The sequence below is a fragment of the Furipterus horrens genome, unplaced genomic scaffold, assembly GCF_987537825.1.
Source record: "Furipterus horrens unplaced genomic scaffold, mFurHor1.1.pri manual_scaffold_5, whole genome shotgun sequence".
NCBI classification, from domain to species: Eukaryota; Metazoa; Chordata; class Mammalia; order Chiroptera; family Furipteridae; genus Furipterus; species Furipterus horrens.
In genome coordinates, this window is record NW_028327175.1 from 136,864,994 (window position 1) to 136,923,102 (window position 58,109).

The window sequence follows — 58,109 nt, forward strand, 5'->3', positions numbered from 1 at the left end:
TCTGTTTAACTGCCCTCTAGTTGCTTCCTCTGCCTAGAGAGAAAAAGCTTTGTACAGAAAGAAACGACAGTGTTCCCAAACAGCAGATAATAGGCCGTGATATAATATATGCTATGTTATTTCACTTAGCCTACCATAGAGTCATAGCCTGCATTTTGTCTCAGTTATTTATGCACAGAGCAGATTCATTCTTAAACCATCACGTTTAGGTGTCCAGGTTTTGTTACCTTTGTTTTCTTTATGTCAGCTTCTCACCATCTCAACTCCTCTGGGCTGCCAAGAAAGTCCATTGCAGTCATTACTGGGATCCTCTTTTCTCCTAGTTTACACTGGAATCTGGGAGATGTGTGAGGGTCAGAAAATGGGGGAAGGACTTCTAAGTGCTCACCTACCTTGATCTTTTTTGATAGTCTCACTGCTAACATTGAGATGTGCCAGGCTTTCTGTTCCAATGCTAGGCAGGGATGAGCTAAGTATGATGGCAGGAGAGGAGCCTCCCTGCAGCACCATACAGCCATCCCTTCTGGGACATTACCAACCAGGACAGCCCCACAGAACAAGAGAGGGTCCCCACTACCCATGGCCCACCCACTTCTATCCCCCCCTTCAGTGCTCCAGAATTTCTACTCTCCCTCCTGGCCCTCAAAGGTACCCCCCTTTTTTTCTTCCCTATTGCCCTACTGCTTCAGGGCACCTTCTGTAATTTCAACAATAAGCCAGGGTAGGATCGGTAACTCATAATAATTAACATCTTAACAAAGTATCCAGCCAATTACCCTGGTGTTTTACCTTCCCACCCCAAATTTCCCTTCAATCCTCACCCCACCCTCCATCACTACTAGACTCGGAGTTCTGGAAGGAAAGGACTCATTTATTACTCATTTTTTATCCTCTAAAATACCTAACATGGGGACTCTCAAACACTGCACTCAATGAGATCAAATTCCTCCCAGCAGCCCCTCCAAATTGTTTTTGACGTATAAAAAGAAAATTTATTTTTGCTACAAATGAGTATAAATATTGTTACAACAATGCCTGAGGTATATAAAACCAAGCACATCAGACACTGAGTGTAGAGCAGTTTTGCTGTAACTAAGAAGCATGAGGTTAACATGTCATCAGATGGGCACTACGGAGAAACTGCAAGAACTCTGCCTCCAAGAAGAGTACAGCCAGGGCAGAACCAGCTCTTCCCAAACAACAGCCGTTCTGAAGAGCAACCCGTAGATAACCTTGATGCTTTTATTGATGTGATGGTGGCAATTGCCTTGTAATCATTGCTGACTGGATTAGTGTTGTTTTCAATCATTTAAGTTATCTCACAATATGTCTCAAAAAAATTCTAGAATGTGCAGTGTGCCTCTATGGCAGAGACTGCTAGGTGTTCACTCATCTTATCCTCATTTCTTCCTAACTAAAAGAAAAGCCATTGTTTAGCCACCCGGCATAAGCGCTACATTGCCCAGCCTGTCTTGCAGCTGTGCGTAGATGGGGTGGTGAATCACTCTGGGACTAGCAACAGTGGGCATCCAGGGCTACACCTAGCCCGCAGGGGCAAAGAGAGGAAGGAAGTGGCTCCTGGACCCCACAGAGTAGGCCATGGCTATAGGAGACAGCTGCCTAACAAGAACCATGCCTCCTGTAATGGGTTGGGGTCTGTCAGAAGCAGATCTTGAAGCTAAGATTTCAGCACAAGTAGTTTATTTAGGAAGCAATCCCAGCAGGCACTGGAAGAGGGTAGGAAAATGAGGTGGCGAGGAAGGAGGCCACGGCAGGATGCATTGATCAGCAGATCACCACTGAGTGCATTTGGGCTCAGTCTTAATGGGGACCTCTGTGGGATGGTAAAGAACACAGCTCAGAGTTGTCCCAACCTAGGGGAGAAGAAGTGGAGTTGTTTATCCACCAATTCCCATGTAACATTGGTTAAGAGCTGCTCCCTGGGGATGTCAACTGTCCAGCATTTAGGGCCTGCCTTGTACTAGAGCCGGGCATGCTTTCATGACCAGAAAAAGGCCTCAGGCAGAGATGGCAGGAAGGAGCCACCATCGTTTATAAGGAGTGGTGAGCACTGATGGAACATAGTGGGGACCACAGAGACTGTTACACTTTCAGTTAAAGTGTATAGCTACTACATCACAAAAGGAACTGAGCACTATTACCCAACCTTACTCTCCTCGCCCTCTCCCATCTCCTGCTGAACTTAACCTGAGGGCCATTAATGCAGTTTCCTCTGGATGACCTCCCAGGACATGGAGCAGGGTGAGGAGATAAACAGTGGATCTGTGGACCAAATAGAGTGCCCAGTACATCTACCACCCACTTTTTCCAAATTTCTTCATTTAAAAATCTCAGAGAGCGCCGTTTGACATTTATATATTCACTAAAACCAAAGAAACTTGTGACTAGAAAAGACCTTGGAAAACTTATCTGTGAGTCCAGCAGTACAAAGAACCTGCTTAAGTGCGAGGAGACTTAAGTTCTAGTTTTGGCTCTAATAAGTAGGAATGATGCCACTGTGGGCAAGTCACTTAGCAGTGTCTTCATCCTTATGATAGGACAAGGACCTACGGACCTAACAAAACTATTGTAAAATTGCTCTATAATTACAAAGGTTTTTATCATTACAAATGTGAGGTGTTAGTATACCTTCACTCTTTCAGACAGATGAGAAGCAATGCCACATTTAACCACATTAAGGAAAGAACTGTCACTATTTTGTTTCATTGTGTTTCACATTTTGTTACATATCAGTTTCTAATAAAAAGTGATAGTCATTTTTTTCTCTAGTGTCAACTGAACCCAAAGAGTCAGGAGGCTTTGACTAGAGATAAATGGCAAAGATTTATTCAGGGGTCTTAGAATTTGCAAACTGAGAACACAGCTAGACAATACCCAGGGTGTTCTGAAGAAAGAAAAGCTAAGAGTTCTTACAGTAAAAAATGCATTCTAGAGAAGACTCAATCCTACATTCTTAACCCTCGGGGCTGGTCCAAGATAGTGATCTTCCAGATGTCTGGTGGTCTGGATAATGGATGTCAGAAGATCTGGACCTGTGAACAGTCTTTCCTAACTTCTTCAGATGGTTATCTATAGGATTTACATAAGTACCTCCAGGCATTGATGCACAGCTGAAAAGTTCAAAAGTTAAAGTCCTCAGGCGAGTTAAAGTAAAATAAAATCTATTCCTCATGTTTCAGCCCATTTGGTCTGAACCAGTTTTGTCAACTTGACGACACAGGCTCCATTTTAAATCGGCTTAGCTGTACTGAGTCCATTTTGCTTTCTTCGGTCACTCCTCATTAGTCCTTTTATTTTTGACAGTGTGCTTTACTCTTTTAACCACTTCCTTTTTTAATCCTTATATGCCTCAACATTTATGATGATCCAGTAATTATGCTCAATCATTTGTTCTCTTTTCACTTCCATTTTAATGTAGAAAATAGGCCTAATGATGGAGGCACCGTTAAATTAGAATAAGGAATACTGGGCAGAACATCTTCTATGTGCATTCACCAAATCCAAGGAAATAATAAAGTTATAATTATTGTTCCTAAACAGGGATTTCAGAGTTCCTGCCTTGTTATAAAACAAAGGCAATATTTCCTTTATGGCTATCACCTTTATGTTACTGCCTTAAGGTCCCAACCAGTGTAGTCCCTCATTGGGCTGCCCTGTTTTCTTTTTAAAAGAAAATTGTTTATTTATAGAGAGAGAGGAAGGGAGAGAGAAAGAGGGAGAGAAACATCCATGTGCAAGAGAAATATCAGTTGGTTGCCTCTCGCACACCTCCAACTGGGGACCTGGCCAGCAACCTAGTCAAGTGCCCTGACCAGGAATCCAACTGGTGACCTTTTGGTGTGCAGGTCAATGCCCAACCCATTGGGCTACACCAGTCAGGGCTGGCATAAAATTTTCAAAAAGAAGTTTTGGGGTAGGGAGGTTGTTTGGTTTTAAATGTACCACCACTAGGGAAACAAGTATTTGTCAGTTTTTACCCACAAGGTAGAGCAAGGAGGAGACTAAGTCATTAAGGAAACAAAATAAGGCATTTTTTAAGAGTGAATATAAAGATATCAATCTTATCACTGACTATTGTTTCAAGTGTTTGCAATGGGTGGGAGCAGGAAGATTTATAAGTGTAAGGAAGGAAAGGGCTTTGCTCTTTTCTTTAAAGCAAGTCTACTTTATTTTAATTAGCTTTCTGACTGACATCAGGAAAGCTGCAACATTTTGTTATCATACCATCTTGAGGAAACAGATATTGCCCTCCTGATCTTTGGTAAGAAGCATAACAGATACTGCAGCTTGAGACTGACCACTTCAGTAAAGAAGATTTTTGCATAGACCCTCATCCCAGTAAAACTAAAGAAAACTACTTTTTAAACATCTTTATAAAATGATGTCATTTTCCATGTAGATAATTTTCATTGTTGTCTATATTTTTGTTTCTCTGAATATAATTGGTAGTAAAGACATTTAAAATGCTAGACTATCTGATGTTTTGAGAGAGACAGAATAAATACTGAAGAACTGAGAATTCAAGTAAAATGAAGTAAGCTCTGTGGTTAGAGAGCCTTTATTTTTATATTTCTTTTCTTTTTTCATGTATCAGTACTTTTAATATTATATACATACAATTATAGTAAAAAGATGACTACAGACAAGATGCAGCCCCTCCATTTCCCTGATCACCACACTGCATTACAGTAAACCAAGTTTATATTCCACCATAAACTGTGTTGTTCTCCCATTAGTTCACTTTGTGATGGGTCATTAAGAATATCTTCAAATCCAGTAGTCTCATCATTACCTCTCAAAATATCCAGTGAAAGATTTGAGCTTGGAAGAAATGGAAGATGCTGAACCTGTTGCACTGCTTTCAATTCCATTTGCGATTTTAGTGGAGCAAACAGACCCCAGATGTTTCTCAGCGTGGAAAAATTCATTTTATCTTGGTTGAGCTGGAAATTTTCTTCTGATAATTCAAGAGGATGACTAGGCAAAAGTTCATTTTTCACACACAGGTAAAACCTTTTTGAAAAAGATCATGACTTTCAAAAGGTCCACTTGCTGAAAGTTCAGTAATTGGAATGCTGTCCTTTAGCTGAGATACAAGTCCTCTGTTATTCATTTTCAGCTTGCTCTGCAAACAGCCTCTCCTATTTTTATATTTCTAAACTTGCTAAAGAATCTTTCAATTTGTAATATCTAAAACAATAATTAACTTATATGAGAATTTAAAAAATTTTTATTGCCCTGGCTGTTGTGGCTTAGTGGATTGAGTGCCATTCTGTAAACCGAAAGGTTGCTGGTTTGATTCCCAGTCAGAGCATATGCCTGGGTTGTGGGCCAGATTCCCGGTTGGGGGCATGTGAGAGGCAACCAATCGATGTTTCTCTCCCTCTTTCTCCCTCTCTTCCTCTCTTTCTAGAAATAAATAAATAAAATTTTTAAAAATTGTTTTGTTTAAATCATTTTTATTTTCAATTATAGTTGACATACAATATTATATAGTTTCAGGTGTACACCCAGTGATTTGACATTACATAACTTAGTAAGTGATCATCCAGATTAATTGCATACCCATCTGACACCATACATAGTTATTAGACTACTGTTGACTATATTCCCTATGCTGTATTTTATATCCCTGTGACTATTCTGTAACAACCAATTTGTACTTCTTAATCTTTTCATCTTTTTCACCCATCCCCCCACCACACCCCCATCTGGCAACTGTCAAAATGTTCTCTGTACCTAAGAATCTGTTTCTTTTCTGCTTGCTTATTTATTTTGTATTTTAAATTCAATTATTAATATATATATATATATATGCATTGCCATTTTCTTGTTTATATTTTTTATCCTTTTTTTTTTTCTTTTTAAAGAAGACCCTTTAACATTTCATGCAATACTGGTTGGTGGTGATGAACTTCAGCTTTTTCTTGTCCGGGAAGCTCTTTATCTCTCCTTTAATTCTAAATGATAACTTTGCTGGGTAGAGTAATCTTGATTGTGTAAGTCCTTGCTTTTCATCACTTTGAACATTTCTTGTGAATCTCTTCTGGCCTGCAAAGTTTCTGTTTCGAAATTAGCTGACAGTTTTATGGAAGCTCCCTTATAGCTAACTGCTTTTCTCTTGCTGCTTTTAAAATTCTATGTTTGTCTTTAGCCCTTTCCGTTTTAATTATGATGTGTCTTAGTGTGAGCCTTCTGGGGTTCATCTTATTTTGGACTCTGTGCTTCCTGGACTTGTGTGTCTTTTTCCTTCATCAGGTTAGGCAAGTTTCCTGTTGGATGAAGGCATAGGTAGACGCACTTCACCACCCTCCAAAACAATAAGAATACAACTACCTCAAAACTAAAAACAACCAGAACTACCAGAAAATTGAATTGCATGGAAGTCCAACAAACAAAGATATAAAGAAGCAAAATTCATCCAAACAGGTATGAGGGGTGGAGGAGGGGCGGAGAGGACATGGTGTGACAGCAATGGCAGCAGTGGTGGCAGCAAGGTAATGGCTGTGGCCGGCCAGTGGAGAAAGCAGTCACACATTATAAAGGTTGGGAGGGACACCTGGGGAGCAATCCCAGGCTCAGACCAGACCACAGAGCCCATGGTTCCAGCATCAGGGAAAATAAAGCCACATTGCTTCTGACTGTGAAAACGAGTGGGGCTTGGGGAAGAGGAAGAAACTGCCAATCTCTCAGTAGAGTCCATTTGCTTAGAGGGCCCCCACAGTTGTAGAACATCAGCAGACTCAACCACTCTGGGAACCACAACCAGGGCAACAGCTAGAGGGGCACTAGTCCTATACAAGAACAGAAGAAGTGCCTGGGAAAGGGAGAGCACTGAGCAAGCTGCCTTGTTCCCTCTCAGACTCCTCTGCTACATACAGCTCCACATGGTGAAATGGGTTGCCCAACACTGACGAATACCTAAGGCTCCACCCCTTACAACACAACAGGTGCAACTGCTCTACCTAAGAAACAGGAAAACACAGGAGGCTGTCAAGTTGAGGAGGCAAAGAAGTATGGCCCCAAAAAGAGAGCATGCTGATCAAGGTTCCAGTGGAAGAACTAAGCAATGAAGAGATAGCCGACTTAACAGATGCAGGTTCAAAACACTGGTGATAACAATGCTCACAAACTTGACAGACAAAATTAAGTATAAAAATGCATGAGGAAAGAAGCAAAGGCTATGTTAAGTGAAATGAAGGAAAATCCACATGAGACCAATGGTGAAGGGAAGAGAGCTGGGGTTCAAATCAACAACTTTGAACATAAGGAAGAAATAAACAGTCAACCAGTACAGAATGAAGAAACAAGAATTGGAAAAAATGAGGAGAGGCTTAGGAACCTCTGGGACAACTTTAAACATGCCAACATCTGAATCATTGGGGTGCCAGAAAGAGAAAAGAAAGAGCAAGAAATTGAAAACTTATGTGAAAAAATAATGAAAGAAAACTTTCCTAATTTGGCAAAGAGAGTAAACATACAAGTCCAGGAATCACAGAGAGTCCCAAACAAGCTAGACCCAAAGAGGACCACACCAAGACACATCATAATTGAAATGCCAAAGGTTCAAGATAAAGAGAGATTCTTAAAAGCAGCAAGAGAAAAGCAGAGAGTTACCTACAAAGGGGTTCCTATAAGACTATCAGCTGGTTTATCAAAAGAAACTTTGCAGACAAGAAGCGACTAGCAAGCAGTATTCAATGTGATGAAAAGCAAGGACCTACAACCAAGAGTACTCTATCCAGTGAAGCTATCATTTAGAATGGAAGGGCAGATAAAGTGCTTCCCAGACAAGGTAAAGCTAATGAAGTTCATCACCACCAAGCCATTATTATAGGAAATGTTAATGGGACTTATTTAAGAAAAAGAAGATCAAAACTATGAACATTAAAATGACAACAAAGTCAGAACTATCAACAACAGAATCTAAAAAATAAAAAAAAAACAAACTAAGTAAGCAACCAGAATAGGAACAGAATCATAGGTATGGGGATCATTTGGAGGGTTATCAGCTGGAAGTGGGCAAGGGGAGAAAAGGGGAAATGGTGCAGGGTTTAAGAAGCATAATTGGTTGGTACAAAATAGAGAGGGGGTGTTAAGAATAGTATAGGAAAGGGAGAAGCAAAATAACGTACATGCACAATCCATGGACATGAACTAGAGGGGGGGACTGCTGGAGGGAAGTGGGGTACTGGGCAGAGGGGAACAAAGGGAAAAAAATTGGGACAACTGTAACAGCATAATCAATAAAATATACTTAAAAAAAGAAAAAATTTCCTGTCATCATTTTTTCAAATAGGTTTTCAAGTTCTTGTTCTCTCTCTTTTTCTTCCAACACCCCCATGATGTGAATGTAGTATGCTTGAAGCTGTCCCAGAGGAGCCTTACACTATCCTTGTGTTTTTTCTGGATTCTTTTTTCTTTTTGCTTTTCTTATTGTGTTTTTGCTTCCTTATATTCCAATCGCTGATTTGATTCTCAGCCTCATCCACTCTACTCCCTATAAATTATTCTTTATTTGAGTTAGTGTATCCTTCATTTCTGACTGGTTCTTTTTCATGGCTTACATTTTTTTTTTTCATTTCCTCGACTTTATTCAGCGGCACATTAACAATGGAGGATAGGGTAGACACAAGGTGGGGCCTGATCTGTCCTGGAGCCCTGGGAGCACCACACACCATGCACTACGGATAGGAGGGGGCACGGGGGCGCTTCATGACCCCAGCAGAAGCCTGTGTACCAGGGAGAAGGTAGTGAGTGCCTGGGTTGCCCTAGCCCAGGCCCATAATGGGAGGGGCTGATACTGGGCTGAGGTGGAGGGGTGGGGCCACAAAGTATCTACTCAGGAGGGACCAAGTGGCCAAGCCCTTACCCGGGGTGCAAACCCACAGAGCAGGCTGGGGGACACTCTGGGCATAGAGCTGTGCCACTCTCCTTTTCCCTCTCTGGAGGGAGAGGAGGGTTCTGGGCTGGACCAAGCAGCTACCCTATACTGCCCCATCCTGTCCTCGGCCAATCAGAATGGCTTCGATGTCTGCTTGAAGATGAAGCCTCGATATGCAAGTGTCTTCATGATGTTGGCAATGTTCTTGCAGTCATCAATGCCGCTGTGGGGCTGGCCTATGTGCTGCAGGCTGAGGCCCTTGTTCATGTCTATAAGTCCATTCTTGGGCCAGCAGCCCATGGCGAAGCTGTAAGCCTTCTTCAGGTTAATCCACTGCTTGAAGTAATCTGCCACTGGCAAGCTCAAGTACTGGCACTGGCCTGGGAGCATGACTTTTAAGTCCCAGTCTCCACAGGTGACAAAAATTGACTTGACGTTTGGATCTAAGAGGCCTTCCTTCGCCATCCACTCATCGACCCTCTCCAGCACTTGCTGCAGGCTTGGCTGACCATCCACCATGGCTTGAATAATCCCAGTGAGCTCTGTGCAGAAGGGAGTAAGCTGTGGATGGACTACAGGCTGGACATACATGTGAAAGGTAGACTCAATCTCCATGGTCCGTCCACTTAGCTTCAAGATGGGGAACTAGATGATTTCCTCCGTGCACTCTGACCCCAGCTGACGCTGGCTTACATATTTTTTTTATGCTGTGAAAGTTCTAACTAAATTCATTGAGCATTGTATAACTGGTGTTTTGAACTCAGCATCTAGTAGATTGCTTGTATCCATTTTGTTTAGTTCTTTTTCTGGAGTTTTGTTCTGTTCTTTCATTTGGTACATGTTTCTTTTCTCCTCATTTTGGCAGCCTCCCTGTGTTTGTTTCTATGTATTATGTAGAGATGCTAAGTCTCCCAGGCTTGGTAGAGTGGCCTTAGGTAGTAGGTGCTCTGTAGAGTCCAGTGGCACAGCCTCCCTGATCACCTAAGCTGGGCACTCCAGGTGCCAGTCCCTCCCTCATGTAGGCTGTGTACACCTTCCTGATGTAGTTAAGCCTTGATTGCTGTTGGCACATCGATGGGAGGGATTTGCCCCCAAGGCTGATCAGCTGCAAGGACTGGCTGTGACCATCAACCACTGTGAAGGATCCTGCACATCCGTGTGGTGGATCCAAGTCCCTGCCCAGGTTGAAGCAGGTATAGCAACAGTAGTAGCTTTGCTGCTGACAGGACCCACGTTGGAGGAGCGCATGTGGGCAGTGAGTGGGTGGTTGCGACTGCAGCTTACTATGTGGGGGAGGGGCACAGGCTTGCTGCTCAGCTAGGTGGCACTCAGGGCCCAAGAGCCCTTCTCTCTTCCTGTTACAGAATGGAGGTGTCCAAAAACCCCCAGAGCTTGCGGCTGGGGGATGGGGAAAAGGAAGCAGCTTTTAGGATGCCTTTGCATGCCTGGGGCTAGTGGCTGGTAATTTTGTTGCACAAATAGCTTTGATGCTTCCAGGGACCAGGAATATGGGAGGGGTCTTGGACCATGGGATGGTATGGAAAGAGCTTACAGAGCCTGCATAAGGTTCTGTGAATGGTCAGAACTGGTTACCACACCCACTGTGTCAGAGGACGCAGTCGGGGATTTAAAAAGCAGCTGCAGACATTTTAGCGAGGCTCTTCATGCTGCTTTAAGAAGGACTCTCTCCATGCAGCTCGGTGAAGGGGTTCTCCATGCTGTTTTGAGAGGGAAACACCATGCGACTTTGAGAAGGCAGTTTACAAGGAGGCTGAGAATCCACGCAGTTCTGCATTGAAAGCTAGTGGGCACCACACACAGAAAGACCACCCCAATCAGAATTGAATGATTGGCAGCTACCGGTAAAGCTGAACTGTGTCTAGGAAGTAGGGAAATGGTATTTCTAACATTTCTAAAACTAGTCTGGTTTGGTAGCGGGAGGCAGAACTATGTATTTGTGGGTGTTTTAAAGAACATAAAACTTAACGGCAGAAATCCACAAATAATCTAAATCTATATAACTATTAAATAAACAGTTCTTTTTCTTTTCACTAAACTCTGGCGGCGGGCAATCGGGCCCCTAACTAAACAGCCCGTGGGCTCTGTTTCAATCGGAGCAGCCCAGGGGTTCTGCTACATTCCTAGTGTCTGCTGAGCTTTATGCGGGTCCTGGAGCACTAGGGGAGAAGCTCCGGGTCTCTCACCAGCCTGGGAAACTGAGACCCCAGTGGATAACCCGACCATTGAGGGGAGCAGACTGCAAAAGTGCATGGTCGATGCCACCGAGCAGGACTTAACTTCAGTAGGGCTCTGGTGCCCGCTGAGTCTGCTTCTTGAGTGTGTCACTTATGGAGGTGGTTGGGTGGTGCTTCTATGTGGTTTGAGGATGTCTACCAGACACACTGGCTCTGGGGCCTTCCAAGGGGTGCACTCCGAGGTCAGCCACCACTTGTGTTCTGTCAGGGGCCACCCAGAATGAGCTACAAAACAATCTGCAGATGTCTGTATACTACTTGTGCTGGGCTTGGAGATGCCCAGGTGAGGCCAAGCTGCAAACCAGGGCCAGCTGCTGCTATTGCAAGCCTGGGGCCACTTGGCGAGAGGTATGGGGCATGCTGAGGCCAGATGCTGCTTGTTTGATAGATTTTAGGAAAGTCTGAAGCATGAGCCACGACAGGCCATTTGTATGGAAAAGCCACTGGAAACAGCTTGGGTTGGGCTCACAAGTAGGGTGGTGCAGGGTGTCAGAAATCACCAGCAGGCAGCGAACAGTGTGAGCCGGCTGATGGGGACTCGGGTATGGTGCCTGCCTGCTGGATCTGTGGAAGAGGGTCTCAGAAAAAGGACCAATGGCCGCTGCCAGCACTTTTATCTGGCAGAAAGCTGCCCTGCCCCAGCTCTTATCCTGATGCCAGACATTCAGTTCCATTTGTATGTCCCTGGTGCCTTTCAAGCTGCTGCCCCACTGCTAGAGCTCAGAGGGAATAAGTCCAAGTAAGTCCATGCATGGACCCTCTAAGAGGAACTGCCTGGAACTGCAGAACCTCTTTGTGTCACTCAGCCACAATCTGCTGGTTTTTACAGCCACAAGTTATAGAGAGTTCTCTCCCTGCCATTGCAATCCTGGGCTGGGGGGCCTGATGTGGAGCTGGGACCCCTCACTCCACAGGGGGGACCTCCACAGCCAAGATATCCCTCCTAGTTATGTGCCACACTTGAGTGTCGGCACGCCCTTCCATATCTCTGCCCTTCCTATGAATCTCCATGTGGCTTCTTCATCCCTAGTTGTAGGACTTCCGTTTAGCTAGATTTCAGGTGGTTCTGAATGTTGGTTGTTCTGTAGTTTAGTTGTAATTTTGATGTGGTTGTGGGAGGATGTGTGTACTGCATTTACCTGTGCTGCCATCTTGACCTTAAACATTTTTTTAAATGAAAAGTATACTCAATTTAATTTTTACAGAATGCATAGGTGAAGCCCTGACTGGCATAGCTCAGTTGGTTGAGCATCATCCCACAGAGCAAAATGTCCCTGGTTCAATTCCCAGTCAGGGCATATGCCTGTGTTGCAGGCCAGATCCCCAGCTGGAGGTGTGTTAAAGGCAACTGACCGATGTTTCTCTCATACATTGATGCTTCTCTCCCTTTCTTTCACCCTCCCGTCCCCTCTCTCTAAAAATAAATAAGTAAAATATTTTTAAAAATATATAAAATAAAAAAGAATGCTTATGTGTATACTCTGATGTTTACATAACTGCCAGTGCAAATATTAAAATTCCAGATTGGTTTGGGTTTTTTCATCAGACTGCTAGGAGTATCAAACAGATACATAACATTATCCTGGTGTTATTTTTAGGGTGCTAAGAGAGCCCCAGTCAAAATTAAAACCTCTACCACATGCCTGCTAATATCTTAGGTTTTTTTAACTGTGGACAAATTATATTACTCCACAATTAGTTGTAAATAGCCATGAGAAAAGTAACAATAATGGATACCATATCTAGATATTTTTTAAATGCTTGCACTTAATTACAAATATTAATATGATTATAAATATTAATCTGACCATTAATAGATAGAGAGGGGTAGATAGATATTGTTCTTCCCCACAACATATTTTGAGTTCTTCTTATGGCTGATTTACTAGTGAGAGAATCTTTCCACAAAGAAATGGGTAATAATTAAAATAAACCTTTATGATTATGGAGTATAAATCACATACAAGTTATCAGGAGGAAACCCCTTGACAACTTGAAAACAGGAGGTAGAGACATTGAGGTCATCTCTAGATTGAATTCTGATCACCATTCTCAGATATGGAGAAGAAATTTCTAGAGAATAAATACAAATGAAGGCCTAAAGTTCTAGTGGTTGTCTAGGTTTGTGATACAAGAGTTTCTCTTGATTAAATGAGTCTTATTTCTCCTCAAATAAATAAAAGGTTTCAATGTACCAAAACCATGACTCAAATCTAAAGGTCAGGAAATATTGTGAGTACCAAGTGTGATCACATTTCCAGATGTTAGAGCTTCATGTTTTGCCCAAACAAACCCCATGATTTGACTGGACTCCTTGGACTAAGCACTGTATGGGACCAAATTAGCAGCCTATCAACTTCTGAACCTGAGCTAAGGCATAATTTACTGTGAAACAACTGTTGAAGGAACTTCATGTTCTTGGAAGCTCCCTGGATTAGAAATTCTGAACTAGAGCTAGCAGCGAGTGTGACCAAAGTTTGAAAGTTTATGCTCCAGAGAAGTGGCACCACCTTCAAACCCACACAGGGGACCCCTGCCCTAGTCCTGCTAGAGGGACCCATAAACTAGAAACCCACAAATGATGAACTTGGTAACAATCACACTGGGAAACTCACAGCCCTGCATGTCTGCTATTGTCATTGACACCATTCAAGCCCCAGAGAAACACTCTGCCACATCTCTCACTGTGTCCATGACAGAAAAGAACTGAGGCCTGTGGCACTGCTAAGATCCGAAATGGACGTGGCTTCCACGTATGAGGAGGATTTGAATTGGAGAAATAATTAGGTAGGAAAAAAATTAGCTCATCATACCTTTCTATTGAAATACCGTGACTGGAACAAATGTTTGAATAGTGAAATATTTACCAATAGAGCACAGTGTTTACTTTCTTGAACGCTTTATATCCACTAGTCATGATTTAGAACAGTTTTTACAACAGTTGTATATGGCAGCTAAGGAACAATTTGCAATATTAAACAATGCTATCCTTAATTGAGATGTACGTAAATCTAGATATAACATATATGAAACACAACACCTATTTGTCACATTGGCAACTACAATTATAAATAGTGTTAGGTGTATAGAAATGTCTAATAAGACCAAATTAAATTCAAAAAACAGAATTAAAAGTTTCAATTGTATTTAAACATATTTAATTTAAATTATGTTATTTATTATCATTTATGTTTTGCCTTTGAATTTTGCAGATAATTTTGAATATATAAGAAGAAAAATAATTTTTTGGAGACATTGGATTTTTTCCACTTTTACATTTACTTTAATTGATGCATTTTGTATAAAAATATATTCAAATTTTGTATACTTTTGTGGAAGTTTAAATAATTGGCCTCAAATTTTTTGACATATCTCCCTTAGTGAGGTGGGTGGGCTTATAGCTGCTTCAACCAATAGAATATAGAGGGGGTGATGCAATATGGCTTTTAAGGCTAGCTCAGAAAAGGTCATGCAGCTTCTGCCTTATTCGCTAGAACATTTATTCCTGAACCCTGAGCCACCATTTAAAAAGTCCAACTATCCTGAGGCTGCGATACTCTGAGGAAGCCCAAGCCACAGGAGGAGACCCCATATAGGCATTCCAGTTAATAGTCCCAACTAAGCCTAGCCTTCAAGTATTCCCAGCCCAGGTACCAGACATGTGAGTAAAGAAACCTACAGATTATTTGGGCCTGTAAGTCTCCTCCATCCATCTGAGTCTTGCCAGCTGAGACCCCCTAACATTGTGAACCAGAGTTAATTCCTCTCTGCTGAATCCTGTCCAAATTCCTGACCCAGAGAATTCATAATGATAATAAAATAGTTGTCATTTTATGCCATGGAATTTTGGGATGGTTTGTTACACACCAGAAGATAACTAGAATGCTTTGAATAAAGTTACATTTTATTTTTTAACTTAGATCACTATGAGTGATTATTAGTTAACCTAGTGATAGAACATATAAAAGTGGAGAGAAGGAGCCCTGGCTGGTGTGGCTCAGTTGGTTGGAATTTGCAGGTTCAATTCTGGTCGATTGCAGGTTCAGTCCCTGGCTGGGGTGCATAGAAGAGGCAACCAATCGATGTTTCTCCCCCAAACCTTCCCCTCTCTCTAAAAATAATCAATAAGAATGTCCTTGGGTGAGAATAATAAAAACGTGGAGAGAAGGAAAAAAGTTTAAGAGACAAAGGTAGTGTAGGGCAGGAGTTCAACTCCAGCCAGATTACTTTGGATTTGGCGAGACTAAAAAACGACAGTGGAGCGTTGGAGAGGGAATCCATACCAATTTTCTTCTTGCAGCAGCGGGCAAGAACAGCAACCAAATCTGTCTTTCAATTCTCCTGGTGACGAGTGAAAACAGGGGACAAAGGGTTATCTGCCCTCAGTCTCATCCTGTGGTGGCGGGCGAGGACATAGGGAGCCATGGGAGCCAAAACCATCCACGTGGCCTGAACAGCAGGGGCACATATATATACATGAAGTTAACAAAGGTGGCACGTGACCAATCTGAGCTGTGTAATTATTACTCGGAAGGAATTCTCTTAGATAAGGGTGACCTAGGAAAATGAAAATACATGCGTGTGGAGGCAAGGATCCTGGCTACAGTCACCCTGACAAAACAAGTAGAAAGAGGGACTTCTAGTTATGGCAGCATGAGGGAGTTGGCAATTCCGCTCTATAATAAAGCAAGGATATAATATACTTTCACTTCAAGGAAGATAGAGTAGATATATTTTTCTATATTCCCACAAGTATAATTAAAAACCCTGGATATTGTATGTATTAAAAATAAGAACATAAATGGTGGAGGGAAGAAAGCAGAGTGACTAGTGACCTTGGTATCCTAGCAGTGCGTTCCCTGGGTTTTCCTTTTGCCTTATATACCTCAGACTTGGGGAAAGCTGGCTGCTACCCCCACCAGCAGCAAAAAGCAGTGCCACTCCTCTGGTGTCAACAGAGGCCAAGTGTGGAGATGGACTTCTAGTGCCACCCGAAAGTTATGGGGCAGCGTCCCTCTTCCACTGCCAGAGCAGTATCTTTAAGTAACATAGAGTCTTATAATATAATACCCAAAATGTACAGGTTTATGCCAATAACCAGGAAGTTCACAAACCCAATTAAAAATATAAAAGACAGTAGATGCCAACACAGAGATTCTAGTTTAAATTTTAGTTTACTTTCTAACAGAAATTTTAGCTTAAATATGTAAATATATTTCAAGTAATCATATGAATTGGTCTTTCAGAGTTCTAATTATTATGTAAGCATGGATAAGCCACTAAAATATGTTGTGATTTAGATAGTTGGTGTCTTTTGCAAATTTATTTGTCTTGTATATTAAAGAAGTCCAGCGGTAGGAAGTCCTGGGCAGGCATGAAGTTTCCATGGTTGTCAGGGATCCAGGTTTCTTCCATTTTACTGCTTACCTTTGCTTAGCATGCCTTTTCATGATCAAAAATGACTGCTCAAGCTTCAATCTTCTCACTCAAAATTTAATCATCAGGATGGAGAAGGAAGGAAAAAAGGAAACAGCTTTAACTTCTCAAGAGTTTTCCCCAAAGCCCCATCAATTCTTAATGTAGATCTCATTTGGTCAAAACTTCATGTATAGCCCCAACTAGCTGCAAAGGAGGCTGGAAAATGTCGTTTTTAGCTACACTGTGCTCAGTAAAAAAATGGGGTTCCGTTTATTTGAGACAGAAGGGAGATTGTGTATGTGGTCAGCAACTAACAGTCTCCGTCATAGAGTGAAATTTATACAGATTCAGACTGGAGAAAAAAAATTGGACAATTGACAGTTTCCAAAGGATGAAATGAAGAAAAGCAAAAAAGAAAGGAAAAGAAAAGAAGTAGGTACCCCTTCCTACACTAAGGGAAATGATAATATCATAAATGAGTTTCAGTTTAGGAATGGTGATAGTGTGTTGTTAATACAGTGCTTGATATTAATACTAATGGCTAAAAAATACTAATAACCAAAGAAAAATATTTAAACAGATTTCCAAGTGAAAAAATATTTTCCTCTATAATGTATTCATTGTTTATAATCTCTTAGTAAGCAAGGGAATTAATTCTTCCAGAGCTACTAAGCTTTCATTTCTCTATTAAACATGTAGACAGCATTTATTTGTTTTACTTGGATAAATGCTTGTGAACCACTGTTAAATTACATAGTTATTTTAAGCATAGTTATTACAAAAATTACTGATGGTTAAAACATGCATCCTGGAGAGAGAGTAGAGGGAGAGAGGTGGAAATGGCTATGGAAGGACAATAGGAGTGATCTTTGTGGTAATGGAACTGCTCTGTATCTTTATTGTGGTGATGGTACATGCAACCATGCATGTGATAAAATTGCATAGAACTAAATACACTCACATGTGTGTGCTTGCACATATAAGAATAAAACTGGGGAAATCAGAAGAAGATGAGTGGTTTGCATCAATGCCAATATTCTCATTGTGTATACCATAGTTTTGCAAAGTGCTACCTTTAAACTGGTACGCAGGATCTCTGTAATATTTCCTACAGTTTCATGTAAATCTACACATCACAAAATTAAAATTTTAATTTAAAAAGACTCAGTTGAAGAAATGATTTAACAAATATTCATAGCTTATTTTTAAAAAGAAAAATAACTGGTAAGTTTGCCTTTTTAGTCTCTTAATGGTGTCCCTTTATCAAGAGAAGTTCTGTATTTTAATGAGATAAAATTTATTGATTTTTTGGTTATGATTAATGATTCTTCTGTCCAGTATAAGAAATATTTGCTTACCCCAAGATCCTGAGGATATTCTCTCATGTTATCTTCCAGTAACTTTTAATTGTTTTGTCCAAGTCTACAATCTATATAAAATTGATGTTTGGGTATGCATAGCTAGGAGTCAAAATACATAGTTGTCCATACAAATATCATGAATATCCAATTGGCCCAGCACAATATATAAAGATCATACTTTCTTCACTACACTGCAGTATCACTTTTTTAAAGTATATTTTATTGATTATGTTGTTACAGTTGTCCCAATTTCTTTTCCCTTTGCTCCCCTGTGCCCAGTACCCCCTTTACTCCAGCAATTCCACCCCACTTAGTTCATGTCCATGGGTTGTTCATATAAGTTCTTTAGCTTCACCCTTTCCTATATTACTCTTAACTTCCCCATGTCTATTTTGTACTAACCAATTATGATTCTTAATCCCACACCATTTCTCCATTTCTCCCCCCTTTCCAGCTGATAACCCTCCAAATGATCCCCATACCTATGATTCTGTTCCTATTCTGGTTGTTTGCTCAGTTTGCTTTTGTTTATATTTTTTAGATTCATTTGATAGTTGTGGGTTTGTTGTCATTTTAATGTTCATAGTTTTGATCTTCTTTTTCTTGGATAAGTCCCTTTAACATTTCATATAATAAGGGCTTGGTGATGATGAACTCCTTTAGCTTTACCTTGTCTGGGAAGCACTTTATCTGCCCTTCCATTCTAAATGATAGCTTTGCTGGATAGAGTAATCTTGGTTGTAGGTCCTTGCTTTTCATCACATTGAATACTTCTTGCCAGTCCCTTCTTGTCTTCAAAGTTTCTTTTGATAAATCAGCTGATAGTCTTATAGGAACCCCTTTGTAAGTAACTCTCTTCTTTTCTCTTGCTGCTTTTAAGATTCTCTCTTTATTTTGAACGTTTGGCATTTTAATTATGATTTGCCTTGGTGTGGTCCTCTTTGAGTCTAGCTTGTTTGGGACTCTCCATGCTTCCTGGACTTGTATGTCTATTTCCTTCACTAAATTTGGGAAGTTTTTCTTCATTATTTTTTCACATAAGCTGTCAATTTCTTGCTCTAACTCTTCTCCTTCTGGCACCCCTATGGTTCAGATATTGGCACGTTTAAAGTTGTCCCAGAGTTTCTAAGCCTTTTCTCATTTTTTTCAATTCTTGTTTCCTCATTCTGTACTGGTTGACTTTTTTTTTTTTTTTTTTTTTTTTTCTTCCTTATGTTCCAAATCATTGATTTGAACCCTGGTTTCCTTCCCTTCACCATTGGTTTTGTGTGGATTTTCCTTCATTTAGCATAGCCTTCATTTCTTCCCTTATGTGTTTGCCGTACTTAAGCATATCTGTCAAGCCTGTGAGTATCTTTATCACCAGTGTTTTGAACCCTATGTCTGTTAAGTTGGCTATCTCCTTGTTGCTTAGTTCTCTCCGGAACCTTAATCCATCCCTCTTTTGGGCCATACTTCTCTGTCTCCTCATCTTGACAAGCTCCTGTGTTTGTTTGCCTCTGTTTCTTAGGTAGAGCTGTCACACCTGGTACATTGTAAGGATCAGAGCCTTAGGTATTCATCAGTATGGGGAGACCTGTTTCACCACATTGTGGTGCTGTATGTGAGGGAGGAGTCTGAGAGGGAACAATGCCACTTGCTCAGCACTTGCCCCTTTTCCAGGCACTTCTCCCGCTTTCCTAATGGGACTGGCGCCTCTCTTGCTGTTGTTCTGGGTGGTGTGTCTGTGGACATTCTAAGACCCTGGGGGCCCTTTAAAACAAGCAGACTCTGCTGAGAGACTGGCAGTTTCTTCCTTCGCCCCAACCCCCACTGGTTTGCACAGTCAGAAGCAATGAGCTGTGCGGTCTGGTCTGGTGCTGGTAGCTCTCCCCAGGTGTCCCTCCCTACTTTTTAAAATGTGTGACTGCATTTTCCACTGGTCTGCTGCTGCCATCACACCACATCCTCTCTGCCCCGGCTCCACCCCTTCTTCCTGTCTGGATGAGTATTTCTTCTTTGTATCTTTGTTTGTTGGACTTCCATGCAGCTCGATGTTCTGGAACTTCTGGTTGTCTCTAGTTTTGAAGTAGTTGTATTCCTTCTTAGTTGTGGAGGGAGACTCAGCGTGTCTGTCTGGGTCTCAATCTTGGCCGGAAGTCGCAGTGTCACTTTTATCATATATTAAGTGACTGCATATGTGTAGGTCTGCTTCTGGACTCTATTCTTTTCTATTGCCCTATTTGTGTATCTTGAAGCCAAAGCCATATCACCGTATTCTAATAATTATTTTATCTTAAGAGTAAGAGGTGATGCCCTGACTGGTGTGGCTCAGTTTGTTGGGCATCGTCCGCCAAAGCCAAAGGTTTCTGGTTTGATTCCTGGTCAAGACACATGCCTGGGTTACAGGTTTGATCCTCAGTTGGGGTGCATGCAAGAGGCAACCAATCAATGTTTCTCTCTCACATAGATATTTCTCACCCTTTTTCTCTCTCCCTTTCCCTCCCTCTATAAAAAAAAAATAAATAAATAAATAAATAAGATATATAGTAGATATAGCCCTTCTAACTTTGTTCTTCTTTAAGCAAGATTCTCTTGGCTGTTCTTAGCATTTTGCTATTACATATAAATTTGAAATTAGCTTGTCAATTTTTACCAAAAATGCTGGAACTTTTACTGGGACTGCACTGAATCTATATATCAGTTTGGGAAGAATTGATATGTTTTTATTAATAAGTCTTCCTAGCCATAAAGTTGGTGTAGCTGCCTATTTAATTAGGTTTTCTTTAATTCCTCATAAATAGCATATAGTTTGATATGTAGATATCTTGCATTATTTTATATTTATTCCTAGGTATTTAATATTTATGTTATTATAAATTTTATCACCTAAGAATCGTCGTCGTCGTCGTCGGCAGCCGTCCGTCTCGAGAGACGATGGTGTAGCTTCTTAAGAGTCTATCTGCACCGCCGAGAATGGTTGTGCAGTCCGACTCGGGAGTGACTCGGTATCTGTCTCCTCCCGTGTTGAATCGACATCTTGCGATGACACTGGAGTGTCCTCTCCAGTGAAGCTGAAGCTACAGAGCCTGGGCAGGGTGATATGGAGGGTCTGCTGTTGCCCATGCAGCAGACCCCCCCTCTCTTCGCAGCTGAAGGGTCCAAGGGAAAGACGGAGTCAATACAGCTTGGCTTCAGGTGCGCCGCAGGAGTTGCCGGTGTTGACTACAACGTCAAACCGCCTTAGGGACTCCGGCTCCGGATTTTCTGTCGGGGTTTACTCCCTTAGCCTTTCCCCTGAAGAGGTATGCCGCAAGGCAGCGGAGGTTTTTTGGAGTCAGAGTTTTCCTTCTCTGATGTGCCCTGACTGGAAGATCGAACCAGCGACACTTAGCTCGCAGGCCGACGCTCAATCCACTGAGCCAAACCAGCCAGGAAACACCTAAGAATAATACAATTGAATTTTACATATTGGCCTTGTAGTTATTCTTTCCATTGCTCTTAATTTATTCCTGTATTTCTGTGCTTCCATCTGGGATCATTTTTCCTTTAGTCTGAGTAACTTCCTTTAGCAATTCTTTGTATAGGTCTGTTGTGGTCATTTTTTTTTTTTTTCTATTTTGTTTTCTAAACACATTTTTCTCCTGTCTTCATTTCTGAAGGCTATTTTACTGGGTATAGAATTCTAGCTTAGCTTCTTTAAGACATTATTCCAATTTTTATGTGTTTTCTTATTTCTCTTAAAAAGTGAGGAATGAGTCTTATTGTTGATCTTTTGAAAGTAGTGTCTTTTTAACTTTTTGTTTTGTTTTGTTTTTGTTTTTGTTTTTTTGTAGATTTTATCTTTGTGTTCTGCCTTCAAGATTTGTGGAGCATGATAAGGTGAGCTAGTACCAGTCTTCAAGATGTGGGGCTTCTCTCTTCCTCCCAGATGTCAAAAGCCTCCATGGCACTGTCCTGTCTTTTTAGCAAAAGTGCCTACATGGACTGCCCCTGACCCCTTCAGGAGTAAGTTCTCTTGCTACCCACTGCATGCACAAGTGGGAATAAGGTTGAGAGACTGCCCTACCTAACTCATCCTACAGTGGTATTTCAATCAATAACTCACACAATTGTCCAACAGCCCTACTGATACCAGCAGCTTCTTACTGTGTGCTCAGAACATTTCCAAGAGCCACTCCCACTTCTGTATTAAACCTCTTTTAGGAAACTTTTTTTTGTCTACCTTCAATCCAATCCCATCTGTCTTCTAATTTTTAGGATTTTTATAATATCTGGTCCATTGAGAGTACCCCTTCATGTTTTTCAATATCAAGGTATGTGCATGGATGTATGTGAGGGTGTATCCATCTAACTTTTCTGTAATTTTTAGATATTTTAGAGGGGAGGAGTCAGGAGAGGATAGAATTTGTTCTCTATCTGCCGTGCTGATTCAATCTCTTGGCTAAATTTCTCAGCACACATTGACATTTTCAATACCACACACAGACAGCTGCTAGTATCATATGATCTAATTTGGAAACCTCTGCTTCTGAGGTGATGTCATATTAAGCTACTTCAATGGAAGATTTGGTCCCCATGTTAAAACTGACATCTGCATGATACATGTGAATAATTTTAATTTCCTTCCTCAAAATTATCTTTCAGATTTCAATATTAGATCTCAAGAGAATGACAAGTTCTGTATTACAAAGATTCCTACTAGCATATAATGGCAACAACACAAATAATATTTTTGTTCAACTGTAACAAAAAGAGAAAGTAACTATTCTAGAAAATTTTTATAAAGTGTTTAAATTCAAAAATAGAAAAAAAGCAACTCAGATTCTGAAATGTAATTTTCCCACACTCAACTCTGAAATTACTTCAATCAACAGATTCTTTTGCCAATGCTAGTAAATTTAGGAATAATTTATCATTGATTTACCACTGATTGAAAATTACAGTGTAAATTTCACACTTTAAAATCTAAAATAATCTCTGATTCATTATACAATAGAAATTTTATATAAAGAAATGCAATCCTGAAATAACATAAACTATTATATAAATATCCATAAGAGTTTAACCTGAAGAGTTCAACAAAGCAGCCTTTTACAAAATATTTAATGCACATATAACAAGTCCTAGGTACTGTTCTAGGCATCTGATACATCAGTGAACAAAACAGACAAAAACCCCCATTTTGTAGAGCTCATATTCTGATAAATACATATAATTTTAATAATCTGAACTTGGCCTACAGAAATTACTAACAAGGTTAATAAATGTTTTATGCCCAAACACAAATGTAGATATCTCGTTAGCATCACACAATCATGAAAATATGTTTGAGAACATATAACACAGAGATACATTTAGCTGCTGACTTCAAAACATTAGAGTATCAACATCTTGTCAGAGAATGTGAACAAGGTCAGGCATCTTAAAATGTATCTGCCTAAAGTATTCTCTTGGAAAAGGAGGTATTGGCTAGATTTTATGGAAGTATACTATATATTTTTTTTTCACTGAAAATTGTTTATTAAAACACAAAGCAATGGACAGAAAAAAAGCCTGATTTTTTTCTTTTTGGTGGTAGTAGGGTGGGGCATGGAAGAGGTAGGGACAGGTGGAGAATGCCCAGAAGGAAAGACAGCTCTGTCCACCCCTACTCCTTTCCCAGACCAGCCAGGGTCAAAGCCCCTCAACCGCATCTCACTGTGCTGCTGTAGATGGCATTGTGGCTACAAACAGAGTTGGTTTAGCCTCCGCAGGGAGAGGATGGGCATCTAGAGTAGGAACTACAAAGGGCTACTAAGAGCTTGACACTATTCTCCAGTCCTTGGTACAGAACAGAGCAGACAGGACCAATCTGGAGGGGTGGGGCTGCCTTCTGGACAAGCCAGGTTAATGGTTGAAGAGGCTACCCTGAGCTCAGAACAGGTAGCTGCTGGCCCTAGCATCGGAGAACTTGGTGGAAGAAAAACCCAAGGAGGAAACTAACCCAGGGTCAAATTTCTTTTCATTCCCTGGACCATGATACGTCAGGGAAGAGGACAAGAATGTCTCACTCCTAGTTTTACCATACAATCTCTCCCTGCCAATTCTCCCCTCCCACCTGGCAACTCAGCCTTCCTTTCCCAACCGTTGTCCTTTGACAAGACGGAAAGTGCACTTCAATTTGTTATTGTTTTTTTCTCATGCTGAAATAAAGCACAGAAGCTCAAAATAGAGGTGAGAATGGAGTTCTGCTTTGCCTGGTGCTACGTGCCTCCATCTCACAGGACTGCCTAGATGCAAGGGGTGCTAAGGCCGTCTCTGCCAGCTCTGATGGGCACCACTGCCTCCCCGGCTGCCAGCACAATCCTGGCTCCTTGTTTTTAACTCCTGGCGGGGGGAGCCCATCCCAAGAGATCTATCCTCTTTTCCTGCCAACCCAGCCGGTCCCCAAATCATCTGCTCTTATCAAAAAGATTTGGCAACCTCAAGTAGGCTAGCCAAAAGGCAGCTGGGAAAGGACAAACCAGATCAGCAGCAAACCACCCATGTACAGAGAAGAAACCCACCCTTGCTGGTCAACTGACCTGTTGGTGCCAATCTAGTTTTGTTACAAAATGAGGAAATCTAGCCCTCTTGCTCCAAGAGAGGTCTCAATGCAGAAAGAGTCCCTGCTCAGACTGAAAGGGAAAAACTACTCTGAGCTCTCTGAAGCTTGAACCTTAAGGCTTCTTTGCAATTTTCTTAGAGTTCTTTGATCCATCTCTAATTATATCTTTCCATAGAAGAGGAGCAGATTTCTTATAAGATTTCTGAATAGATCCTAGATCTTTCTGTTCTGTTTCTGCACTATCATATCACTAAGCCTTAGCCCAGGCTTCTTCCCCTGAAGCCATAGCAGAAGAAGGCCCAGAGCATATCCCCCTGCCCTCTTTTTAAACAGAAGCATCTATAAGTCTCTCACTTTGGAAAGCTCACCTGCTCTCCTTGGTTCCTTTGCAGAGGCATGGGAGGACAATATTACATGTTGCCACTTGATGCTATTAAGGCTCCTCAGGGCAAGAAGACCCTTGAATAAGGTCTGAACTGGCCAGCAAAAGGGAAGAGGAAGAAGGGGTGGGGAAGCAGCCCCATTGCAGGGACTGAAAGACCCCTGCCCAGACCTGAATCCTGAGGGAATGCCCACCGTGGCTCAGAGCAGGAGAGGAAAATGCACTGTGTTGTCCCCAGTGGGTCCTTCTCCAATCCCCAGGGTGGGTAGAGAACCTGCTGATTCTTTCTCTGAGCTTCTGAAGGTGAGTCATTTTCTAGGGAAATGTATCTAAGTGCTATGAGAGGGAATATACTGCTGCTATTTCCTGGCTTTCAACTGAGATTCTAGAAGCCATGGTAGGCCCGCCCAGGAGAGGGTAGAGGCAAGATAGGAAGGAAAAGAAATTCCTTAAAATAGAAGCTTCTCCAAAAAAGATAAAAAAGTCAAATCACAATTCTGAAACAGGATGATACAGTGCCGAGGCACAGAAAGAGGAAGGGAAACCAAACTTCACACCATCTCTTAAAAGCCTAAGTGACTTTTTACCTGATCCCCAATTTCAGGCCAGTATTTCTTAGGCAAACAATGGGAACAAGAGAGTAAGATTACACACCCAAACCAACAGGTAGCCCTGCAGGCCCTGTGATCCTCCTGGGAGTCTAACACCATTGACATTTGAAAATAACTATTTTTCAAGTTACCAGCACTCAAGGTATCCACTGAGTAGCTTCCCCTTAATAGTGGAAATTTTTCCAAAAAATGGGTCTAGTTTAGAGGACATGGGTCCCATAGTTTATTTCCCGGCACAATGTTTCAGCGTGAGTGAATCCCATTAGAGGCTGGCTAGCCCCTGACCCAAATCAGAGCTACCCTGCAGCCTCTCAAGCCATCTTCAGCAGACATCTTTGCATCCACCCAGAACAACGGAAGCCGTGCTTCTGGCAAAAGGAGTTCTGCCTTGGCTGTCTGCTGTTAGCTTTAGCTAGCTGAGCTCAGGTGGACCTAGGAAGCTTAAGAAGAGCCCAGGCTCTCCTTCCCCACCCCTAACTGGTATCACTCATCACCCCACAATCCCAATCAGACTCCCTACAGCACAGGTCTCAGTCCTACCTCAAAATACAGACATGGTGACAAACAGGGCAAAAAGCAAAATTACTACAGAGTAATTTTGGACCCACATAATACAAAAATAAAAACAGAGTTCCCCATCCCACCTCTTTAACCTAAACTTCATGTACCTATATCATCTTGGAGGAGAAAAAAAAAAAGTTTTCAAGTTCAGCATCATGAGCCTGCTGTGATCAGCCCCTTGGCCCTGGGGACTCTACCTCAGCCCCCACCATTTCTTCCTGTTACCTCATTTCCCCTTTAGTTTTTGTCAGCCACAGAAAGATGTTCCTTCCTTTCAGACACAACCAAAGAGAAAAGTGCCCATCCCTATCCTTGAGCTCAGGGGAAAAGGGTGGGATTAGAAACAGAGACAGAAGCAGAGCTGCTTGGCTTGCAGTACCACTAGGAAAAGGCCCAGAAGCCAGGGTTTCCTTCTGAGACTCTGAGTCACTGAAGGGATGTGTTGAAGTGAGGAGGCGGGGACCCCTCTTTCCTCAGAGACCCAGGGAAACTAACAAGGCAGGACGGAGGCAGCAAGTCTTTCTTCCTTGTCTTGTCAACTGTACTGGCAGTAGCCTACAGCTTTGGGAAGTGGTGATGGAATGGGAACCAAAGCCACTGTCAGAAGCCCAATTAATATTCAGGATGTCCACTTCCCCAGGCAGGTAATCCCAGGGTCAAGGCTACAGGATGTCACCCTTTAAAGCAGGGAGCTTCATGAAGCACTCCAAATTCCCAATTGCAGCCTTAGGCCACAACCGTCCAGGTGCTTGTCTCAATACCCTAGTACTGAGGCCGAAGTCACAGCTAAAATAAAGAGCTACAACTGCCAAAGGACGAAATGCTGGCTTGGAGTAGTAACTCATTAAATGCTAAAACCTGAGACATGAGCCCAAGGACTACTTGCTTTGTCACGTAATAACTAGTTCAAATAGATGGGGCTCTTTAAAAACATATCCAAAACAGACAAACTCAAAATTAAACATATTCTTTAAAATATTGCCCTGGTCTTAGATTCTTTGCTGCTTCAACTGGAGCAGAAGCTAACCCTGCTCTCTTCCATCCACAAAACTTTTTGTAGTTGGGAAAAAGGTGACAGTGATGAGACAGGAGGGAAACAGGGAAGCTTCATTTCCTGCAGCAATTTTTCCAAGGAATTCAAGATAGACCATAGATGCTAAGGTTGGCTTCAGAGCTGCCAGACTGGCTGACTAGAAATCTTTCAGCTCTGTCACATCAAGAACCTGACTGCTACTTGGCTAGGAAAATGAAATGACAGCGGGGCATACTGTTAAGATTGGTGAGCAGCATCACTGGGCCAGATATAGACAATCAGTCTAGTTTCTTGGGGCCACTCTAGGTATAACCCAAAACTGGTTGAACTGTGACCCAAAAGAACATAGGAATAAATGAACATCAGATACTGGACACTCTAAACAATGGTCAGTCAGTTAATAGGGCTCAAGTCTCTGAGGTTGCTCTTAAGTTAGGCTAACATAAGACTTCTCTAATCCAAAAACAAGAGACTCTTAAAGTTAAGTGTTTTGTTGCTGTGACCTGGAAAGCATCTCTGTTCCCTGGCAGCAAGACCCTACAAAGGGGCCAGTAAAAGAACTGCTGGGTCAGGTCTTCCTGGCTGCTGTCTCAGAGATCCAGGGAGGGAGGTACCATCAAAGTGAAGTGGTAGGTGATAGGACATTCAAGCAAAGGGAATCCCAAGTCCTCATGTCTTCTTCCCTTCTTGGCTATAATTTAGTGAGATGGTTGAGAGAGAATTCAAATGACCCAGATGAAGAAATAAAAAGAGAGAGAAAAAAAAATCAAGTCCCCAACAGGCACTGAAGTCAAAATGATTTGTTGTGGTAATAAATCAGAGGCAATTTGAGGACCTGACATAAACTAATCATCCTGGATACCAGACAGTCCTCTAATCAGCACATGTCAGGAAGACAGGGGATGATAAAGCTCAAACATTAAGGTGGAACCATCAATGGCCTAAAACCAGAAAGGTTTCCAAGTAAGAAAGTATATACTTTTCTTTCTTTTTTAAAAACTCCCTTCTGTTTTCATCTTTACCATACAAATTATACATCTTCACACACGCACAAACCACACATACTCTCAATCCCAGGACATCTGAAAATGTATCTGGACATAACTTCAGAACATACCCAACTTCCAGAGCTGGTATTCTCAGGTAATAAGATGACCTTTTTCCTGCTGTTAATTTCAAACCTAAAAAAAGGGGTCTGCCCCAAGTTCAGAGTCCTTTCCACTAGGTGTACAGTCGAGGATCCTTGAACAGGTAGGGCTCAGTTTACCCTAGAGAAGAAAGAGATGACTGGGGGTCAGCCACAAAAAGAGGACTAGGATTGAAGCAGGTTTGGGAGTAAGTGGTGAAGGAGGACTGCTCTCTACTCACTCTGCCCCTTTTTATCTCCTTTAATTATTTTTTGTGTGTGTGTATGTGTGTATTTTTTTTTTAAGTTTGTGTTAATCACCGTGAAAAATATAGAAACCAAACCAACACGTTTGGTTTCTTTCCCACACCCCTCCACCCTGTTCAGGATGCTAATTTGTTCCCGACTGACAGAGGCAGAAGAGGGTTGGAATGAAGACTCCAAAGGCCACCAGGATGGGAAACATGAGGCTGCTGATGTCTGAGGCATAGGGGTAGGTCTTGCTGGGGGCCTGACTGCACCCAGTTCTTATTGGTCTGTCTTTTCAGATTAGATCCTTCCTGGTATTCTTCTTCTTTCTCCTCTTTTTTCTTCTCCAACCCTGGATGAGGCTGCAGCTTTGGTACATGGTCCACTGTCCCCGCCATTATGTGGAGCATACAGGCTTTGAGATTGTCATAGTACCCCTTGACACATTCGATGTAGAGTTTCCCTGGGAAGGTGGACACCTCTCCCTGGATGCTTGACTTCCCTTTTCTGATACTCATAGGGACAATTTCATCATGAGCTGTGCTGTGCCCAGCATGATCAAAGATATCCAAGTCCATCACCATGACATGGCCATTCAATCTCATATCAAATTCCTTATGCTGGGACTTTGCAAAGTGGACCTCGGCAAATTTCAACACCAGCATACACTACCCCTACTCCTTGATGGGTATTTGATAGCCAAAGTCTCCCCATTGTACCGCTCTCTTTGATACAGGATCTGGTCCTCAGGGTTGACACAGGAGATTGGCAGTTTCATGCTATAGTCAGGGGCTCGGCCCACCGGGCCTTCCAAAGGGTCCTTGCGGAAGTGGATCCCATGCACGTCCACAGGTGCTTCACCACCCGCGTTGACCTTCCAAATAAGGCTCTCGGGTAGCCCAGCTCCCACCAAGCCAACCACGTGGAGCCGGGTCAGCTGAATGAGGGCGGCACCAGCAGCAGCAGAAGCAGTCGTCGCAGGAGCGCTGCATCTGCTCTCTCAACCGCCCGGGCCCCCTTCTTGGCAGCCACCAAAGTGGGGGCAGCCTTCACCAACCCTCGTTCTCAGGCGGCCTCCAAGCCGCCCTCCAGGCCCCCCTAGACTCAGAGAAACAGCGCCACTGGCCACCCTGCCTCGCCTGCTGGGGACATGTTTCCCAGGCCTTCTTCTCAGTGATGACTGTAAGTGTACTAGATTTAACATAACTCTTACCAGGTCTGAATCCATGTCCCCAAACCAAGCAATGGAGATAATCCAGATGTAAGAGCTGGGCAGACTGAGGAAAACACTGGGTCTAGCTGTAGCAAGATTTTGAGCATCTAGAGTTGTAATGTCTAACATGATGGCTACTAGCGACAAGTAGATATTTAACTTCGAATTAAAATTTTTTTAATTCAGCTCCTCAGCTTAGCCACATTGCAAGTGTGTAGAAGCCACATATGGTTCGTGGCTGCTGTATTAAAAGTGCAGAACATTTCCAACATTGCAGAAAGCTCTATCGGAGCTAGCTGCTCTAGAAAATCAGAAGAGACACGCCACTCCTCGGAAAACCTAAAAGGTCCTAAAGTGGGCTACAAATAGGGGTGGTTTATAATAGCAAAAAATAAGTTCTCTTCTCCATTCTTTGGCTATTTCCATTGCTGAATCTTCTTTTCATCTTCTAGAAAATATCTTTCTTTCCCATGCTCATTCTCTAGCTTCTCACATTTTCCCCTACTCCATTATTCAATCCCCTTTTCTCAGTATTTTTTTGTAGCAACAAATATGCCGTCCACATTTAGTGATTTCATACGTTTATTGAGGTTAAAATATATTTGTAATTTCTCAATGTTAAAATTTAAGGCACTGAATCTTTCTACAGTATTAAGATGAGACTTTTTTTTTTTTTTAAGGTATGTAATTTTTGGTGTATTTTCCTTCCTGAGATTATCTTTGCTTAGAATCCGGATGTAAAAGATAATGCAATTCTAGACTCAGGAGTTTCCCCCCATCAAAAGAAGGACTCAATCCAGTCTGCGCAGGCCTCCCGCTGAACTTGTACTGTCACCTAGCGGAGAGAAGGGGCTACGGCTCTTTCAGCTGGTTTGGCGGTTGCCTAGCGACGGAGGCCTTGACCCGTCTCGTCTAAGGAGACGCAGACTGAACGTTGTTGAAGGCGCTATAACAACGCCGCTTTCTATTGGCTGAAGAGTTCTCGGCTCTCGCCATGAGCCAATGAGCAGATGCAAATAGATTACGTCAGACTCTGCGACTCCCCCTAATCCCCTCCTTTCTCTAGCGACGCGTCTGGAGACCGCCGAAACACCACTTCAAACTGTTGGGGGGGTCTCGACTGCGTGATGTGCATCTCGGCGTTCGTGCTACTGCAGATGTTCTTCCTGATGATCCCTGAGAGCATCCGTCCCCAGCCCTCTTCCTCCCCATCAGGGGTAGTGTCTACCTCTTCGGACTTGGGGCCGGGGTCACACGGCGGGACCCTTCAGTTCTCTTCCGAGGGGACTGAAACTCCCCGGGTCGTGCCTGGGACCTCTACGGTGGGCCCTACTGTCGTGACCCCTTCAGCGCCCGGAAATATGACCGTGGACCTCCTACCAGGTGGGAGAAGGAGATGTGGGGATGGAAACTACAGACTTAGATCTGAAATTCTGTGAACAGAGTGAATTGCTGCAAAGTGAGGATTGGGGTTGTCCGAAGAGGGGAATTCACACTTGGAAGAATATAGAGATCCTCATCCCTTTCTCTCTGCTTTATGTTGTACCTTCATAGTCTTACCGATCTGTGTCTGTGACTTGACTCCTGGTACCTGCGATATAAATTGCTGCTGCGACAGAGACTGCTATCTAATCCATCCCAGAACAGTTTTCTCCTTCTGCCTTCCAGGCAGCGTGAGGTGAGCTGTGCTGCGCAGGTTGAGTCCTAAAGGGAATTGGGGTCCTAGAACAGGTAATAACTGAGAAGTAGGAAGAGTTACTCTTCCTGCCTTTCTCCCCTACTTCTCCTGCCAGTGGAATTACCCTGGTTTTTCCCAGGAGTGACGCTCCTCTTCAGATTCTTTGGAGCTGGGCTGTCCAATAGATTAGGACCTTTGTATTGTCTTGTTGCTGCCCAAGGAGGCCCCTCTTTGGCATCTGACTGACATCCATGGGGCAACTTTCTTTGGACCTAACCCTGCACTTCTAAATATATTTATTCTTCATCCTGTTTCCTCATAGGTCTTCAAGTTGGGTGTGTGTGGACAACTCTCTTATCTTCAGGAGTAACTCCCCATTTCCTTCAAAGGTTTTCATGGATACAAATGGAATTAAGCAGTTCTGTGTCCATGTGAACAACTGTGAGTAGAAACGTGTTGGGTGTTCTTATTGCTTAGCATTTATTGAATGCTGGCTTTGTCTCCATTTTTAAAAACTTTTTTTGTGTGTGTGTGTGCTTTGAATTTCTTGTCATTATACCTCTCCATCTGCCCCTCTCTCTCTTATTAGTGAACATTTGCAATTTCTTATCCCCCATTGGCTATGGGTCAGAAAACATACAGAACTTTAATTTAAAAAAATATTTTTATTTATTTAGTTTTAGAGGAGAGGGAAGGGAGAAAGAGAGGGAGAGAAACATCAATCAGTTGGTTGCCTCTCACATGCACCCCAACCGAGGACTGAACCCATAACCCAGGCATGTGCCCTGACCTGGAATCGAACCAGTGACCTTTCACTTTGTAGTATGACACTCAACCAACTGAGCCACACCAGTCAGGGCCAGAACTTTAATTTTAATCATCCCTGTTAGCCCAGATAATTACAGATAGATTCTATTCCTCCACTTAATACAGTCTCCACGAAGGCACTCACTGAATCTGCAGTAATTGATACATAGGAGGCACCAAATAATACTTGAATGAACGTCTTTGAAAAATGAGTATATACCAATCGTGTTTTTACTTTATGAAGCAACAGTGTAGGCGAAAGAGCATTAGGGTCAGATCTCAGCCTTGCCATTTTCTTATCAGCAGCAAAGACTTGGGCAAATCCCTTAGCATTTCCACTCTCATTTCTTAACTGCAAAATGAGAAATAATAACACGGGTCCTGGATGTGAAAGTGCTCTGTGTCTGTGACTTGACTCCTGGTACCCGTTCGGTATAATGCATACCATGTATGATGGTAGAAATTTTGAGGCAAAAGTTTTAGAGGTTTAGACAAAAACTTTATTTATTATCCTTAGCCTGAGTTCCTTATCTACATTGTCTCTGCTTACCACCAATATCCTTGCACTAACATGAGAGACAAATGTTAACTTTCTCTTGTTCTATTAAGCCATTAAAAAAGAGCCAGGTAGATATTTTCCATCTCAGTTTATCTTCTTTCTTAGCTTAACTTTAACTTTTCTTTCACTTATAAGGGTAGAAATAACTGCATTTTATATGATGTATTTCTTCCATATGGTTTTTAGGGTATGAGTTCTGAAGGTTATGTTAAACAGCTCCTGGAAACTTTAAAGTTTGAAGATTCAGATCAGAGGAAGAAGGTGGTCTGCAAACCATCAGCATCAGCATCACCTGTTCCAGGGCAATGCTTTTAAAACTAAAATCATGCACATCACTTGGAGAGCTTGTTAACATGCAGATTCTGACTCATTATGTGTGGGGAGTGGCTTAAGATTCTGAATTTCTGACAAACTTTCAGGTGATAGCGGGGCTGCTGGTCTGTGCCTCAGTTTGAGTAGCAAGGATCTAGGAGATAGGAGAGTGAATAGTCTGGCAGTCTCTAGAATTGAGAATTGTGTTCATTTCATGCTGTATCAGAAAGCTGAAAAGTCAAACAATTAGGAATGATTGCAGAGAATAAAGATCTAGCTTTTCTTATGTGGAATCCCCATTAGCTTTCAGTGATGAAGGTCTTGGTACCTTTTTGAATTGGTCCAAATGACCATAATTATATGAGGAATGAAAGGATTTAGCATGGGTCATGTTTCCGCTGTGTTGTTTTTTTTTTTTTTTCAAGTTAACAGAAGACTTAGGTGGTAAAGGAGAGTATTATTCATTACCAGCTATTTTCTGGGCAGGGGACAGTGCCAGAGGCCTTTTCCTACATCTCTTCTGGTTCTGAAATGCCATAAGGAGACGGCTGCAGGAGCTTGGATAGATTTGTGCATTGCTGTGATATAAATTATAGAATTGTTAGAGAAAGTATCCCTTTAGAGTGTCTGAAATTTTGAATGTAGAAATTATAAGATGAAAGGAATAAAACATGACAAATCCATATACTTGAGAGATGGAAACATTCTTATTAGGACCAGACAGTTGAAGTTTAGAGGGAACATGAAGATTTGGAGAGGACAAATCAAATATTGTTTCCAACTCTGCCATGTTTTTATGGAAACAGGGACAACTGTTAGCATTGAGCCTCCTGTTTTCATCACAAACTGCTGATTATACACATTCCTGACATTAAGAGACTTGGAACTAACTGGAAATCATTGGCCATATTTTCTTCTCCTGTTTTCAAGATTTTTAATTATGTAGATATGACACGTGATATATTTATATGATTTTTAAAATTATTTAACTGGGGTGACACTGGTTAATTTATATGTTTCAGGTGTACATTTGTATAAATAATCTCATGTATATTGCATGTGTGTTCACCAAAGTTAAATCTCCTTCTATCACCATATATTTGATCCCCTTTACCCTTTATTACCCCTCTGCCTCCCTTCCCCTCTGGCAACAACCGTACTGTTGTCTGTGTCAGTGAGTTTTTGTTTTGTCTTATTTGTTCATTTGTTGCTTTCAGTTTTATATCCTGTGTGTGAGTGAAATCATGTGGTTCTTAACTTTTTCTATCTAACTTACTTTGCTTAGCACAAAATTCTCAGAGTCCTTCCATGTTGTCACAAATGGCAGTATTTCATCTTTTCTTATGGCTGAGTGGTATTACATTGTACACATGTACCACATCTTTAGCCAGTCATCTGTCGAAGGACACTTTCCTTGTTTTGATGTCTTGGCCACTGTGAAGAATGCTTCCATGAATGTGGGGGGGACATATATCTATCTTTACAAAGAAATGTTTTCAAATTTTTGGGTTACTTAGAAGAGGGGTTGCTGGTTCACGTGGTAATTATATTCTTAATTTTTTGAGGAACCATCATACTGTTTCCCATAGTGTTAGCCATATTCTTATCTCAGATCTTAACGCTAAAGCAGTAATTTATTTAACATGTTAAGCACTCAGCCTGTTTCGTCTTCCTTTCCGTTTAGCCCCGATATCCGATTTCACTGATAGCTTGTGGCTGGAGATCTGTGTAAGGTTGCGATAAAACTGCAGTATATCTTCAGATATATTTCTTGTATGTATTTATCGCAATCTGTACTCTTGTATTCTTTTAGAAATGCTTTCTAAATACTTTAGAAAAGTATACTGTCAGTCACCATTGACTGATGCGGTCCGAACGGAAAGTATAGTGCCAGTCACCAGTGACTGACATGGTGCTTAACGTGTTAACAGGTTACAAATGAATTAGAATGTGACTGAAATCAGATTGTTATGTCTGAAGATGGACTATTGGTTGGAGACCTTCTGGGAAAATGTTTTATAACTTAATCTGAGTAGTAGCAATAAAAGTATATAAACTTGTAAAAATTCTTTTGAGTTTATACTTAAGATTAGTTCATGTGTATACTTAACCTTTCTGTGTATATATTATGTCTCAATAAAAATATTAGTTACTTGGCATGCAATATATTTAAAAATAAATGTTTTTCTTTTATCTAAACTCCTTTTTATATTTTAGCAAAATTAAACTATTTCCAGGAGCTCCAAAAAGTCAATGCATCCAACTTCCAGGCACTGGCTACAGAGTTTGGAGGCAAATCATTCACTTCAACGTTCCAAACCCCGTCACCATCACCTTTTTATAGGGTGAGCCTGGGGAAGAGGATGGGCTTGTTTGACTTGATTTTTCCCTCATAACCGACAACTGACTGGGTATCGAGGTGCCTGGCTGCAGTTAGGTAAACCATCGTCCATTCTTTTGGAGGGCAGTGTTGTTCACGTTTACAAGTTGTTGAGTTAATTTTTGTTTCTACTTTTTTTTTCTGGTGGACTTCAGTCCAGTCCCACTCTGAATATATTTCTGCTATACTTTGTTCAGGCTGGGGACCCCATTTTGACTTACTTTTCCAAGTGGTCTCTAGTAAGCTTGCTGAAGCAGCCTTCAGGACTTGGAGCTGGGGGACTCTGTACCGAGAGCAATCCTGCAGGTGAGTGTGGAGCAGAAGTGCCCACCTCTGGTTCAAGTTAAAATAGGCTTTCTCATTTACCACCTCCTTAATTCTTTGTGTTCTAAGGTTTCTTGGAAAGTAAAAGTACAACCTGTGCTCGTTTCTTCAAGAACCTGGCAAATAGCTGCACCTTGGATCCAGCCCTCGATGCTGCCTCTTACTATAACTTCACAGTCTTGAAGGTGGGTGTCCCTTCTTTCCCCACTGTCACCATTGTGGGTTTAAAGTCAGCATGCTTCCCACTGGTGGCTTGTGGGAAAAGCACTCAGCTGGAAGTCAGAATGCCCAAGAGCTCCATAAAAGGCTTGGAAATCCTGTTATCTGAAGAAAGGGGAAAAATATGGGGCTATCTAGTCACGATAAGAGATTCTCAATCTCCTGGCTAATGGGATTGGCTTGGGAAGGTGGGAGGGGTGACATCTCACTCTTTCACCAAAACTTCTTGCTTTTGCTGTTCAGTAGAGCTTTGCTCAAAGCAGGTGGGCATTGTTGTTCATCCAGCCTCCCCTCGGCTTTACTCCTGGCATTTTAGTGTAAAGAAGAGTCAGGTAGAAGAGAGGAAGCAAATGATTCTAGTATGTTGATTTTTCCTACCTCCCAAATGTGAAACCACAAGCTTCTGGAGATTTTCTCTATGGTATATGCATATTCACTTTCTGATTTTCTCTTATTTAGGTTCCAAGAGGTATGACTGATCTGCAGAATATGAAGGTATGATGCTGTTCATCGGGAAAAAGTAAAGAAAATATTTTGGTCCCTTTGCATCAGAGGCAGTTTCACTCTAGATTATAATAGTGAAAGAAAATGTATATGTGATATATTAAAATGTTAAATGTGAATTTAAAACAATGTTTTCCATGTATGTTCTATATACTTAATAAGCATTATGTGAATTAAGAATTCAAAAGGTGTTAGGTAAGTTTGGGAAACATTGGGTTAAATAAAGTTAAACACTATATTTAGAGTAGACTTCCTGGAGTCTTTAATATGCTTGAAGGCCTTTTTAATCTCTTAAGAGGCAGGTATCGAACATAGTATTTCTAAAATTTATTTGACCATGGAACCTTAGTTTTATATCTAATAGAATTAATGTTCTGAAAAATATGTTTTGAGATGTGTTTAGAATGACTAAGTTGTAGGCTGGCCATGAAAGGAGAAAGAAAGATGATAGTCAAAATGAAAAATATTTATTTCAGCATGATATGGAGCTAGAAGAGACAGTGCTGCTTTCAATTTTAGTTGATTTGCTTCTTTCCCTTGCTAGTTCCAGGTTCCTGTAACACTTGTCTCAGAGGCTGCTTCTCCTCTATTGGCTGGAAACACTTGTCAGAATGTTGTTTCCCAGGTAGGAATGCTGACCTCAGGTTCTGGATTGAATTATGTTGATCACCATTACCAGAGGTGCCTTATCTTCTATTAAGTACCTACCACACCAACCCCACGTGAATTTTTGTGCATTACCTGAAAGTCAACATGTCAAAACATGTCAAGAATTGTCTCCTTCCCTTTCCTCCCTACCATGTTTCAGTCCTTTCCAGTGCTCCTGCCCTCCAGTACTGCATGTCTAGAACATTAAGAGTATTTCTGACTCCTTTCTCTTTGTTCATATGCAGTCTGTTGTGGTTCTTACTGACCACATTTCCCTCTGTTGACGAAGTCAATATCATCTGAAAATCTGAAGCAGACTAATCAACTTTTCCTCTATTCTCTCTTCTAATCAACCTACAGAAGTAAGAATTATCTTAAAGCATAATTTTGAGAAATCTAAAGATACTTTCAATAGCTTATAACCTCCAACTCCAGCTACTGTCTTTACTCTTCCTCAGGGGAGAGCCAAGTAAACAACACTTCCACTCACCTGCCTGTGTTGCTTCTCACCTTCCTCTGCACACAATCAAAACTTATTTTTATTCCCTTTCAATTCTTACTACAAACTCACCTCTCCCATGAATCTTTTCAAAGAGCTCTATCCAGTCTCTTTTTTCATGTGTAGGTATAAGATGAGGTCAACTTTATCTTTTCATGGTATTTGGCATTTTTAAGTCTCCTTATTTATTCTCCCTCATTCAGCTATATTTTTAATTGAGATAAAATTGATATATAACATTGTATTAGTTTTAGATGTACAATATGATTTGATATATGTACAGAGTGGACAAAAGTAGGTTTACAGTTGTAATGCAAATAAATAATACAATAATAAGTAATATAATAAACTGTTTCACATACAATTATAAACCTACATTTTTCTTTAAATCCTCACTCGAGGATATGTTCATTGATCTTAGAGAGGAAGGGGAGGGGAACATCGATGTTTGAGAGAGACACCCATCAGTTGCCTCCTGTACACGCCCTGACCAGGGATTGAACCCTCAGCCTAGCTATCATATGTACCCTGACTGGCAATCAAACCACAGCCTTTTGGAATACAGGTCAACACATTTTTTTCTTGCAGTGAAAACTTTTAAGACTTACTCTTTTATCAGCTTTAAAATATACAATATTATTAACTGGAGTCACCATACTGTACCCTCATTTATTTATAATAAACCCCTCAAAGGCAGAAAATTTAAATTAAACATAATTGGCCCACTAAGTAATTTTTATTAACTGATTCTACTTTTGTATTTCAGGTCATCTATGAGATAGAGACCAATGGGACTTTTGGAATCCAGAAAGTCTCTGCCAGTTTCAGACAAACCAACCTGACTCTTGAGCCAGGCACTTCCTTACAGCAGCTGTTCATCGTTCGCTTCAGGGTTAGGGCCCTTCTTCTGCAGGGGATGACGAGGGAGAAAATACTGGGTTAGGAATAGTTCCTCTGTGTCTGTAACACATGTGAAATAGAATGAGAATATGATTCAGTCTGTAAGTTGAGGCCCAACATTTTTTTTTAAATAATGTGCTGACTTTCTGAATACATTAAAAAAGATCATTAGTCCTCTCACTGCAGAGGAAAAGAACAGACATTGCTCTAGCACAGAGTCAAAGCCAGGGCAACTATAAAGCACACTTGGGTGTTCACTGTGCAAGAGGCCTCAACATTTAAAGTACCATAATTTAGCTACAGTGATAGGGATTCAACAGTGTTTATTTATTAACATTTTCTCTGATTCTTTATCTGGACCCTAGCATAGCAGGACTTCAATCTCAAATCCAAACTCTTTTTTAACTAGTTACTTTGAATTGTAAACTCAGCCATCATCCCATAGAAGTTCTTTACCTAGTTTTTTCATATTTCTGGACATTAAGATTTTTTTCCTACTTTTACCCTTTGTTTTTCCGTATTATTTGAGAGTATGTGCTTATAATGAGCATGAATTTTTGCTTATGTGCATTTATGAACGTTGGTAAAAAATTAAATGTGATGGCCTTCAGTGCTTTATTCATTCCCCACCTAAGTTCCCGATTTGATTACTACCTTTCGCTTTCTTCTACTTCTTTCTTCCTTTTGAATCTAGTCGAGTCCAGTTTCTTCTCAATTCTGCCTTCAAGTGATCAGCCAAGCCTCATGTCTCTAAGTTCATCTCTGGAACATTGATAGTTAATTAAAATATATTTATAAAGTACATTTTATTTCATTTCAACCACGCTGGATATAGCCCTAAATTGACAGTAATTTTTGAGAAACAAGGTTGATAGATCCTTATTTATAACCCTTGGTAGAGGTAGCATATAGTGAATTTCAATATTTAGATCATTCAGGATTTATTTTGGTGGTGGGGACGGTCATTGGAGTAGAAATTTTTGCAAAATCCTACATTGTGAAAGGAAGCCAGATTGTCAAGTGCATCTAACTGATTGCATTGCCTTGAGGAAGGGAGTACAGCCAAGCAGTGGAAGGTGTGAGTGTGATTTTCTCCATAAGTGACTTTCTTTTGCTTTTTCTGCAGGCTTTTCAGAGCACAGCTGCCCCTCTTCCTGGTCCTAGAAGTGGGAACCCTGGTTATATCTTCGGGAAGCCACTCTTGGCTCTCACTGGTGACGTAAGTCACTCAGTATCCTTTTCAGAGCAGAGTGGCCTATTGCAGCCTAATGAGAAAAGCTGCCACTGCTGATCTTTCAGATTTTCCAATTCTGCAGCCCCCCATTTTTTAGGTATCCAGGATTTCCTTAACCAAGCCATTCATAGACTGTTTGAAATGTTCATGTGGCCAAAAGCTTTAAAACCTATGTTAGACTGGCCAGAAGTGAAGATTGTGACTGGTTTTTGCTTTAATGAGGTATTTATATGCTAGTGTGTGATTAAACATTTTTATGAAAACTGTGTGTTTTTTAATTACTAGAAGAAGGAAACATATTGTGACTTGAACAATAGCATGATATTAATAAAATATAAATAGTGGTAAGGAAACGATAAGAGCATAAATTCTCTAGTCTGTCTCTTTTTTTCTGTTATGATCTCCTTGACCATCACTTTTCACTTCAGATGACCCTTTTGCAGAGCCAGGGTGATGGAACTTGCTCTGTTAGGAGACATGAAGTACAATTTGGAGTCAATGCAATGTCTGGATGCAAGCTCAGGTAATTCATTGCTTCCGCATCATTTCTCACTATTTTGTCTATCTCGGATTATATCGATATAGCAACTTTTATATTTTGAATGAGAGTTCAGAGATTGCTAATTAGAAATTGTCTTATAATCTAAGTAACATTAACGTTGCTAAGAGTTTTCTGACTGTCCTCTAAACCTACTCAGGATTATTTTACTCCAATTTATTTTATACTGTTATTTCTAATGTTTAGATTAATATACTAATATGGTTACATTATTATCTTAGCATTGGACTCCAGCCTCCACGATGTTTAATTTCAGGCTGAAAGAGGTGGGCTGCAGCCACTTGCAGCAAGAGATGTATCAGACTCTTCACGGAAGACCCAGACCAGAGCATGTTGCCATCTTTGGTAATGCTGACCCTGCCCAGAAGGGAGAGTGGACCAGAATCCTCAGCAGGAACTGCAGTGTCTCAGTAAGCAGAGAAATACCTGTTCTGACTGACACTCTCTTCCCCCTTTTGTTGTGAATATTGAAATTAAAACCAGCCCTACTGCCATAGATAATGTGGTTTTCATAGAAGGAGGAAAATGTGGTTGTCATAAGAATATAAGAAATCATGCCCATTTGATGTCATTATTTCAGATTAGGTTTATACCTAACTTATTTTCCTTAAGAGGAGAAAAATTTTGAAGGTAGGAAATCTAGAGATTGCTCTGTGGTTCAAAATCAACCTTAATCATAGTAAGAGAAAACTAAATTAAATATATTTCATGTATATTTCAAATATTCTCTTATAATCTTGAATATTTAGTCATCCCAGATTCTTTGAGGTTGAAATTCTGTTCTTTCTGTTACTATAAAAATCTATATTTTTACATTTATATTTAATAAAAATACATTACCAGGTCAAAAATTCAAACTAGAGTACTGTACATAGAATGGCATTGAATGAAAAGTAAAAACCTCAACGTCCCCTGCTCCAAAAATAACCTCATCCAGCTGTTTCTGTTTTTACTTTTTCTGCATGCCCATTAGATCAATGCACAGCAGCTGTATCTCTTGACCCTACTCCAAGGAATCTGCTGCCCTCTTAAGTCTTCTTCCTCTTTTGCCTACCCTCTACCTCTTTATTTTAGTCAGCTATACCGTTAATTTTATTTCTTTTTAGTTAAAAAAATTAAATGATTTATTTTTCTGTATAAGTAATACATACACTTGGCTTGATATTCAAAAAGTACACAATAAGACTTCTGGCCAAGATGGAGGCGTAGACAGACATGCTGTGTCTCCCTCCACAACTAAGAAGGAATACAACTACCTCAAAACTAGAAACAACCAGAAGTTCCAGAAAATCAGACTGCATGGAAGTCCAGCAAACAAAGATATAAAGGAGAAATACTCATCCAGACAGGTAGGAGGGGCGGAGCCGGGGCAGAGAGGACGTGGTGTGGTGGCGGTGGCAGCGGCAGGCTGGCGGAAAGTGCAATCACACGTTTTAAAGAGTCAGGAGGGACACCTTTGGAGCGTTCCCAGCTGCTCACCAGACCTCACAGCTCCTGGTCCTAGCATCGGGGAAAATCAAGCCTCATTGCTTCTGACTGTGCAGACTGGTGAGGGATCGGGTGGAGGCAGAAACTGCTGCTCTCTCAGCAGAATCCACTTGTTTAAAGGGCCCCCACAGTCCTAGAACGTCCGCAGACCCACCCGCTCTGGGAATGACGGCCAGGGAAGCAGCTAGAGGGGCACCAGTTCGGTGCGGAAGTGGGAGAGGTGCTTGGAAAAAGGGCGAGTGCTGGGCAGGTGGCATTGTTCCCTCTCGGACCCCTCCCCCACATACAGTACCACAACGTGGTGAAACAGATCGCCCTATACGGACTAATCCCTAAGGCTCCACCCCTTACAACGTAACAGGAGTGGCAACTCTACCTGGGATGCAGAGGCACACAGCCTGTCAGAATGAGGAGACAGGGAAGTATGGCCCGAAAGGGGAAACGGATAAAGGTTCCAGTGGGAGAACTAAGTGACGAGGAGATAGCCAACCTAACAGATGAGGAGATAGACAACCTAACAGACACAGAATTCAAAACACTGGTGAGAAAGACGCTCACAGGCTTGAGAGATATGCTTGAGTACGGCAAATGCATAAGAAAAGAAGTGAAGGCTATGCTAAGTGAAATGAAGGAAAATCCACACAAAACCAATGGTGAAGGGAAGGAAACCGGGGTTCAAATCAATGATTTGGAACATAAGGAAAAAAAAACAGTCAACCAGTGCAGAATGAGGAAGCAAGAATTGAAAAAAATGAGGAAATCTTCGCAAATTTTGTGAAGGAGATGGACATACAGGTTCGGGAAGCACGGAGGCTCCCGGGTGAGCTAGACCCAGAGGGGACCGCACCAGGACGCATCATGACTGAAATGCCAAAGGTGAAAGATAGAGAGTCCTGGGGGCAGCAAGAGAGAGGTGGAGAGTGGCCTACAGGGGTAGCCTACAGGACTGTCAGCTGATTTCTCAGAGGACACTTTGCAGGCAGGAAGGGACTGGCAGGCAATATTCAATGTGATGAAAGGCAACCTGCAACCAGGATTACTCTGCCCAGCAAAGCTATCATTTGGAATGGAAGGGCAGATGAATTGCTTCCCAGACAAGGTGAAGCTAAAGGAGCTCATCATCACCAAGACATTATTATATGAAATGTCAGAGGGACTTAAGAAAAAGAAGATCAAAACTGTAAACACTAAAATGACAACAAACTCACAACTATCAACTACTGAATCTAAAAAAGAAAAAGAAAATCCAACTAAGCAAACCAGAACAGGAACAGGATCATAGGTTGGGGATAATTTGGAGGGTTATCAGCTGGGAGAGGGGAGGGAGAGAAATGGGGAAATGGTGCAGGGACTAAGAAGCATAATTGGTTGGTACAAAATAGGGGGATATTAAGAATAATATAGGAAAGGGTGAAGCCAAAGAACTTTTATGCACGACCCGTGGACATGAACTAAGGGGGATGGTATTGCTGGAGGAAAGGGGGCTACTGGGTGGTGGGGAACAAAGGGAAAATATTGGAACTACTGTAACAACATAATCAATAAAATATACTTTAGATTAAAAAAAAAAAAAAGTACACAATAAAAATCTCTCCCAGGCAGCTCTTCCCTTCCACAGAGGCAAAGCTACTATTGTCTTTCTTTCCATAGATAATGCATGCTCACCTAGTTAAATGCTCGTATTCTTTTTTTTATCCAAATGATATAATATCATAAAAACTTTCCTGCACCTTGCTTTTTTCACTTGTTACATAATAAGCCTCTCCATTCTTTGCATAATATAGTTGCAGAGTATTCCATTATATGAATGAGCCATAATTTATTTAGCCCGTTTTATTTGTGGACACTCAGGTTGTTTTCAGGCTTTTCCTATTATACACAATGTGGCATTTTATAACTTCATTCAGGTACCATTTTATACATGGGACAATAAACCTATATGATAAATCTCAGAAGTGGAATTTCTAGATCAAAGGGTATATGCATTTAAAATTTTAATAAATACTGCTGATTCATTCTCTATAAAGGTTGTATCAATTTGCAGTCCCACCATCCATTTATGAGACTGCTTGTTACCCCATACCTTCATCAGTACTGTGTTTTCAAACTTTTTAATCTTTGTTCATCTGATAAGTGAAAAATAGCATCCCAGTGTAGTTTTCTTTTTCTCTATGAATAAGGTTAAGTATCTTGACATATGGTTGAACATTTTGTATTTTCTTCACTATAATGTATTTATATCCGTTGCCCATTTTTATTCAATTACTGGTCATGTGACTTATAGGAAATCTTTGTGTGTTTGCAAAATCAACTCTTTTCTGTGGTATGATTTGCAACGGTTTTTTCCCATTTTGTCATTTGTCTTTTGACATTTTTTTATGGTGTTTTTTGCCAGCAGAAGTTGATTTTTATGTTGTGAAATTTACCAACCCTTTTTTTTTTTCTTTACCTTGGAATTTTAGTTCAGACTTTGAAAGACCTTTCCCCTTAGAGATTATTTTTAAAGTGCCATTTTTCCCTTTCTCGGCACTATTACGACTTCCTTCCTTTTAAGGAGATTTGGGGGATAAGTAAACACATGTTCTTGATCCAGCCTTTAGGCAGCTGAAGTCAAATGGAGTTTTCTTAAACTTCAAAGCCATAATGAGGGAGTGTGGATTTTGGGTGCTATACAGCTGAATATAGAAAGGAGCTGGATTGAGATTATAGTGGAACTTGGCGGCGGCGGCGGCAGCCGTCCGTCTCGAGAGACGATGGTGTAGCTTCTTAAGAGTCTATCTGCGCTGCCGAGAATGGCTGTGCAGTCCGACTCGGGAGTGACACGGTATCTGTCTCCTCCCGTGTTGAATCGACATCTTGCGATGACGCTGGAGTGTCCTCTCCAGTGAAGCTGAAGCTACAGAGCCTGGGCAGGGTGATATGGAGGGTCTGCTGTTGCCCATGCAGCAGACCCCCCCTCTCTTCGCAGCTGAAGGGTCCAAGGGAAAGACAGAGTCAATACAGCTTGGTTTCAGGCGCGCCTCAGGAGTTGCCGGTGTTGACTACAACGTCAAACCGCCTTAGGGACTCCGGCTCCGGATTTTCTGTCGGGGTTTACTCCCTTAGCCTTTCCCCTGAAGAGGTATGCCGCAAGGCAGCGGAGGTTTTTTGGAGTCAGAGTTTTCCTTCTCTGATGTGCCCTGACTGGAAGATCGAACCAGCGACACTTAGCTCGCAGGCCGACGCTCAATCCACTGAGCCAAACCAGCCAGGGTGTATAGTGGAACTACTCTTTATTATTCTCACATTTACATTTTTAAATCACATTTTCAAGGAAATTTGACAACATGGAAAAATGTTCCTATGTAGAATAAATGAAAAGAAAAATGTTTAAGAGTATTAAGAACAAACTCATGAAAAGACGTTCAACCTTATTAGTCTTTAAAGAATTGCAAAACTACAATGAGATACCACTTCACACCCACTGGGATGGCTATAATTAAAAAGATGGATAACAAGTGTTGACAAGGACGTGGAGATATTGAAACTCTCAGACATGTTGGTGCGCCACTTAGAAACCAGTATAACAGTTCCTTAACAAATATAAACATGGTCTGTCTTCTCCTGTTCCTAGTTTATACATGTTATTGCCTGTATTTGAGCCTTGCTATAAAAAAATATGAATCTAGAAAAGCACAAAGCATATTTGAGGATCGTTTGTATCTGCTAACTTACAGTAACTGATTCATCCTCACTTCCATCTGTTCTTCCTGCATTTGGAATTAATCCTCCTAGAGTCAGACTGCTTGGTTGGATTTCATAATCTAACATTGAAATGTCTTCTTCCTTGACCTTTCACTGCTCCTGTGTTCAAGGCCTTTGCTCCAGTCAAGCATCTGCTCAAGGCCATTGCCTGGAACATGACAAGCACATAGAAGGCACTCTATTATTCACATTAATCAATGAATGTCCCTCAATGGCATCATGTGCTTTTCTAGTTGTATACCTTTGTATACGCCATCTCTCTACCTGAATTTTCCTTTAATCGCCATCTTTTCCGGTCACATATTACTCATCTCAGTTCAATCCTCAACCAGAAATGGCTGTTTCTTTTTCTGGCATTCCACAATACTGACTATGCACCACTCACTGAGCACTGCTTATAACCATTGTAAATGGGCTCACGTTTTATAAACTCTATATTAGTATTTTCCGTTTTAGAATATTAATTTTCCTAAGATCAAGGACAATACAGTAATATGGTTTATTGTGATCTTTAGTGTTCTCTAAGCCACATTCTTTGTTATCGTACAATATTTAAGAAATAATGGCTACTTAATGCTTGATGACCGATTGTAGGCAACCATCAGCAATTCAAGCAGTTTCTTCTTTACTCTTCTGTAGGCTATTCATTGTACTTCCTGCTGTGTCATACCAGTTTCCCTGGAGATCCAGGTGTTGTGGGCATATATAGGCCTCCAGTCCAACCCACAAGCTCATGTGTCAGGAACACGATTCCTATACCGGTGTCAGTCCATAAAGGTAAGTTGTGGCTCACAAAGGGCCACTTATCCTTGCAAAGCCTACATTGTCTCATCAACCATTTGATGACCATACAGTTTTTGACTTCTGAGAGCCAATTCATGCTACCAGCTGATGTTTGGTTAGAGTGAGCTGACACGATTAACTTTCACGTTGATCCTTTCCGCCTGGTTACTGAAATCAGCATGTTGTCACGGTAAATACATCTATATCCTTTTTCCTCAATTTTTAAAACAATTTCCTGAACCCAGACTATAGTATAGGTTAATTTCTTTTAAATTATCATACCATTTAATAGGCAACTAAAGTCAAATTGAATTTTCTTAAACTTATACTGGTTGATTCAACCATAAAAAACATTTTTCAGAACTGTATATGCAATGTGACAGTCACACACTTTTCAGTCTCTGAGCCTGTTGATTGTTGTTAAAGTTGTTGCTGTTGCTAGTTTGTAGTCATCAATTCTTAGTTAACTATGTTCCATTAAAATAATTTTCACATGTAGTGAACATTTTTTAAATGACAGACACTAATGGGTCACAATTTGCAATTTGAAAAATACTTTTAGAGAATACATCTATGTTTCAGTTAGTTATATTGTTTTATTTTGTAAGTGCCTGTTATTATTCTTTTTTTAAGTATATTTTATTGATTATTGGTACTGTTGTTACAGTACCAATATTTTTCCCCTTTGTTCTCCTCTGACCAGTACCCCTCTTCCCTCCAGCAATTCCACCCTGCTAAGTTCATGTCCATGGGTTGTGCATATAAGTTCTTTGGCTCCACCCTTTCCTATATTATTCTTAACATCCCCCTGTCTATTTTGTACCAAGTGATTATGCTTCTTAGTCCCTGCACCATATCCCCATTTCTCCCCTTCCCCCCTCCCAGCTGATAACCCTCCAAATTATCCTCATACCTATGATTCTGTTCCTATTCTGGTTTGCTTAGTTGGATTTTCTTTTTCTTTTTTAGATTCAGTAGTTGATAGTTGTGAGTTTGTTGTCATTTTAGTGTTTACAGTTTTGATCTTCTTTTTCTTAAGTCCCTCTGACATTTCATATAATAATGTCTTGGTGATAATGAGCTCCTTTAGCTTCACCTTGTCTGGGAAGCAATTCATCTGCCCTTCCATTCCAAATGATAGCTTTGCTGGGCAGAGTAATCCTGGTTGCAGGTTGCCTTTCATCACATTGAATATTGCCTGCCAGTCCCTTCCTGCCTGCAAAGTGTCCTCTGAGAAATCAGCTGACAGTCCTGTAGGCAACCCCTGTAGGCCACTCTCCACCTCTCTCTTGCTGCCCCCAGGACTCTCTCTTTATCTTTCACCTTTGGCATTTCAGTCATGATGCGTCCTGGTGCGGTCCCCTCTGGGTCTAGCTCACCCGGGAGCCTCCGTGCTTCCTGAACCTGTATGTCCATCTCCTTCACAAAATTTGCGAAGATTTCCTCATTTTTTTCAATTCTTGCTTCCTCATTCTGCACTGGTTGACTGTTTTTTCTTCCTTATGTTCCAAATCATTGATTTGAACCCCGGTTTCCTTCCCTTCACCATTGGTTTTGTGTGGATTTTACTTCATTTCACTTAGCATAGCCTTCACTTCTTTTCTTATGCATTTGCCGTACTCAAGCATATCTGTCAAGCCTGTGAGCATCTTTATCACCAGTGTTTTGAATTCTGGGCCTGTAAGGTTGTCTATCTCCTCATCTGTTAGGTTGGCTATCTCCTCGTCACTTAGTTCTCCCACTGGAACCTTTATCCATTTCCCCTTTCGGGCCATACTTCTCTGTCTCCTAATTCTGACAGGCTCCTGTGTTTGTGTGCCTCTGCATCCCAGGTAGAGTTGCCACTCCTGTTACGTTGTAAGGGGTGGAGCCTTAGGGATTAGTCTGTATAGGGCAATCTGTTTCACCACGTTGTGGCACTGTATGTGGGGGAAGGGTCCGAGAGGGAACAATGCCACCTGCCCATCACTCACCCCTTTTCCAGGCACCTCTCCCACTTCCACACCGGACTGGTGCCCCTCTAGCTGCTGCCCTGGCTGTCGTTCCCAGTGCAGGTGGGTCTGCGGACGTTCTAGGACTGTGGGGCCCTTTAAACAAGTGGACTCTGCTGAGACCGGCAGTTTCTGCCTCCACCCCAAACCCCCACCGGTCTGCACAGTGGGAAGCAATGAGGCTTGATTTTCCTCGGTGCTGGGACCGTGGGCTTCGAGGTCTGATGAGGAGCTGGGAACACTCCCCAGGTGTCCCTCCTGACTTTTTAAAATGTGTGACTGCGCTTTCTGCCAGCCTGCTGCTGCTGCCACTGCTGCCACCACCACACCGCCTCCTCTCTGCCCCGGCTCCGCCCCTCCTACCTGTCTGGATGAGTATTTCTCCTTTATATCTTTGTTTGCTGGACTTCTGTGCAGTCTGATTTTCTGGAACTTCTGGTTGTTTCTAGTTTTGAGATAGTTGCATTCCTTCTTAGTTGTGAAGGAAGACGCAGCATGGCTGTCTACGCCTCCATCTTCGCTGGAAGTCCTGTTATTGTTATAAATGAAAGTTGGCTGTAATTTTTTTATCCTCACCCTAGTAAAAGAAATGAGCCAGCTTGGTTATGTGGCTTTTCTTGTCTCGATAAAAGAAATTAGATGAACAGCACTTTGAGGGGAGGGGTTTTGGGTTTTTTTTGTCCTTTTGTTTTTTACTGTTTTTGCTGCACATGCTAAGCACTGAATTTTCTAATTTTGCCTATACATAAATTTTAAGATGCAAATTTTAAAAATTTAGACTTTAGAATTCAAATATAATACATTGAATTTAACTTAGAAACCTTGTTCTTTATGTGGTACTAAAAACACAGATTCTGAAATGAGTCAGTAACATTCAGTATTATCCAATAACTTGGCAAGTGCATTTAATTTAATTGGCGTATCTACTAGAATGCATTTATTCTTACGGAAGGTGAGGGGCAATACTGAGGTGAAGTTTAGAACATTGTTACTGAAATTCAACAGGAGACGATGATGACGACCTGGGCCCAGGTGGAGGCTGTGAAGGCTGCAGAAAGTCGATAGAGTTCAGAAGATTCAGGGGTGCCACAGATAGAATGTGATTGCTTGGATGTGGAGGTTGAGGGAGAATGAGTCAAAGACAATGGGTAGTTTTTAGTTGGGGCATTTCACTCACTTCTTTTATATCTTATATATGATACTCTGTTGACTACAGGTATAATTTTGTGTTCTGCAGTCACCAGTGTATTTTGCATCCCCAGTTTCCCTCCCCCACTTTTTTCCCCTAAGGTTTTCTTCCCTTTTTCATTTCATTTGTTTTGAAAGGCTGTTCTCCAACTATTGGAACCCATGTAGAGTGCCTGGAAATATACATTTCCTAGATGGCCCTTAACCAGTACCTTAAGGGGGAAGGAATGTGAAACCCCAGCTCCTTGCCTTGGGTTGGGACAACACAAGTTGTTGGGACTGTGAAGCCTACACTTCAGAGTTCCCCGCAGATTCAGCTAATGCTAGATAGTGGTATAATTTCTCAAATTGATAATTGTATAATTTGTCAAAATAACATATATATATATATATATTTTTTTTTTTAAGGCAAAAAAATGCCAGAAAAGAGGATCTCTTACAAAAAATAAAATCCTATAATCCCCTTTACCATGCTGATCTCCAGAAATTACCTGTTAAACTCTTTTACTCTTTCTTCTGGTATTTACCTCAATTTCTAAGCAATATTTTATTCAGTTATCTCTTGGATCAGGAGTTTATAGATAATGTATTGATTTCCAATTTTGGCAGGTGAGTTTAGATCTGTTAGTCTCTCTTACCCTTCCCATTACTCTCCCAAGGTGAATTACATCAAAATGTTTTATTAAATAAATATTCAGTGTTTCAGTGTTATGATTATAAAAATATTCATGCTAAGCCAAGGAGTTAAATTTTTGTGAAACTTTTCATTCTTCCTGAAATTAATAATTACCTCATATTTCTTTAGTTTTCTTTTGGCTGATGGCTAAGGCTTCTCACACTATTCAATAGCTCTGTAAAATTTCTCAGTGCAGTTTTTCAAACAGTTAAACTTGCCATATATTGTTATCAGTTCTACCTTTCCTGCATATTTTCTTCATGGAGACCTCCATAACCTGATGTAATATGGACTGTTTACTGCCCAGCAATTGTTAGGGGACGTTTTTTACTGTCATCCTGGGAATTCCTCTTGCTTCTTATTTGTGTTAGATTCACTATTTTTTCCTTTTTCTTGATTTACTCTTTTGTTTTGACCAAATCCAATAACCTCTTTGAAAAAAGGTATATGTAAACTACATTTTTTTCTTTAGTTCATATGTCTAAAGATAACTTCATTCAACCACCACCACCATCATCACCATAATTCATAATTGATCATTTGGATAGTATACAGTTCTAGATTGAAAATGATTTTCACTCACAATTTTGAAGGCATCATTCCATTGTCTTCTAGTTTCCATAACTGCTATTCAAGCACCATTTTAAGATCTGTTTACTCCTAGTAGTCTGAAGCTTCCAACATTATGCCTCCTGTAGGTTTTTTTCTTCATTTATCATATCAAACAGTTTGTGGGGAGTTTTCACTCTGAAAACTCAATTCTGAGAAATTTCTATTAGTATTACATGTTTAATAATTTCCTCCCCACTATTTTCTCTGTTCTCTCTTTTTGGAAATGTTAACCTGTTCAGGGTCACTAAATTGATTATCTAATTTTCTTTTCTCTCATATTATCTATCTCTCAAGTTTTTTGTTCTTTCTAGAAGAACCTTCTTACTGAATTTTTTATTTTGGCATCACATTTTTAATATCTAAGAATTCTTTTTTTTTCTCTGCTTCATTTCCTAAGATCCTTTTTTTATATATTTTTAAAGATATTAGCAATTATTTATCTTCATCTTTCCTTGTCTCTATTTCCTCTGAGTTTATTGATTGTGCTCATTTGGTATGGTTTTTTCTTTAATGTGAGAAGCTTCTCCTACATGTCTGGCAATCTCTGGTTGTCTATCCAAAACAAGAGTAAGCTATTAAGGGCGGAGAGACAGGTGGCTGGGACAAGCTCGGTGGAGCTGAGGTCCTGGTTGCTGCAACCCCTTGCTGGGGTGTGACAGTCATCCCAAAAGGTAGAGCCCAGTTTTCATCCTTCTGTCACCATGACTCTGACAAAAAGTTCCTTCACTAACTTCAGTGAGAAGGAATATTGTGGCAAGTGGAAAGAGGGCCACAGATACGGTTTTGGTCAACTGCTGTTTGCAGATGGTGGCACCTACCTGAGTCATTTTGAGAGTGGGCTCTTCAATGACTTTGGGATACTGACCTCAAATGGCTCAAGGTATGAGGGGGAGTTTGCCCAGGGCAAGTTTAATGGTGTCAGAGTCTTCATTCAAGAGGATATGACCTTTGAAGGGTAATTAAAAGTGGCAGAGTAGATGGTTTTGGCCTGCTCACTTTCCCTGACGGGTCCCATGGAATACCCCGCAACGAAGGTGTGTTTGAGAACAACAAGCTGCTGCGGCGTGAGAAGTGTTCTGCCGTCGTTCAGCGGGCCCAGAGTGCCTCCAAGTCAGCCAGGAATCTCACCGCCTGACGGGGCATTGTGCGCCAGCTGACAAGTGTTGGGTAAAGCAGATGCCCTGTTACTCACTCAAGGTGAACAAATGAACTGGATGTGAGAGGATGTGACCTTGGAGCAGAAGCCCTCTGCTGTGCGCCATCACCTGCCAGTCAGGGATGGGACCACAGAGAAGTGCTGAGGACTCGGGCCCCAGGCCCTGCAGTGGTGGTTACCAGTTCTCTCTCTCTGCCTTGTCTCCCTTGTTGGTATTCTCTGTCCCTGACACCCTGGGTTACCCAGTGCAGACCTGCCACTGCCTCTACTTCCTTTTCTGCCAGGGGTTGCAGAAACTCTTCATTCCACTGATATTCGGGGCAGATGATCCTGGACCCAAATTAGGGCCAGTGCTTTGTGCTACCCTGAAGAAATAAAGAAAGAGATAGGGATCCTGTGAAAGTCAAGGCCAGAGCTTTTCTGTATGTTACCCACCCCCCCCCCTCATTCACTGCTGATTGGCATCATGGCTCCAGGCTGCACTTTGACCAGTTGGGTACTTGTGTCTGCTTATTCCCCCTGTGAAGGATTAGATAAAAGTGCTATTTTCCTTTCTCTGACTTTACAAGCTGTCTTCCTTAGCTGAGGTCTAGCAGATACTCCCCATTTGTGCCTCTCTCCATTAGATATAGCATCGGATTCCTTTATGGGATAGTCAAGGAAGAATGGATGTAAACTGTCATCTTTAAAGTTGTATTTATTACTTATTCCAGGGCCAAGGGCAGACCTCTCAGAGCCATTTCAGGCCCTATCATGGAGTGAACTAAATCCTTAGGGCTGACTCAGCTCCTTCCCAGTGGACCGGTAGTTAGATAGAATTGGACCCATCCTAAAACCATGGTGAACTAAACAAGCATTTGGCTCCTTGCATTTGGGCCACTGTAACTCTTTCACCACGAGTCTTAGCCATCAGACCTGGGGATCATCTCTTGACTGATGGGATCCCTACACAGTTCATCACAGAGGCCTTCAGTTACCCTGTGATCCAGACACGCCCCCTTGCCACCCCCAATTCCTTATCCTCACGCTGAATATCTCCTCAGTAGCAGATTATAGTGGAAGTTATAGCCTTGTGCCTCTGTTTATTCTCTGAATTATACTGTGAAACACGTGTTTATGAGGAATAAACAAATTACCAGAACTGCCAAAAAAAAAAAGAGTAAGCATATAGGTGGTATTTTATATATATATATATATATATAGTTTTTAAGATTTTATTTATTTTTAGAGAGATGGGAAGGGAGGAAGAAAGAGGGGGAGAGAAACACCGATGTGTGAGAGACACATTGACCAATTGCCTTTCGCATGCCCCTACCTGGGGACCTGGCCCACAACCTAGGCATGTGCCCTGACTGGGAATTGACCTGGTGACCCTTTGGTTTGCAGGCTGGCGCTCAATCCACTGAACCACAGCAGCCAGGGCATATGAGTGGTATTTTAATTAATGGAAGCAGTTAAGAAACATATTCATCCCATAATTATCGAACCAGAAAGAAAAAGATATATAGTATTTTATTGATTTTGGGTTTTTTTGTGGGCATGGAATGTTAATTGCATTTCTGTCTAACTTAAGCTGTTACACATACACTTATAAGTTATTCTCATCATGTTATGTTGAAATATAAGACAAAAAGTTTTGTATTATACTCTCAAATGTGTTTGAGGCCAGCTTGGTTTTATGTATGAATAAACTCAGGTCTTACACAGATGGTACTTTTTTAAAAAAGTAAGCTATTAATATCTAAAGCTCTGGGATCATAAGTGAGACTGTTGGACTTGGGGCTTTTACTGTAGGCCAATTTGGTACAATCGCTTTTGAGGGTGTGGAACTGCCAGATGTCAGTATCTTTGTGTCTTTTTACTGGAATATTAATTTTCTTCATAAAAAGGCCCTCCTGACTGAACAGTATAGTTATGACCATCTGTCACATTTTGGAGCTAGATGAGGAAAGGTGTTTCATTATACAGAATAATTTTCCTATTTTTAATTCTGTACCTCACTCAGCCTTTCTTTATCCCCAACATTTCTAAATCCAGAATTTCTCTGATTTGAATTGTCAGGTCTTGTCTCGAGGTAAGGAAGGGGTTGTTCCTTGTTTGCATTAAGAGGGTGGGCGGGTGTCATTTAGTAACCATGTTCTGTCCCTACCTTACCCCTGCCTCGGGAGAGCCTTTCAGGGTTCTACAAAGGTCTGCTTGCTTCTAGCCTCTGAAGCCTTTTAGGTTCAGCCTTGTTTCCCTCTGGAGCCTTGCCTCTATCTGCTTTCTGTATTCACATATTGTGATATTTCTTCATTCAGTGAAAATGGAGTTTTTATGTCTGTTAACTACTAGATTGTAGTGATTTTGCAGTATATATATAGAGAGAAGACATATCTTTACATTACTATCTTAAAATCAAGTCTAATATCTCCTGATGAGCATATATCCTGGGTGAGTCTGGAGAAACTACTCGGTTCAAAAAGAACTTCTATCATGTGGGTTTTCCCAGCCATTGAAACAACACCATTGACCATGGATAGATAGATAGATAGATAGATAGATAGATAGATAGATAGATAGATAGATATAGATATAGATATAGATAATGAATAGCAATGGGACTAAAGGTCCTGCTTGGGTTCATAGCTGAGAAGTCAGCTAACCTCAAACCTCCAGAAATTCCCTGATTTTGGAGCTTGAAGGACTAATAACGCTCCTCTTTTCCCTGCCTGAGTCTAAAACCAATTGAACAAGTCAGAGAGATAGAGATCCGAATATTAGCTTTATTACTAATAAATGCTAAGTAGGTGGATGTTACTTGGTTGTATAGCAGTGGGCTTCCTAATTCAAGACTACACTCTTCCAACATGAGACCATTACCCAATTCTAACCACAACTCCGAAATGGGACTGCTAGTCAGCAGTTTAAAATTTGCCCTCCCCCAAAGGCTCTGAAGTAGTCACAACAGCATGCTAATTAAATCAACTCCTAGACAATATGGAACCCAAGACTAAAAATTCATTCTCTATTCTATTTCCCATCCCGAAGCATTACTAGCCATCCCAGCCAATGTAGCTCATGAGGCATTCTGCAATGAGATTAAATAATAATATTAACATGTTTCATTAATATCAACTGGAAAGATTTGCTCCAAAAATTGAATATATGACTTCACCCCATCATAAAGTTCCTAGGAAAAAATTAAAAGTCCTAATGATAAATCCTTTCATAAGTTAAAGTCCAGAGAAAGTTCACTACTTGTTCTCCTTTGATTAGTCGCAGCCAGTCTTTCATGGCTAGAATCAGGATTCCCTCCACAGCCTCAGCCTCAGCTGGCTGTCGTTGCAATGTATGTGGCCCTTACAGTGCCTCAGACGTTACATTAGTTCTTATACCAACTCCCTCATGAGCTTCACCGTTTACAAAAGTAATCCGAAGAGTTAATATGACATGTAAGATTAACACAGCACTGGCTCCACATCCATTTAAAAAACAAAAACAGCAGTTCCTAGGAGGGTTATTCTGGGCAAAATTATGTTCCCAAAGTCTGGTATTTACTATTGCCAAAGACCACAGCAGACAATATGTGGCATCAGAGTGAAGAGAAGCAAAGGAGAAAATCTTCATTTGTGGTTTAACAGGATAATTATTTACTGTCAAATTAGAATCAGATGTTTGCTTGTTGAGCAGTCAGAACAAAAGGAGTTCATTTCAGATAAACACAATTCCAGTCATCAGGCTGAAACCATAAATACCAAAAGCTATGTCTGTTAGATCAGATACTTGAGTCAGCTTGACAAGGTCTCTTCTCCTGGGAGCATGTTTTATTTGACTTGAATTGGTGGGTGTTTGGGAGGATCCTTTCTAACCCTGAGATTCTGTGACGCTGATGCTTTTTTTAAAAAATCTCCATTTCTGAGTTCTTTGCTGCTTCCATGAAGGTTCCAGTTTATTTCTGCAATTGAATAAGGAATGGAATTGCCACTCCTACTTCCACTAGTACATGTGTACTGCTTCAGAGCCTGGATCCTTCTAGGACCTGATAAGGTAGAGCTGCTAAGCACGTCATACACAGCAGTTCTGCTGTCTGGCCTCCCTGATATCAGGCAGCTCCCCAGTTGGAGGAAGCTAGAGGCAGTCTTTCCGTGGGTGTTAACCCCAGTTCTGGTGTCAACGGCTGCTGCTAAGGAATTCATTTTCTGTCTCTCATAGAAAACTACATAGGACCAATATGAGAAAAAGGTATATCTTACTTAGAGCAATTTGGTTTTAGTCTTTCTTTAGGGAAAGGAGTAAGTCGTCAAGTGGAAGGCTATGTGAATTGGTACCAAGTGCTGATCTGTCATGGACTTTCTTCCTGCAGGATTCCCAAGTAACAGAAATGTCTTTGACAACGATTGTGACCTTTGTGGACATTACCCAGAAGCCAGAGCCGCCACGGGGCCAACCCAGAATTGACTGGAAATTGCCATTCGATTTCTTCTTTCCTTTCAAAGTGGCATTCAGCAAAGGCGTGCACTCACAAAAAGGCTCAGCCTCTCCCATCCTTATCCTGTGTCTCTTACTACTTGGAGTTCTCAACCTAGAGACTAAGTAACAAAAGGAGAAGAATCAAATTTTAATTTTCCCTATGGGAAGTCCTACAGCAGCCTACTTATGTTGGCTAATGACCAGAGAGCATTTAGGATAATAGAGGACCTAACTGAAGGAATCTTTGTACATGAGGGGAAAAGCAGTAATGATCATTTATTCATCCCAGCTCTCTGCTTAGAACATGCTTCAGTAATGTCAATTGCAAAAATTTGCTCCAAAAATTGAATATATAACCTACAGAACACCAGATACACATTAAGTTCTGTACTTCTCAAGCAGGAAATAACACAGAGCTCTTCCTCCAGTCCTTCAGGTTGTGTGATGCCTGACTAAAGGTTTGCAAGATCTCCGTCCACCCGCTCACAGGCAGCTCCAGGTGTGTAGGCACAGGCTTGCTCTTTGCTGTCTTGTGCACACAAGGGATCCTCTGTCTCTGCCATTTGGGCTTGGTGCCATTTAGACCTTGTGAAGGTCATTTGCGCTAATGTCCCAGTCCCTCCTTTTAGAAGATTTAGTTTGAGAGTACTCATTTGTTTGAGATTGGTCTCGCTCTAGATGTTGTTTTTGTTTCTGCTTTGAAACGGGCAGCTCAGTCTTGATCCCATCAGAGAATCCATTAGGTCACATTTTAGCTGACGGGTCAACTTACGCTATGTCAATGACTAATTAGAATTGTTTGCCAAAGGTCTGGTAAATAGAATAAGATCTCTTATGTGAAAGGTTTCATACTGTTACACCGTAATGATTCTACTCAGAAAGGATTTAACTTGATGTTCAAAGAGAGGAAAGGATCTCACTCCCCTCCCAGACTGTAAAACTCAGAAAGAAGGAAAATGAGGAGGTAAGTTTTTTAAACACTCTAAATCCTCCTCCCAGAAGGTCCAGGAGTTGCTGTGGTCCTGAAAACAATAGGGTAATTAATGCCCCTATGCCACCTCAATGTGAAAAAGAAATGGAACTCTTTAAAAAACTCAAGTGGCTAAAGCAAGCCAAGCCTGATATCTCCCTCGCTTCTCCTCCAGCCTTCTTAAAGTTGTCAAGAACATATTAAAAAAAGAAAAGAAAATCTTGTCTTCTGCACAATTACTAATAATACTGTTCATGTGTATGGTAAAAAAGTAAAAACTAAAATGTTTTTTTCAAGATCATATAGAAAAATATTTGATATTAAGGATGTTAAACCATTTAATTGATATCTTTTCAAGTTATTAACAAAATGTGTTTGTTTTGTCAGGGTTTGCAGGAATAAGTTCATGTTATCTCTGTTACAGAACTTGTCAAGAAAATGGCTTAGAAATTGACTTTAAAATCTTCTAAAGTTGTTAAGAACTAATAAATAGAAGTAATTAAAATGAAAAGTTCTTGATAAGGCTTTTCAGTAATAATTGTAAATATACCTAAACATAATCATCCAAAGTCTTTGATGACTTGGAACTTTGGAGTTTTTCTGGGTTAAATGATGAAAATTATTAAGTAGATACTTTGAAATAAGATACTGAAAAATTAATTGATCTGAATTAGTCTACTTTGACTTCTCATTGCAGATAAGCTAGAAAATGAATTTTGATCTCTTAATGAATATATATTATAC

At 41.1% G+C, this 58,109-nt stretch overlaps 1 protein-coding gene, 1 non-coding gene and 3 pseudogenes across 2 annotated transcripts; 2 read left to right on the forward strand and 3 right to left on the reverse strand.

Annotated features, from left to right (window-relative positions):
* Positions 1–8,961: 8,961 nt before the first annotated feature.
* LOC150009935 (ERI1 exoribonuclease 3 pseudogene) lies at positions 8,962–9,559 on the reverse strand (annotated as a pseudogene).
* A 19,052-nt stretch (positions 9,560–28,611) lies between these two features.
* On the reverse strand, positions 28,612–29,697 carry LOC150009936 (malectin pseudogene; annotated as a pseudogene).
* Positions 29,698–30,757: 1,060 nt separating this feature from the next.
* TCTN3 (tectonic family member 3) lies at positions 30,758–57,688 on the forward strand. The gene is made up of 14 exons (XM_090279237.1): positions 30,758–31,065; positions 31,237–31,360; positions 31,683–31,801; positions 35,256–35,383; positions 35,616–35,724; positions 35,812–35,927; positions 36,421–36,456; positions 37,010–37,090; positions 38,379–38,504; positions 39,639–39,743; positions 40,175–40,269; positions 40,562–40,715; positions 46,177–46,314; positions 56,289–57,688. The coding sequence occupies exons 1-14, from the start codon at positions 30,810–30,812 to the stop codon at positions 56,520–56,522; spliced, it is 1,821 nt and encodes a 606-aa protein (XP_090135363.1). The 5' UTR covers positions 30,758–30,809; the 3' UTR covers positions 56,523–57,688.
* On the reverse strand, positions 38,644–38,777 carry LOC150009938 (small nucleolar RNA SNORA22). Its single transcript, XR_016511565.1, has one exon. It is a non-coding gene; the product is annotated as a small nucleolar RNA SNORA22 (small nucleolar RNA).
* On the forward strand, positions 51,489–51,924 carry LOC150009939 (MORN repeat-containing protein 4 pseudogene; annotated as a pseudogene).
* Positions 57,689–58,109: the final 421 nt, after the last annotated feature.

What these genes read in the sequence shown, in the direction of transcription:
- TCTN3 (XM_090279237.1), top strand. Translation starts at nt 30,810, where the DNA reads ATGTGCATCTCGGCGTTCGTGCTACTGCAGATGTTCTTCCTGATGATC. An exon ending in CTGTGTCCATGTGAACAACT is followed by an intron (nt 31,802 to 35,255) that starts GTGAGTAGAAAC and finishes TTTATATTTTAG; the next exon opens with CAAAATTAAACTATTTCCAG. An exon ending in TACCGAGAGCAATCCTGCAG is followed by an intron (nt 35,725 to 35,811) that starts GTGAGTGTGGAG and finishes TTGTGTTCTAAG; the next exon opens with GTTTCTTGGAAAGTAAAAGT.